This window comes from Narcine bancroftii, chromosome 10 (genome assembly GCF_036971445.1).
Source record: "Narcine bancroftii isolate sNarBan1 chromosome 10, sNarBan1.hap1, whole genome shotgun sequence".
Lineage (NCBI taxonomy): Eukaryota > Metazoa > Chordata > Chondrichthyes > Torpediniformes > Narcinidae > Narcine > Narcine bancroftii.
The window spans coordinates 106,144,160-106,206,160 of NC_091478.1; the positions used below are offsets into that span (position 1 = coordinate 106,144,160).

The 62,001-nt window shown below is 40.8% G+C and overlaps 1 protein-coding gene and 1 long non-coding RNA gene across 2 annotated transcripts; one reads left to right on the plus strand and one right to left on the minus strand.

The window, feature by feature from the left end:
• Nucleotides 1-5,113: 5,113 nt before the first annotated feature.
• Nucleotides 5,114-45,592, minus strand: LOC138745077 (cysteine-rich secretory protein LCCL domain-containing 2-like). The gene is made up of 15 exons (XM_069902162.1): nt 45,311-45,592; nt 44,607-44,892; nt 40,076-40,194; nt 38,361-38,493; nt 36,566-36,681; nt 35,485-35,585; nt 32,771-32,929; nt 24,261-24,321; nt 22,833-22,899; nt 22,362-22,495; nt 22,114-22,157; nt 21,940-22,012; nt 19,004-19,079; nt 8,276-8,409; nt 5,114-7,104 (listed from the first exon to the last, which is right to left on the minus strand). Exons 2-15 carry the CDS (start codon nt 44,829-44,831, stop codon nt 7,053-7,055), a joined length of 1,494 nt encoding a protein of 497 aa, XP_069758263.1. The 5' UTR covers nt 44,832-44,892; nt 45,311-45,592; the 3' UTR covers nt 5,114-7,052.
• Nucleotides 45,326-50,486, plus strand: LOC138745078 (uncharacterized). Its single transcript, XR_011345997.1, has 3 exons — nt 45,326-45,599; nt 46,744-48,278; nt 49,654-50,486. It is a non-coding gene; the product is annotated as an uncharacterized lncRNA (long non-coding RNA).
• Nucleotides 50,487-62,001: the final 11,515 nt, after the last annotated feature.

Here is a 62,001-nt window from a genome sequence, read left to right on the forward strand (position 1 = left end):
TTAAATCATTCCAGTGAAAAGGGTCACAAGGTAATGGGTGTCAGCAGCTGAGGTGACCAAGGAGCCAAGTCCAACATGAATCCAGTAAACAATTCGGAATATAAAATTACATAACACTGCCTTCTCAGTTTTTTGAAAAGATTATATTTATAATTCTGGTACATTGGAAATTTAAATTTGAAAGGTTTACTTCAAGGTTCAAATTTATTATCAAAGTAAATACATCACATCATATACAAGCCTCAGATTCTTTTGCCTGCATGGTGCCTGCCACATTGACCACCGCCAGTGGGCTGATATCGCCTCAAACCGTGCATCTTGGCGCCTCACAGTTTGGCGGGCAGCAACCTCCTTTGAAGAAGACCGCAGAGCCTACCTCACTGACAAAAGGCAAAGGAGGAAAAACCCAACACCCATCCCCAACCAACCAATTTTCCCCTGCAACCGCTGCAATCGTGTCTGCCTGTCCCACATCGGACTTGTCAGCCACAAACGAGTCTGCAGCTGACGTGGACTTTTTACCCCCTCCATAAATCTTCGTCCGCGAAGCCAAGCCAAAGAAGAAGAGTTTCTACTTATCAGTAATGTAAACTATGGTGCACTGTTGTGGTGGACCACCACAAACTGTACTCAAGAAAAAGATACACCCTGTACAAAAGAGAGAAATGTAAACAAACTGCAAAACATGAATATTCAGTAATAAATAACATGAAGAGAATCCTACAATGAGTCTCTGATCAAGTTTGTTGTGGAGGAGTCTGATGGTGGAGGGGGAGAGGCTGTTCCTGAATCCAGTGGGGCTGGTCTTGTGACATCAGCGAGGACAGAGCGTGTCCTGGGTTGTGTGAATCCTTGATGATTCCTGCTGCTCTCCGACAGCAGTAGATTTTCTCAATGGTGGGGAGAGTTTTGACTGTGATGTCCACTATATTTTGCAGGCCTTTCCACTCAAAAAGTATTGATGCCCCCACACCAAACCACTACACAGCTGTAGAAGTTTGCCAAGGTTTCCATTGTCATAATGAACCTCCACAAACTCTTGAGGAAGTGGAGGTGCTGATATGCTTTCTTCACGATAACATTAGTATGCTAGGTTCAGGAAAGATCCTCTGAGATGGTGACTCCCAGGAATTTAAATTTGCTCACTCTCTCCACTTCTAATCCCTCAATAATCACTGGGTTGCATACCCCTGGTTTTCCCTTCCTGATCTACAATCAGTTCCTTGGTTTGGGTGACATTGAGAGAGCAAGGTTGTTGTTAGTAAACCATTCAGCCAAGTTTTCAATCTCCCTCCTGACCCATCATCCCTTTTTATACAACCCACTACCAGAGTCAGGAAATTTGTAGATGGTGCTGTTGTTGTACCGAGCCACACGAGGACAGCAGGGGGCTAAAGGTATGAAACATTGATCACCCTCGACTTCCTATGCAAGCTGCATGACCTTCTGAGTTTCTCCAGCATCTTTGTGCATTACACTTGACCCCAACATCTGTCGACTTTCTTGCTTAACTTACTTCCAACAACAAGCTTGTGGCTTTGGTATGAAACACTCAAACATCAACTACTTAAAATATCAGGGGAGACTTAATTAAGGTGAACAAAATAATGAGGTACATAGATAGGTTTGACAGTAAGAAACCTTTCTCAGCAGAGAAGTCCAGAGTTAAAGGCATGGGATTGAGTATTTGTGTAGACAGGAAACCTTTTCACCTGGAAGATGGATGAAATCTGCAATGCCTTACAGAGAGATAGAGAGAGATGCCTTCATACTATTTATAGGAAGCATTAGAAACACCTAAAGTACCATGGCAGTAGAAGGCAACAGCAAGTGCAATTAATGAAGAATGCAATGGCTGGGACATGCAAAATGGACTAAATTCCATCCTAAAGATTGTGAATCAAATTGTAGCCTTTATAAAATGTTGAAGAAAATTCACTTACTGTAAAAATTCCATTGCCTTAGGTGTGGTATTTCTTTGAAAATGTATGGACCTGGGATTGAATTAAGCATATTCAGAGGTCAACAAAAAATAATCCAATTAAATTACATGGGGGATGCGTTACAGCAACTTCTCGAGACATGGACAAACTGACAAGGTAGTTTGGCAAGGAACAGCTAAAATTAGCCTGTCCCATAATAGAAGCAATGGCTGTTGGAGGCAAACTCAATGAGTTAAGATTGATCACTTAAACACTGATCATTTTTGATATTAATAAACATTGCAAACTCTCCCGGCAGAATTATCACAAGAATATAAACACAAAGTAATATTTAAATGCAATTAAGATTCTTTCAATTTTCTTTGAAAATTGATCCTATATATTTCCTGAGACTTTGTTAAATGCTTTTTGAAAATCCATGTAGACAACATGCACTCTGCTACCTTCATCAACCATCTTTGTCACCTTCTCAAAAAACTCAGTTCCATTGGTAAGACCTGACCTTCCCCTCACAAAGTCATGTTGACTGCCCTAATCTGACCAAGATTTCCCAAATTTGCATAAATCCTTATCCCTTAAGTATCCTTTCCAGTAGTTTCCCTACCACTGATTCCTTTTCTCTCGTCTTGAACAAAGGTACATTAGCCACTCTCTCATCCTCTGGGACCTCTCCGGCCACAGTGAGGATGCAAACATCTTATCAAGGCCACAGCAATCGATTCAATTGCATCTTTCAATAAATGTACATCTCATCAGGCCTGGGAATTTTATCTCTTCAATACTCCACAAATAACCCAATACCACCTCTTTCTTGATCTCAAAATGCCTTATTACATGAGGATTTTCTTTAATCCTACTTCCAATAGACATCTCATGGTGCTTTATGGCCTTATTTGATAATAGATTCATGGCCTCCTTCATCATTGAAAGGGCCTCTTACTTTGACATCCTTATCATTCATTCATGCCAGTCCTAGACTCTTAATCTGTTGGTCCTTAAACAACTCGTTGTGGGCTTGCCTGATCACTGCTGCTCTCAATGAATACATCCCATCTTCTGTCTAATCCTGCCATAATTTGCCCTTCCCCAATTTAGTATAAGCCCCCAATTTATCCTTGTCCTCAACTATCTTAAAAGTTAAGGAAGACATCACCATTCCCAAAATTCCTCCCCCCCCGCCCCCCACAACTTTGATCACTTGGCTGGTTCGTTTGCCAATACAAGGACTATTATGGTCCCCTTCCAAGTTAGGCTATCTACTTGTTGCTTCTAGAAACTCTGCCAGTTGCATTAACAAATTCTGCACCATCTAAGCTTCTTGCACTGAAGATGTCCCAGTCAATATCTAGGAAATTAAAATCTCCCACTGCAACAACCTTGTTGCCTTTACAACTTCCATAATTGATCTCCACCACCCCGTCGCTATTGCTAGGCCTCAACTGAGTAATGATACTTTTCTTATTTCTGACCTCTATCCACTCTGCCTCAGTAGTTGAGGCTACCTGCAGGTCTCTCTAAGTGCATCTGTTACAATCTCCCTGATAAGCAATGCAATGCCTCCACCTCTTTTACCTTTTTCTCCGTCCCATCAAAAGAAAAGGGAACATTAAGCTGCCAGTTTGCAACCCTCTTGCAGCCATGTCTCCATAACAGCCACATTATTGCACAGTAATTCCAAGAAACAATCCAGGCTCTATTTGCCTTACTCACAATACTCCTTGCATTAAAATAAATGGATTTCAACCTCCCAGTCTTGATTTGACCATTCACCAGTACCTTGTCTTTCCTTTCAGATTTGCTTGTCTGCCATCCACTTGCTAGTCTGCTTTTCCCACCTCTGCCACTCCCATTTATACTAATGAACCTCCTACCGAGGGATATTAATCTCCCTCTTGTACATGACCCACCTCGACTGGAAGAGAGCCCAACGATCCAAATATCTGTATCCCTTCCTTCTGCACCAGCTCCTTTGCTCTTCATTAAACTGCACCGTCTTCACATTCATTGCTTCACTAACATGTGGTATGGGTAATAATCTTTAGATTACAACCTTTTTAATTGACCACTAGTTCCCTGAACTCTTTTCCTTCTGAATGGTTTCATTATGGACCATAATCTCTGATTACCCTCCCTCCCCTCTCAGAACAGGTGAGAGCAATGAGACCATAATCTCTGATTACCCTCCCTCCCCTCTCAGAGCAGGTGAGAGCAATTCAGAAGCACTCCCTGCAGCAGGGAGGAAACACATTATCTAGGAGCCTTATTTGTAGACCATGGAGAAATAAAAGAGTATTTCTGTCTGACATAATCTCCTACAAGTAGTTGTGAAATAATAAAATTGACAGTAAATAGTTTACTGTGTGGAGCTGGTCATTACAATTAACCCCTTGAATCACATCACCATGTTCAAAAATGATGCAGTGCCAACAGTTACATAAAACAGCTCTGAATTTTGTGCTGGATCATACAAAGACAGTGCCTCAAAGGGAAGACTTTTTTTGTACTATTTCCTCAGTCATGGGAACTTGTACATTGACTACGTTTAGAAAAATCCTTCTGACTCATGATGGCTATTTCAGAATCCAACTGGCAGTCCCACAGGATATTTCTCTCAGTTTCTTTGCCTATTTTTGGTGTGTGTCTCAGAGATCAAGAATAAGGAGAGATTTGTTCTTGGTGAGAAATTTACAGCTCTGTCAGGTGCAAATGGACAAATAAACCAACAGAGAACTATGTTACTTGCAAATGCAATGGAAAGTTGTGCACAATATAGAAAAATTACAAAAGTAGTCTACATAAACAGAACTCCCTTTCAAACACTGCTTCAATTTTAAATTTAAATTTGGACGTACAGCACAGTTACAGGCCCTTCCAGCCCATGAGCCCAAGCAGCCCGATTACACCCAATTGACTTACACCTTGAACAGTGGGAGGAAATTGGAGCCTCCGGAGAAAACCCACACAGACACAGGGAGAACATACAAACTCCTTACAGACAGCACGGAATGCAAACCTGGGTCGTTGGCACTGCAACAGCTAACTGTGCCTCCCATTTTCATTGTTCAATCTTGGTTATTCTCTGACCACTTCACAGCCAGCTAAAATCCCTATGGAGTTCAATGTCGGTCGACCACAGATATTTATAAATGTGTAACTCTAAACCCGGGTACTCAGAGAAAAATAACACTTTATTGTGAAATAATGCACTCAGTTTTATAAGGTATTAAAAATAATTGGAGGCTTGTAATGTTTTGTACACATGAAAAACATAACATTATAATGCAGTAACAAATTCCGAGTGGTTGAGCAGTGATCCTCATTCCCGTCCCATAATGCAATAAATTACATTTAATTTTGTCAGAATTTGTACATGCAAGTATTCCTTCTGACAGTTTGCAGGTATCCAAAAAAGTGAAATAAAAAACTTTTTTTTACATTGAAGAGCTAAAGAAAATTTGCTAGACTACAGTGGTGAATCCAACACATTAATCCAGGGGTTCCCAAACTGTATAAGCATACCCACAGGGTCAATCAAGGAGAGAACACAGAGGAAAACTGAGGCTACTTTTAAAGCTTGATAGCTCTTATTTATTTTAGACTAAATAGTCATTGATAAAATGAGATATAGTACTGTAATGTCAGGTGATAAATGCAAAATGTTGGGGCACTTTTAAGTTTATTGAACATAATTTTTTAAAATATCATTTTGAGTTAAAAAATAAAACATGATAAAAGTACATGTAAAAAGCAGGTATGCAATAAAAATTTGGGAACCTCTGATCTGACTCATTATTTATTTAAATATTTCTTTTGTTTGTTTCTTCATTACCACCACACTTTATCCATTGATTTACTGTGCATTTAAGGACTCTCAAAACAGAGTTCTCTTTACTTCCCTTCAATGTCAGCCTTTAAAGCAATGACTGTACTAATGCACTTGAACTGTTAAGTTCACGAGGTCATCAATTGCTTATAATTCATGGAATGAAAACAGCAATGACAGGGTCATGTGGTCTCAGTATTGGAGCAATCTGACCCAATAAATAAGAAACTTCTGACCAGCTCTGAAGATAACTGGATGAAGAGGGAATTATGGCGGTGTTGCAAAAGGAATGATTTCACCAAGGTTTAGTTTATTTGTAGAACATAAGATGGATGAAAGTGACATGCAGAGCTGTGTGTGGTCCTCCATTAACTTGAGCTGGTATTTACATGAGTGGCACAGCCATAAGGACACTTAGGAACCTCCAGTCAATGAGGCACAAAGTGCATCTCATTCCTTGTCACTAGAACATACACATTCCTTCCTTTTGTCTCAAGCCATGCACCACACAGTCCTGTTGGGTGCAAGAATGAGCCTATGGACAACTGATGAAGAGACAGGGGAAGAGAAAATTATAGACAAGGAATCCTTTATAAACAAATTGAAGATATGAGTTTGCTTGCATTAGAATGGACAGATCCATGCAATGATAATCCATTTAGATAAAAGCAATTTCAGTTTTTCCAAGCCAAATCTTGCATTATTAACTTTTGAAGTTCCAAATAAAACTTCCAAGAACACAGGTGGTTTTTTTCCCCCTGTTGATCTACAATTGAACACAGCATTGCTATCATTTTTGTAGATTAGCCTGCATGTCCACCAAATTTATGAGATACACATCTGGCTCTGAAGGCATCATGAAACCCTAAAGGCCCTGCCTTTAACTGTTCTCCAGGATTTGTCTCCTCCAATGTGCACACATGCTGCAGTGATGCGGCAAATAAATGTAAAAGAGACATGCACCCATCATTCCAATAGATTGCACTGATGTAAAGATCAAACTAGGAGTAAATACTTAACTATATTAATAACGAGCAATATAACTTAGCAGCACCTGCTGTAAATAACTATATTTCTGCCTTTAAAACAAAATATTAAATTTATTATGTACAATGAGAGGAATGTTCAAACCAGAGTCCACTTTTGTTAAGCAGATGAGATGCAAGGTTTGTAGTCTGAGAATGATGTTTGATTCTTCCTGTAACAACTGTCAAGTGCACACAGTTTTCATGAACGTTTCTTACGCTGGTGCTTCTGGAACAGTTCAGTTGCAATTACTTTCTCATTCATGCCACAGCAAATATTCTAAAGGCTTTTCCATCAGGAGGATTTTTTATACTGGAAGAGAACAGATGCCATCGTCACATTAGAACCTGGAGAAATGCTTCTGAATATAACAGATTTGCTGCCTTGCATTTTCACAGGATAATTTGCAGTTCAAATGAAGATGCTTGGATTTTGCTTGGAATGAGAGTCTATCCAACACAGTTCTAGAAGTATTTTGGAGGTGTAGGATTCGTCAATTCAAGCAAAATTCAGAGCTAATGTTGGGTTTTGAAAATATGAACCCCTTTCAGATTTTCTACTGTCTATTTTGTAACAATGCACAAGTCAAACACTCAGAATTCAGTTTTTTTCCACCTTTGTTCAGTCCCTGCAAGCACCGTCTCATGCTATGTCCACATTTAATTTGAGGTGTATGGCATGTTTGCTTTCATTGGTCAGGGCATTGAGTAGAAGAGTTGGGAAATCATGTTGCAGCTAGATAAAACTTTGATTAGGCTGCATTTGGAATATTGTGTGCAATTCCAGTTGGCCCATTGCAGGAAAGATGGAAAATCTTTGGAAAGAGTACTAAAGAGATGAACAGATTGGCAGCACCATGCAAATAAGATTATGTTACACTTGGGAGGGTTCAATATTGGACACTCACAAGACCGTATGCCTAAATGTCAATGCTTCCCAATGAGCCTGGTAGAGGAAATGACATCATCTTGCATGTCCCTGATACAGAAAACACTTCCAGGTTGGAAGGCTGTCAGACACCAGGAAGTATCTTGTCAAATTTATCAATTGGTGCAAAGCAACCTAGAAATGCTTAATATTGTGTTTTACTAAAAAAAACTATAATGCTGTAAAAACATGTTGCATAATTGAATTCTGAGGAAACAGTTTTCACAAATCCAAATTTAAAGACACTCATCTTAAACCAAATGTTTATCAGACTTTTTAATTAGTATTACTAATAGAACAAGATGTTAATTAGTTTTTTTAATTTTTAATTAGTATAACTAATAGAAGAATACCAAATTAAGGGATTGTTCAGATCAACTTGTGCCTGAATTTTAAACTGAGGTTGCAATAATTTTATAAATTACAACTATCTATGATCCACCAGATCATAATTTTTTTTGTTTCTTTAACCTATGATTTCCCTTCACTTCAGCTTGTTCTCTCCACACAGCCACACGGCAGCATTTCACACGTCATCCACCTTCACGATGTTTACCTCTCTGACTGAATTCCATTTCTGGAGGTCCCTTTATATCGGTTCTTCTTCTCCACTGGCATCACATCCACAAGTCCTCCAATGTGGTTCTTAATGACACCAGCATGCACCGCTGTTCGACAGATACTGGATCTCTAGAATGTTAGCAGACAAATTAGTTGACCCCTTCAGCATTCCGTAGAGCTCAGCTCTTGCAAACGTTGGCAGATAAAAATGTCTCCTTTATATAGCCAAGATAAATTGAGCTTTTACAATATACTCTCGAGAAAAAAGTGTCACTTATATTATTTGCTTCCACATATCTGTCTCATTCTTCACGGAGTATGAAACTCTAAGAACAATGAAGTCGTTGAGCAGTGCAACATAAAAATAGGGCTTTTGAGCTATCTCATCCATGCCAACACAAGTCTTGTTTACCCACACAAGGCCCATAGCCCTCTATCCTGTTCTCGTACCTGTTCAAATGTCCTTTTAATGTCATAACTATACCCATCGCTGCATCTGGCAGTTCATTCGATATACCCACTACAATCTGTGTGGAAGGCTGACCCTCAGCTCCCTTTTAAATATGTTCCCCCTCACCTTAAAAAACAATACCCTCTATTTTAGACTCTCCTACCCTTGGAAGAAGACTGTGACCATTCACCCTGATTTTGTCGACCTCTACAAGCTCATCCCTCAGACCTGCAATTTTGATGTCGAGCGAGAGTGATTTTTATTCATTCCCATTTTTGTCAAATGGTCCCCTTTCACAAAAGATATCATTCTCCTTTTGAGCGTCTCACCTCAACCTAAGGCCTGGCAGAGCAGTTAGGTGGCATTAGGAACTGAAAGTAAAAGCACCATCTTTAAACAGATCAAGTTCAGTGAGGGGGTGTAAAAGTTCTTTTGCTGAAAGGATATTGCAGAGGTTCAGGTTGAAATTATGTCACTGAATTAAAGAGAGTATTATTTCCAGTGGATATTGTGGATCCTGTTGTGACAAACATAGATTAAATCAAATATAGAAGCAAGCGCGATAGACAAACATTGTGACTGCAGTAAAAACACAAACACTGGAGGAACTCAGCGAGTCAAACAGAGTCCCTTATACAGCAAAGATATGTAACATCGTTTCGGGCCAAAACATTGGTGATGTATCTTTATCTTTGCTGTACAAGATACTCTGTTTGACCTGCTGAGTTTCTCCAGCATTTGTGTTTTCACTTCAGTCGAATTTATCTGCATTTTCATAGATTGCTGTTAATGCACAAGCCTCCTCCCTGAAGTCAGTGCTACATTCTAGTTGACCAAAGGCACCATACAAATTCAAGTTGCCTCAGAGCTAACTAATGGATGAGAACTCAAAACATGCAGCTTCTCAGTTTACTCAAGCCTGCCAATACAATTAATTTGTTCAGGCTTTTCCCTTGTGTACATTCAAATCTTTTTTTATTTATTTTCTCTGCTACTACAGTCAGAGGCTGCCCAGAAATAATGAAAGCTGCTATTAATATGCACTCAAATCCATTTATATAATGCCAACCTTCTGACCAGAAACATATTTACAGTGAAATTTATGAGAAAGAGCTCTCGATACAGCCCACTTGTCACAAAAGACAGAAGGTAAAGTAAATAAGCTATCAAGTTTGGAAATTGGATTGTTTAATATTTAGTTTTCTCCAGAAACTGAAGCCAAACTTAATCCTGATCCCATAGGTTGGTACTTCCAATATACAGTAAGATGGGAATATAGACCTTTTTTAACCAAAACCTACAAAAAAAATGTATGCTCAATAAAATGCAAACCCAATTATTTATCCCACCAGTGAATGATAAAAGAATACTTCCATTCCATGGTAATTCACTAAATTCCCTCTCTCTAAGCCCACTTCTACCGTGTAACAGATCATAATTAGATTGTCGGAGATGAGAGAATTTCATTCGAATGAAATGTTACCTCACCAGAGTTTTATACCTCAATCACCTGCAGGTTCTCGCCTCATTATTCCTCACAGCCAGGGACAACTTAAGCAAAATATAATGGCCTTCAGAGATGCACAGATCTATTTTGATAAACCATTTCCATCAATTAGCGAGTTTTAAGGAATAAAGAATCCAATGACAACCTCACTGGTGACAGCAGGTCTACAAACAGAGAGAAACATTTGAGGAAGATTTTGAAGGAAGAATTAGCAGGGACAAAACAGGGGTAATTGAAGAGACTGTTTCTCTTCAATCCATAAGATATCGGAGCAGAAGTAGGCAATTCATCACATCAAATCTGCCGCGCAATTTAATCACAAGCAGGTCCATTTTCCCAGTCGGACCCTCTGCCCGGCCTTCTCCCCTATCTTTGATGCCCTGGCAAATCAAGAACCTATCAATCTCAGCATTAAATGGACCATATGTCCTGGCCTCCACAATTCCCTGTAGAAACAAATTCCACAGATTTACACGCCCTGGCTAAGGAAATTCTTCCATATCTCTGTTCCAAGTGGACACCCTTCAAACCTGAAGTTGTCCTAGGCTCTCCTTCCATGGGAAACAACCTTTCTCCATCCACTCTGTCCATCCAAAGACATGTTGGACAGAACTATGAATCGACGTGAGGAAATGAGAAAATATCACCTTAATTAGAGTAGCAAATTTAATGCCAGATGCTGTGCTGTAATTATCCACATGATGGGTGTGTTTTTTAAGTGCAAGATATGGCCATCCTATTGGATGACAATCACAGAATTTAGGAAATGAGAAGAACAAATGTTCAGGACAGCATGTAAGTAGAAGAACTTTGTTTGAGTTGTCCCTTAATTACAGTGAAAATTATGAAGCGAACAAGGAAAATATTAACATAGCAAGGGCTGGAGGCGTGGATCAGAAGTCCAGCAACCATTAGGATGAGATATGGGGCAAATTCTGGACCTGTCGAAGCCATTTTCATGATAGCCAGGATGTTGGATTTGAACTTGAGCTCAGGGTCAAACAGTGCATCATGGTTTGTACATTCGTGCAGTCAGTGACATTTGAAAAGCTAAACAGAAGCCAGTATGCATAAATTCTGATGAAAGCAGAAAGATTCTTACCAAGAACTATTATCTATCAACAACTTGATGTTCTGCAGGCAATCTAGTAGTCCCCAGCTAATCTTAGTTATGGAGACCTATCGTTACACTAAACAAATATATCAAGACAATGTTGTCAGAGGGCAACAGAGTCAGTTGGCCTTTTCACATTGCTGTGTAAAATGAGGAACCGGGCAATTTCCCCAGGCCACCCTCTCCCTGCGGTCTGAATCAGCAAATAGCCGAGCAGGGGAAGTGTCATGGCATCAACGCTTGCGGGCTGCATCTTCGTTTCGTCATTTCTGCATTTAACCGTCAACCTCAATTTGCCTTCAATGAATTCTGCTATTTGTTAATTGGTGTGCGTGTGTGTGTGTGTGTGTGTGTGTGTGTGTGTGTGTGTGTGTGTGTGTGTGTGTGTGTGTGTGTGTGTGTGTGTGTGTGTGTGTGTGTCCCCAAGTAGGGTCACTGCTCTCCCACGGTGTGTTAAGACCTAGTAAGGTAAAGAGCGATTTGATTTTATTAAGGAGCCAGAAATTTTTTGGGCACATCAGATGAAGACATAAATGTCTTCCAACAACATGTCTAAATTCAAGTATTCACGAGTCTAACTTGTCCCAGTGTCAATATAAAGTCAGACTTCCTGTTATCATTACCTCTTTGCAATTTAGAAACAGGAAGAATTTGTTTATTGTTTGGATCATAATTTAGCCAAGGGAACTTACTCTTGTGTTAGAAATGCACTTAAATGTGAACAATACAGAATACTTATGTTTCCTAATTGTTAAATAATAAAACAGCCATAATCTTTGATCAGGATTACGCAGGTCTGAATGTACTATGATTTAAAAAGGAACTGGTTGTTTCCTTAACAAATGTTATGACATTCCAGCTAGACATTATTAGCGTCTCATTGTTCTTTTTAGACCCTGGTGAAGAAGTTGTGCTCAACTGCTGGCAGTACTCCACCTGTCAGCCATGATTTACTGCCACTGCTACAGCAGAGTGCTCTGGAGATATGGAGGAATGCGTTTACTTTAATCATAGCCACACAGTGTCTCCATACATTAGCAGAATTTGGTTTGTAGAAGAGTCACCAAGATTTATCTTATCCAGGCACTTTCCCCGAGAGCTGCAATCATTGATCAAATGGAGTGAATGTAAACTCAGCCTCTTCTGCCCTGTTTCCTCAAAATTTTCATTGAATGGTACCAGTCCATAATCTGGAATTATTATCACCCTGAAATGTTACAGTAGGTATTTCTTTTGGCTATAGAATGCCAAAGGGAATGACCCACCAGCAAATATTTTTTACTTTCTTTTGTTTTTCAGATTTACTGGCAGAGTTTCACAATGTTAATATGCTCATTCTGTCAAAGGTAGTAATATTGCATGCAATTGCCAACAGGATACAATATCAGTTATTTTTGTGAGATGAATTTGCTGCCACAAGCAGCTAGGGAAGCCATGTCATATATTTAAGGCAGAAGTTGACAGGTATCTGAGTAGTCAGGTTATCAAGGGTTATGGGGAGAAGGAAGGGGTGTGGTCCTGAGTGGGAGAATCGATCAGCCCATGATGGAATGACAGAGAAGACTCGATGGGCTGAATAGCCTATTTCTGCTCCTATCTCTTATGGTCTTACGTCCTCCTCTTATAAAAAACAATGGGTTTGCAATTTGTACGATTGGTGCAGAATGTAGGCAAACATATCAGTAAGACAATCTGTGTTCATGCTTCTTAACTACCGGCATGTTGAATTGATTCACAATAATTAACAAACATTGGGACTGCTTCGCAAAAACTCCAGAAAGACAATAATCAAATATAAAATGCTTGTATCAGAGCACACTTTTTGATTTTGGGTATATTTATTTTTAAATCTATCAAGAGTGTGTGTGTGTGTGTGTGTGTGTGTGTGTGTGTGTGTGTGTGTGTGTGTGTGTGTGTGTGTGTGTGTGTGTGTGTGTGTGTGTATATATACGTGCGTGCATGCGTGTTTTATCTAGTTGTTTTGCCAGTTCGGCCCTTCTAGTCCATGCTGAGCACCTTCTCCCACCCAGCCCCATTGACCCACATCCTTACCTCTCTCATCCATATACCTATCCAACTTTTCCCTAAATATTAAAATCAAACCCACATCTACAACTTCGGCCAGAAGCTCATTCCACACTCCCACCACCCTCTAAGTGAAGAAATTCCCCCCTCATGTTTTCCCCAAACTTTTTCCCCTTCATTCTCAATCCATGTTCTCCTGTTTGAATCTCCTCCACTTTCAATGGAAAAAGCCTGTCCACATTGTTTCTTTCTGTCCTCCTCAATTTTAAAGACCTCTATCAAATTAACCCTCAACATTCTATGCTCCAGGGAATAAAGTCCCAGCCTGCTCAATATTTACTTGTAACTCAAACCCTGAAACCCAGGCAACATTCTTGTAAACCTATTTTTCACTCTCTCTAATCTGTTTATACCCTTCCTGTAATTCGGTGACCAAAACTGCACACAATATTCCAAATTTGAACTCACCAATGCCTTATACAACTTCAACATGACATCCCAACTCCTGTACCCATACCAAAAGCTTTCTTCACCACTTTATCTACATGTGACTCCACTTTCAGGGAATTATGTACCAGAATTCCTAAATCCCTTTGTTCTACTGCACTCCTCGATTATCGACTATTTAACGTGTCTGATCTTTGCTGATTAGTCGTACCAAAATGTAACCATAACCATATAACCGTTTACAGCATGGAAACAGGCCATGTCGGCCCTTACCTCACATTTTATCAATATTAAACTCCATCTGCCATCTTCCAGACCATTCTTCTCACTGCCCTTTATCCCACTGCTTTGATAATCTTCCTCACTGTCCACATTATCGCCCAACTTCATATCATCTGCATACAAACAACAATGGACCTAGTACCAAGGCACTTCACGAGTCACCGGCCTCAAATCTTGACAAACAATTTTCCACCACTACTCTCTGGCATCTCTGATCCAACCATTGTTGAATCCATTTCACTACTTCAACATTAATACCTAATCATTGGACCTTCCTAACTAACTTCTTATGCAGAATATTGTCAAAAGCCTTACTAAGGACCATGTAAACAATATCCATGGCCTTCCCCTCATCAACTTTCTTAGTAATCTCCTCTAAAAACTCTAAGATTCGTTAAACATGATCTACAAAGCACAAAACCAGTTGTATAAACCATCTATAAGAACACTCTACCACCGACGTCAAACTCACAGGTCTATAATTACAAGGTTTACTTTTGGAGCCTGTTTTAAACAGTTGAACAACATGAACTATCCTCCAATCCTCCACCACTTTCCCCATGGCCAGTGACATTTTAAATATTTCTGTCAGAGCCTCCACTTTTTGTACACTAACCTCCATCAGTGTCCTAGGGAATATCTTGTCAGGATCCAGAGATTTATCCACCTTGATTCTCTTTAAAATAGCCAGTGTTACCTCCTCATTAATCTATATATTAATCATGACCTCACTACGAGATTTTCTTACTTCACTCGACACAATATTCTTTTGCTTAGTAAATATTGAAGAAAAAAAATCATTAAAAATTTCCCCCATCTCTTCTGACTCCTCTGATCCTCAAGGGGCCCAATTTTATCCCTCACTACTCTTTTATTTTTAATATACCTATAGAAACCCTTTGGATTTATTTTTACCTTGCCTGCCAAAGCAGCCTCATATCTCCTTTTAACCTTTCTAATTTCTTTTTTCAGAAATTTTTTATACTCTTTACATTTCTTAAACACCTCATCTGTTCCCTGTGTCTATACCTGTGTGATAGTACAGACCTATCACTAATGTATATAGTTACAGTATCTAGAGTATGTAATGACTGTGCTTACAGCGATTGGCTGAGAGCTAAGCCATGCCTACTGTCTGGGCCTTAAAGGGTTGTGTCCCTAGCCAGGTCGGATCATTCCGGACTGGTCGGATCATTCCGGACTGGTCGGATCATTCCGGACTGGTCGGATCATTCCGGACTGGTCGGATCATTCCGGACTGGTCGGATCATTCCGGACTGGTCGGATCATTCCGGACTGGTCGGATCATTCCGGACTGGTCGGATCATTCCGGACTGGTCGGATCATTCCGGACTGGTCGGATCATTCCGGACTGGTCGGATCATTCCGGACTGGTCGGATCATTCCGGACTGGTCGGATCATTCCGGACTGGTCGGATCATTCCGGACTGGTCGGATCATTCCGGACTGGTCGGATCATTCCGGACTGGTCGGATCATTCCGGACTGGTCGGCCACCTGTGAAGAGCTCGTCTTTTGCTAATAAAAGCCTTGGTTTGGATCAACAAGTCTTTGGTTCTGTTGTCCACATTCCTCTTCCTCTGAACCAAATTCCCAAAATCCCTTGAAAACCAAGGCTACCTATATTTTCTAACCTTCTTTTAATTCTCACAGGGACAGACCGACCCTGTACCCTCAAAATTTCATATCCTCCATTTATCTGTTGCTTCCTTCCCTGAAAATAAATTATCTCAATTCACACCTTCTAAACCCTTTCACATCTCCTCGAAATTAGCCTAATTCCAAGAATTTCAACCTTAGGCCCAGCCCTACCTTTTCCATAATTAACCTAAAACTAACACTATTCTGATTACTTGACCCCAAGTTTTCCCAAACACAAACCTCTGTCACCTGACCCATCTTGTTTCCTAATAGATCAAATACTGCCCCCTCTCTATTCAGTTCTTCTATGTATTGATTTAGAAAACTTTTTCCTGAACACATTTGACAAATTCCAACCCATCCAGCATATATATATATATATTTATATACACACACACACACACACACACACACACACTATCTCTTTACAAATTTGCTCCTCTAATTCCCTCAGCCCATTAGGTGGTCTATAATATATAAACCATATAACAATTACAGTACAGAAACAGGCCATCATGGCCCCTCTAGTCCGTTCCAATTTAAGTGATCTCCTCTAGTCCTATTTGCCTGCTCCCTGCCCTTAAATCCTCCAACCCCCTCACATTCATGCATCTATCCAACTTTTTTTTAAAATGACAAAAATTGACCCTGCTGCAACCTCCTCTTCTGGAAGGTCATTCCACTCAGCCACCACTCTCTGAGTGAAGAAGCTCCCTCTCATGTTACTTCTAAACTTTTGCCCTCTAACCATTAACTCATGATCTCTCCTTCCAATCTCACCTACCCTCAAGGGGAAGAGCATATTCACATCTACTCTATCAATCCCCCTCATAATTTTAAATACTTCTATAAAATCCCCCACCCCCAAACTTCTGCGCTCCAATGAATAAAGAGCCAGTCGACTCAATCTTTCTCTGTATTCTAGATACTGCAATCCAGGGAACATTTTAGTAAATCTTCTCCGCTCCCTCTCTACCTCATTGATATCCTTCCTATAATTTAGGGACCAGAACTGCACACAGTATTCCAAATTTGGCTTCACCCATGCCTTGAATAGTCTCAACATCACTTCTTAACTCCTATATTCTATGCTTTGATTTATAAAGGCTAGTATGCCAAAAGCCTTCTATTTTCACACGAGATCCCACTTTCAAAGAATGATGAACCATCTCTCTGTTCATCGACATTCCTCAACGCCCTCCCCTTCACTCCATATGTCCTGTTTTGATTATTCTTCCCAAAATGAAGCACTCCACACTTATCGACATTAAACTCCAACTGCCACCTTTCAGCCCACACTAAGCAGTCCAAATCCTTCTGCAGTCCCCAAAAACCATATTTACTATCCACAACTCCCCCTATTTTTGTACCATCCGCATATTTACTAACCCAATTTACCACTCCATCATCCAAATCATTAATGTAAATGATGAACAACAAGGGACCCAACACTGATCCCTGAGGCACACCGCTCATCACCGGCCTCAATCCTGATAGACAGTTATCCATCATGACTCTCTGGCATCTACCCTCTAGCCACCATTGAACCTATATGACTATCTCAACATTAATACCTAGCACTTGAACCTTCCTTCCCAACATTCCATGTGGAACCTTATCATAGGCCTTACTGAAATCCATATAAACTACATCTACTGCTCTATCCTCATCAACCTTCCTAGTCACCTCCTCAAAAAAATTCAAGAAGATTTGTCAAACATGATCTACCTCACACAAACCTATGTCGGGTGTCCCTGATCAGTCCCTGCCTCTCTAGATACTTATACATATTATCTCTAAGAATACTCCCCATTAGTGTTTCATGCCTTTCCTATTCCTCACTTCAACCTAAATCACCTCACTGGATGACCCCTCCAAACTATCCTGCCATAGTACTGCTGTAATGTTTTCTCTAACAAGCAACGCGATTCCTCCACCTTTTAATCCCCTTTTCTATCATCCCTAAAACAACAGAATCCTGGAACATTTAGCTGCCAGCCATTCCCCTCCTGCAACCAAGTTTCACTGATGGCTACAATGTCATATTTCCATATGTCAATCCATGCTCCGAGGGTTACTGATAGATCTTGTAAGAAATTCAGAGGAACCATTTTTACTGAGGTTCTGACAGAATGTGGATCTTCCTATCTCAATGAGCAACATGAACGCCTGCATTTAGAAAGTGAGGTAGAGGAAAGTTCCTCCCACTGATAGAATGGTTGAGAACCAGACAAAGGAGGTTAAAGCAATTGGGGAAAGAACTAAAGGCATGCTATTCAAACCCTGAAATGTTAAGCAAAATATGCCATGGCAATTAGGAATTTTGGGATCTTTCCAGGGACATGTTATGTGATCTTGTATCCAGTTCATCCCAAATGTGCCAACGTGGTTTAACTGAGTCGAATCTTTGTTAAGACAGTACTTTGAGATAAAAGATTAATGACTGATGAAAATGCAAATATTTGTTCCAACAGTATAAAACAGATAACCACAAAGACATCTTGCTTTGTGTAGATATAAATACGATGAATCAAAGTCTGTCCATGAATGCAATTACAATTTGTTCTGAGTAATACTCCTTATTAAGAATGAATATGAGAGCTAGGGAAGAGAATGCAATTTAAATCTAATGCATTAACCAGATAATAACTATTTTCATCTGCTAGGATGAAGTTATCAATGAAAAACACATCTACATCTTAAGAGTTTTTTTTTCACTCTTAAGAAAGGTACTTACATCAAAGTAAAAACACAAGAATGGTGTAGAATAACAGAACACCATATCCTGGAATGAACCAGGACTGAAATAACAATTAGCTTTAAATACAAACACTAAACTGAGAAAGGCATTAATCTCCCAGGAGATATGAACTTTCTATAGTGGATCTAGTAACTTCAGCTTTTCGTGGTCTGGCTTTGAATGTTCTCCTTTTGACTATCCAGCAACCAGAAATGCGGTTTTGACATTAATACAAGGTTGGTGCGTAATGAAAAACAGAACATGCAGTAAAAGATTTTATGGAGAGGGTGAGATTTTCTTACCCCATGGGATATTACATTGGATTAGCATCAAAAATTGAGAAAGCAAACAGGGATCATCCATCAAATAAAGGAGGATGGTGTTGGATGTAACATCTAGTTTTCTTGTAACAGCAATATCGTATGAAAGGCTGCTTTTTCCAGTTACGCTGAGGCAGACATCTACATTCTCTCACAAGAGCTTACAGTGAACTTACATCAGAATAAATATGATTCCCAATGACACGTGCCCAGAAAGGAAACTCCTCCAAACACTTTGGTGGGCAGTTAATCCTACAAAATACAAAAAAAGGCTCTGAATAAAATAAATTATTTTAGAATACTATAGAACTTAATTATATTGATGATTTCAAGTTTGTGAATCTTCAAATTAAACACGTACATAACTTTGCATAAAGTTTTTACAAGCAATCAGCCAAAAAGCAGAAAAATGGTAATGCAATAAATAGCAGAAAATGACATGTGGCATCAAGGTTCTGGTGATGAACAGAGCAGGACAGGTACATAATCTTTTATCCCAAATTCTGATAACTGAATCCCGAACATTCTTTTTTATTGCATGTACAGTATATTTTTAGGTGTTTAGCTTAGTTTGAGCCAGTTTAAGTTTGAAGTTTTACTTTAAATACAGGGATTGTCCTCCGGCAGAATTTCAGCAATACCGCTGAAAGGATACTTGATATAGGGAGTGGCTCGGAGAAGAGAGCAGCAGAGCAACTGGGTGAGCGAGTAGAGAGGAGCAGCACAACTCGGGCGGGTGAGCGGGGAGAGAATGGCAGCGCGACTCGGGCAGGCGAGCGGGGAGAGAGAGGGAGGAGAGAACATGGCTCGGGCGGGCAGGCGAGCGGGGAGGAGCGGCAGTTCAGTTCTGGCGGGCAGGGAGAGAGTGGTCTATCTTTACCAACCCCACCCCCTCCCCCATCCAACACTGCCATGACCTGCCCACCCCTGCATTTACTTAAAAGTACCACTGTTTTAATATTATTCCATTATCCGAAAAATTCTGAAATCTGAAAAGTGTCTGGTCCCAAGGATTTCAGATAAAAGATTAAGCAACTGTATTAGAAATGAAGCTATAATTTATATCATGGTTTAGTTCCCTAAATGGAAGTTGATTGCATTGGCATGATCTAGGCAAGTTTCTCTCAGACGTTCACACCCAGAGCAAATGGCAAAAATGCAACCTCATTTTTACTTTATATTCCAAGGTGCTCAAAATTGGAAACACAAGGAGAAAACAAGCGCCTATCCTTTAAGAAAGAGATTGACAGGGATTATAGCAAAGAGAGGTTTTGAGAAATCTTTGTGAGAGAGAAAATTGAAGAAAAGGGAAACCCTGAGACTGTTGACCTCATTACCTCTCGTGGGACACATGGAAGGAGGTGCACACAAAATAAAATCAGAGGATTGCAATTTGGAGGGGGGATTAATTTTGCAGGAGAAGGCAGAAATATGTCCAAAACATGAACTTAAGAGGAGGGTGTTTGGAACAGCACCAATTATTGAAGAAAATAGTGCCTCCCAGCTGTGCCTTCAGGTTCCAGTCAGTAAAAGAGGTGAACAGCAAGAAGGGTACAAATGATCAAAGCATCAAAGGATTTTATCAAAGGGTGGGTTCAAGAGTGGACAGTGAAAATGTGCAGTGTTAATGATGGACTGGAAAAGAGATATGAAGCCTAATTCAAAATAAATAGAAGCATCTGATGTGGGACGAGTACAAAGGGGTGTTCTGATCTACAACTGGAGGAAGTTGAACCTTTTAAACAGTCAGAACAGCGAAATGCTAGAGGAACTCAGCTGGTCTTGCAATGTGCAATAGTTGCAGTGAGTCTGCCTGAGTTCCTCCAGCATTTCTGTGTTTCACCTCTTTAAAATATGCAGCTTTTCGGTGTTTCGATCAGAGCATCTGCAAGCTTTCACATTTCATTCTTTTAATGTGGCAGCCTGCTGTTAGAGAAGACACAGGAATGCGAGAAATGATGGAAACTGTTCTGCTGACTGCAACTAAACTAAATGAGAAAAGGCCAAGAATGGGTGCATGGAAGTTGAGAAAAGTGATGGAACCACAAGCCAGGTCTTTGCTGCAATGCACCCATTTGGTGTAAGGAGATTGAAGTGGAGCTGTGTAGCTGGAAGATGCAACAGGGGAAGCTATCACACTCAATGTTGTAAAGAAATACTACTAAGAGCAGCTAAATAATAACAGACAGAGATAGTTCTGGATAAAACATGAACAATAACCCAGTCATTCTCAACCTATTTCTCCCCCCTCACAGACCACTTTAAGTAATCCCTATGGCATTGGTGCTCTATGATTAGTAAAAGATTGCTTAAGGTGGTCTATGAGTGGGAAGGGAAGGTTGAAAATCACTGCTCTGGACCCAATTGTTACTGAAATAGTTTTCTTGAGAAAAATTGTCATTGGCCCATTGAAACGGTGCCCATAACGAGTCAATGAGGGACGATTAAAACAGTTTCCAAACTTTTTCTTTCCACCCACATGCCACCTTAAGCAAGCCCTTACTAATCACAGAGTGCCGATGGCCTAGGGAATACTTAAAGTGATATGTGAGTCGAAAGAAACCACTGATAATTGCCCATTCCAAGCAATGATCTTGGATATGATTAATAATGCACAGTTGATTATAATGAAGGAACATGAATCACCTGTCTGTGCATTGACCAGACTTGGCCGAGTTTTATTGTTTGAAAGTGAGGAGAATGTTTGTATTGGTTAGGAGGGAAGTGCACCAAGGTTTCCAAACTTCAGTATGATATCAATACAAAGTATTCCAAAACAAAACTAGGGAGTAGATAACACACAAATTCCAACTGTTCCTGAACTTCAGAACATCATTAACTATAAATGACTGAAACACCCTGAGATCAAGAATCCAAGTCTCACAATATTATGAGTGAATTGTCCCTGTTGAATTTTTTTTCTCTTCCTGAGGTCTGTTTACCAGGTTATGAAGTACAGTTACAGCAGGAGGGTTTAAAATGAAATCTTACTCTATGTCGAAAGCCATCTTTCAACAAAAGTTAATGTCTAATCCAGAATACAGTTCTTCTTTACCCACTAGGTTATGCTGAATTGCACAGGGATAATTTGCAGATATTCCAACTGTCTTACCTTGGACAATGTGTAGCTGGCTTTCTGTATGGACAGAGCTGAGCCACTGTAGTATAGCAGTCAACTGACTGGGCTAGTAAAACAAAATTATAAAATTACACTCAGTACACTCAAAATGCTCAAATTAAAAGAAAGAGGTTTCTGAAACAATAAAATTTGAAGAAATTTTCTTACTGGTCACTTCAGAAACAGTGAATCCATTGGCTTGCTTGAATTTACTGTAAGTATATAAACCTCAAGTTAAACTATTAGCTTATGAAGACACACATTTCTTCAATATCATTATTACATCTGTCAATCAATTAATCAAATATCGTGCAATGCTAGAACACCTACAAATTGTTATCCATTAAGATTTAGCTGCAGTCAAGTCAAAACGGGGAAAATGCATGCAACCCTATAAATGATTTAGATGCTCTCACCTTCGAGAATGAACATGATTCCTGAAAGACTTGACAAAAAATGGAATCTTTCCTTTCCGAGTGATGTCTACAAGCCCACCATCTTCATTCCTGATGATCCCCTGGTGCAAGGCTGCTCGACAAATACTGGATTGCTGAAAAGAAACATAATGCGTTGAGTCGACATCAACTGACACAGCCCAAAAGCTCCACGTTAAAGCAAACTTTGCCTGTGTGCTTGAAGTAAGATGACCATAAAGCAGAAGTCACAGCTTGCACAAGATATTCCAGAATAAACTCGATAAGAAACAACGTCCACTTTTCCTTCAAATACTATTGGGGAAGGTAGGTCATAGAAGATGCTGGTCGATGTTCTCTCAGCCCCACTCACAATCCCATACATCTTGATAAGGTCAGCAGTCACAGGCATGCAGGCAAACTCAAATTTATACTGGGAGGGAACGTTGAAAAGAACTGAGCCAAAGTCCTTACCATTTCATAATAGTGTGTTCCGATCACTTTAGCCTTTGAGGATTTGCAATTGGCTGGGCACTTATACCTAATCAACAGAAAGTACTTTTTAGTCCTTGCAAAACATGTGAAAAATCCTCAGTTCAAACTTTGAAGATATATTCAATCATTTAAAATGATAAAATTCATCTTTATAATAGATGCTCCGACTGCCTATTTAATCATGCGTGTGTTCTGGCTTCTCATACATAAATACTTCTCTGCAAATGGTATTAAAGTTGAAATAAGAAGTGAATGGCTTTGAATAAAATCATTGTGCCCTTAGAGATGGTGTAATGGTCAATTTCAGCATTGAGCATTTTCTCATATCCATTGTTAGAAAAACTTTAGTATTTCTGAAACAAATGTAAAAACTTAACTAACACCAAATTTATGGAATTTGTGCTACAAAGTATTAACATATTTGAAAGATTCAGATGTCATAAATAATGGATGCTCTATACCAGCCATTTGCAATGGGGGCCCTATGGCACCCCTGGGGGAGGGGACACAACATATTTAACTAAAAGCCTTGTCTTCTTTTTACCTCATGTAACATGAATATTGTTTACGCAGTCTGAAAGTACAGATGAAACGAAAACATGACTGCTTCTCAGGGAAGGGGGCCCATAAACTTTGAACAGATCCTGGGGGGGGTGGAACATAGCCAAAAAATGATTGAGAATGGATGCTCTACACTTTTCCAAGTTCTCTGTCCAGGTGCTTCTCTGGAATTTGGAGCTTCTATTGGCAAACCTAACTTTTACTCATGTAAATAAGGTGGCCAAGCTTTGCTGAACAGTTATGCCCCATGTGATCAATTATCATATATAATGTGGGGATTTTTAACGTCGTGACGACCACACCACTCTTAATTATACAATTTTATCTTGTATGATATGACTGATCACACACTGGCCAAACATCCAGTTTCTCCAGGAGAATTGCCAGTCAATGTTATATCTTGAAACAATAAAATTCTGTAAAAGTTGGATGGAAATCAAATCAAACACGGACTTCAAAAGTCAGATGCCTTTGCCAATAGTACAAACCAATAGTTTTAATCACCTAGCTGAACTAATTATTTTGTGCCTTGCTGATTATCTTCTTTCCAGGATTTTAGATCACTAAAGGACACTGCACACTCCATTTCTTCTATTTTACTCATGTTTTATGGGGAGACGGCAGGAGAATGGGTTTGAGAGGAATATTACATCAGCCATGATTTAAATCATGGAGCAGACTCAATGGGCAGAATGACCCAATTCTGCTCTAAATTGGGTTTCAACCAACTACTATGTGGAGGTACTGACATGCTAGTCTAGGACATTATTCAATTAGTCTTGTCAGTACGATATGAAGAAGCTCTGCTCATTCTGTAAACAACAGAGGTAGAGAAGGTAATAATACCTGTTGCAAGTTGTCCCTTTGCATTTATCTCTCATTTTAGTTTCACACTCGATGACTTGAGCTGAAAAGCAATCAAAATTTATATCATGATCTGAAAGCATGACAACTCAAATATAAAATTTTAAAAGAAATGGCAGACAGATAACCCTCAGGTTACTGTAGAAGATTCATAGTGACGTCAGATAATACACACAGCAATGGTGCAATTAACTACAGCAAGAATTGAAAATTCAATGCCCATGTACTGGGAAGCCGCCTGGAACAAGCAAAGAAATATTGTTTTATTTGAAGGAAAACATGATTTAATACAGGCACTTGAAAGTATGAATGGATGAACTGGGGCATTTGAAGTGAACTATTACCATAATTGCAAGGTCGAGATTAAGGGGATGTGGATACAAGAAATAGAGCTAGAGTGATAGAGTTCTACATCATGGGAACAGGCGCTTCAGCCCAACCTGTCCAATGGCTACCACGCTCGTCCCATTTCCCTGTGTTCAGCCCATATTCCTGTGTTCAGCCTATATCCATTTAAACCTTTCCAATCTATAAATTAAAACGACTGAACTGGAAAAGACTTAGGATAGAAAAGAGGCTTATTTTAAACTGTTATGTAACTGCAGAATTGACTACCTGTGATTGAAGTCAGGACCAGAAAAGACGATAGGGGGACAGAGCAAGCACCTTTGCTCCAAATTCCAACATCTGAAGTCTCTTGTGCCTAAAGGTTTTTTATTTCATTTTTGTAGTCTTTACTTTGTGCAACTAATTGAATGTTAGGGGAGCACGGTTAGTGTAGCAGTTAGTGAAACGCTATTACAGCGCCAGGGACCTGGTTTAAAATCACTGCTGTCCGTAAGGAGTTTGTACATTTCCCCCCCACCCACCCACCCCATGTGTCTGCATGGGTTTCCTCCAGGTCCTCCTGTTTCCTCCCACCCTCGAAGCATCAGTTAATCGTGATACTTGTGGGCAGCACAGGCTCGTGGGCCGAAAGGGCTTGTTATCATGATGTTATGTCTACATTAAATAATTAAATTAGAATGGACTTGTCAGCCACAATCGAGCCTGCAGCTGACGTGGACATTTACCCCCTCCATAAATCATCGTCCGCGAAGCCAAGCCAAAGAAATATGCACAACTGCACAGTAGTTTGTTTACATTCATTTCCTGTTTACAGTCCTTTTGATTGTTTACATGTTCACGCTGTGTACAGTTTATTTTTTACACTACGAGGAAAAGGGAACCTCTGGGTTGTAAGCGATGTCATGAATGTTCTCTGACAATAAATCTGAATCTGAATATGCGATCAATAGAAGTCACTCATTGATATTTTGATTTTCATGCAGCCACTTGTACCCTGCATACAATTTCACTCCAGTTTTTATATTTTTTGCCATATATTTTACAATTAAGACAAAAATACGCATATTCCCATGTTTTGTTTGTTAAATATAATATATTTAAATTGAATCACACTTTGAGAACATTTTTAACATGCTAGATTTGAACAATACCTTAAATAAAAGGAAAGTACACTAGGTTCCATCTCACACTGCCATACTTTGTTTAGTAGCTTTGCTCTGTTCTGCACTATGGATCAATCATATAATTTGACATTTTCCTTGGAGGTCCATTTGTAGTCTTCTATGCCTGAACAGTCAGCCGCAGGACTTGTAGACACACTGCGAGAACCTCAGCTACCGTGCTTTTATTCTTCACTTGCAGCCTGCACAACTCCCTCACTGCTCAAGAATGGCCAACGAAACCATGGGCCAACAGCAAGACTCCATCCACAAGGACTGTTCTGGCAGCAACCTACCTCCCACTGAAGTTCAATATGATAGGATATTGAAAATTGGAAGGATTTCTCACACAAACACCAGCCACAAACTTTAAATTCTATCCCAATAAAGGGCAAAAGCTCTTGGCAGACATGAATTATCCATGAGTGAATCACCCCAGCTGTAAGGACAGCCAATAGCAAACTATATTGCTGATATACAGTAGTAATTTTAAGAAAAGATGAATGATGAAGATGGAATAAGGCATGTCATTGTGCCAGTTCTGTGCCAATAGTTCATTAAATATGGGTAACCAAATAAGAAAGGAGACCCACTGTAGGAACATTTATAGACTCTGGAAGATAACAGCAAGAAAGAGCCAAGCGAAAATCCAAAGCCTCATGTTTGTAGATGTAAAAGTCCTTCTGGGACAGTGGAACCATCTGCCAGTGGCATATGTAAGATTGGTAAAGATGGAGGGGGAGAAGCAGGACCGTGACCCACACAAACCACCCCCCCCCCGCCCCTATAATCACATTAAATATAAACACGTTGCTGTATTGATGTTATTAATGACAAATGTATTTGTCTGCCAAAAGTTCAAGAAAGTCCTCTGCTCTGTGGTGTCTGACATAGAAGCTTAAGATGCACAACTACTCGGCCAGCATCTAGGGTGTGAGAGAAAGAGAGAGGCAGACAGACAGAGAGAAAAAGGGAGTAAGCAAGACAGAGACAGAGAAAGAGACACAAAGGGAAAGCAATTAAATATTTTAAAGGAGAACCACCTGACCGAGAGTCCAATGCTTCAACTAAGGGAATTGTAGGGAAGGACATTAAGGAGATGTGAATTCAAAACTGAAAATGAGGAACTTGGAGATTGGAGGCAGTGGTGACTGAAAAAAAGGGAATTTCACCATTATCAAAAGGAATAGAGTTGCTCAAAAGCATTTCTACACATTTAGAGGCCCAGTGGACATGGAGGCAATTGTGTAATTTCCAGTAACCAACTGAGAAAGCGCCTTAGACTTTCATCGGGCTTTATTCTATCACGAAGGGGGTAAAGATGGTGGGCAGTCGGAATTCATTGCAACTCTTTCACAGATGACAAATGCAATAAGTCAAAGTGACCTTAGCAATTCTTAACAAATTCAGCCAGCGTCAAAAATTAAACAAATACTATTATAAGAGAAAGGGGCTAAAATAATAGGTTATAAGATTTGTGCAGTTTTCAGAGAATTGTTTCTGAAAATAAGACTTTCTGAGACAGCATGCTTTTTACAATTGTTATTCTTCCAGCATTTTTATGGATGACTAAAGCAAGTTCCCCCTCATTTTCCAGTCTCCACTTGTTAACCGGTCCAGAGACCTGAGTTAATGGCAGGGTATTTTTTAACCCATTTATTTCAACCTTGTGTGTGTTTTTATATAAGGCAAACATTTTATTTTCCTCCTCCATATTTATATACTTCCGCTGACTTAATACGTCCTGCATTCTTGAGCCAGAAATGAGCCTGGACAACTGACCTAGCTGTTCTGATTGGGCAGAGGATGTAGCTAAGCAAGCCATTAATTAGAAATCAAGCCCTGTGGAAAGTTGTTTAAGTAAATCACTGAACATTGCAGTACAGCCTCTTCTGCTCAATTTCTAACTCAAATCAAGTAGAAGTCCTTGACACAAAATAAGGAGTTCTTGTGACATAATTAAAGTAAAAGGGTAATAGATAATGTAAAGTATATTAAGAATTAGCAACGGAAAAATTGTCTAAGAGACATTCTTTTCCTAATTCAACTTAGCATATTGCACCAACATTCTGGAAGATTTGGATTTGTCTCAACTTGCATTGAATTGGAGTGAAGAAGGACCCTGTTTCACTTTAAACGTGATGAAAATTCAAATTTGTTTTGTTCCTTCCAAATTGTGCTATGTGGTGATGGTAAAAGTGCAATTAGTCAACTGACTCGGTATTCTGTGTTTTACGGGTTCGTTGCTTCTAAGGCTGTTGTGTTGTTGCTTATAAGTGAACAATATTAGATAGTCAATGGATGCAGTCCCTTTAAAAAGTGTTTGAACCCTGGCCTATACATTTGTGTTTGTGACAGTGAGATTTGAGCCATTTTGTTTCAATTCAGTAATGACTGAATAACATCACCAGACCAAGGATGAAGATGCTTCATTAAAGCGAGCTCCAAAATTAAACTCCTAACTTTTTTATCGTATCAGCCCCACTTGAATATTCACCGAGCAACAACTTTTACTGAGATTTGATGCTGAGGAAAAGGACATTGTGCTGATTTAGGTGCTAGGTTTCAAGCTTAATTTACACATTTAACATGTGATGGAAGGAGATCAGGGAGAAAAATGTCAAATGACAGTGTAAAACATTCAAGAACTCTCCAGTAGAAGTGCGATAGTTATTGTTCTTTATTTCAAGTGATCATGAACTCTGGCAGAGGAACAGCAAGAATACTTCTTTTACACAAAGCCCTTGCTGGAATATATGTAGGTGTGTAAAGATCCACAGCGAGTATTGATTGGGCTTGTTGCCATTGAACTGACAACAAAAAAAGCCTCAAGATTATCTTTGCAGAGTGAACAGAACTATGGAAATGCAATAGGTCGGCTTTTCCCACTGAGGGTAGATGAGATACAAACCAGAGGGCATCGGTTAAAGGTGAAAGGGAAAAGGTTTATGGGGAACTAGTAGGAGTATGGAACGCGATGCCAGCTGAAGTGAATGCGGACTCAATTTTAGCATTGAAGTTGTGTGAAATGATTTTACCAATTGAGTGCAAGTAGTAAATGTACCAAATGGTGAAATGGGCTGCTTGGATTATGAATTAAACTCATTAACACCCCAAAGCAACAGATTTGTTAAATTTTCTTCACTTTTACTGTTGTAATTAAGCAAGGCAGCAAATTGACTCAAAAGCATAAGCAACATAATTACAGATCTGGAATGAGATGATTGCATTTGCATAGCAAGACTTGGGGTCATTGAGGAAAATATGGGACTGAGAATAGAAGAATTGTATGTGTATGGAAAAAAGATAGATGATGAGAATGAAGGTGATGCCACTTCAGGATAAAGGAGGCAACATGTGCCTGGAGGCAGAGGAGGTTGGGGAGGTCCTAAATAAATATTTTGCTTCAGGATTCACCAGAGGAAAGGACCTTGATCAGCGTTTGGTCGGAATAGAATAGGTTTGAGTGCTGGATGATGTTGAGATTAAGAAGGAGGAAGTGTTGGATCTTAAAGACATTAATAATGATAAATCTCTGGGGTTGGACACGATATATCCCAAGCTGCTGTGGGAAGTGAGAGAAGAGATAGCTGGGGCAGTAGCTATGATCTCCAAATCCTCTTTGGCCACAGGGGAGGTGTCAGAGGACTGGAGAATGGCAAATGTCGCTCCCTTGTTTAAAAAAGACTAATAAGGAGAATCCTGGGAATTATAGACCAGTGAGTCTTACGTCAGTGGCATGTAAACTATTGGAGAGAGTCTTAAGGATAGGATCTATGAGCATTTGGAGAAGTCCAGTCTACTCAAGGATAGTCAGCATGGCTTTGTGAAGGGAAGGTCGTGCCTCACAAGCCTAATTGAGTTTTTTGAGGAGGTAACAAAGGAAATTGATGAATGTCAGGTGGTAGATGGAGTCTATATGGACTTCAGTAAGACATTTGACAAGGTTACCATGAGAGACTTATTGAGAAAGTCATGAGGCTCTGGATCCATGGAATCTTGGCTGTGTGGATTAAAAATTGGCTTGCATGTAAAGAGCAGAGAGAAGTAGTAGATGAAAAGTATTCTGCCTGAAGATTAGTGACTAGTGAAGTTCCATAGGGATCTGTTCTGGGTCTTTGTGATATTTATAAATGACCTGGATGAAGGAGTGGAAGGATGGGCCAGTAAGTTTGCAGATGACATGAAGGTTGGAGTCAATGTGGATGGAGCTGAAGGTTGCCGTAATTTAAAAAAGGATATAGACAGGATGCAGAGTTGGGTGGAAAAGTGTCAGATGGATTTGAATCAGGGCAAGTGTGAGGTGATGCATTTTGGAAGGTCAAACCACAAGATAGAGTACAGGGTCAGACACTTAAAACTGCGGAGGAACAGCGGACCTTGCAGGCCAAATCCATACATCTCTCAAGGTTGCCACACAGGTTGATGGGATAGTTAAGAAAGCCTATGGGATGCTGAGCTTCATTAGATGGAGGATTGAGTTCAAGAGTCATGTTGCAACTCTACAAATCTCTGGTGAGACCACACTTAGAGTGTTGCAATTCAGTCTGGTCACTTCATTATAGGAAGCTATGGAGAGGGTGCAGAGGAGATTTACCAGGATGTTCCCTGGAATGGAAAATAAGTTTTTTGAGGCAAGCTTAGCAGAGCTGGGACTTTTCTCTTTGGAGCAAAGAAGGATGAGAGGAGACTTAATAGAGATCTACAAGATTCTGAGAAGCACAGATAAGGTGGCAGCCAGTGCTTTTGTCCCAGGGTGGGAATAGCGAACACCAGAGGACATGTACAAAGTGAAGGGAGGAAAGTTTTGTTGAGACACCAGGTGTATATTTTGTTATATATATGCAGAGAGTTGTGGGTGCCTGGAATGCCTTGCCAGACATGATGATGGTGGCTGGCACATTAGAGCATTTAAGAGACATGGATGAAAGAAAAAAATAGTGGGTTACAAGTTGGAAGGGTTTTGATATCTTTTTTTTTTGGTAGGAATATATAGGTCAGCACAACATTGAGAGCTGAAGTCCCTGTCCTGTGCTGCAATGTAATGTTCTATGAGGCAGTCATTTTAAATGAGAATATTTAACAGGAATTCAGAAAGGAAGGTGTTGATTCACTTCAGGAAAGGAGAGTTGAAGAATACTTAGAATCAGTGCATTTCAATTATTAACATTAACTTTTACTAATCATGAATAAACATATCAAAATAAAGCACAGGTTTTATGGAAGATTAATCCTAAATTAAATCTGAAATGATTTATATGGTGTAGATTTTATAACAATAATATCAGATCCAAGTTCAATAGAAAACCGTATTCTCGAGCAGTAGCTCGTTTTCAGAAAGCCTATATCCAGATAAGCATCGTCCTGGATTAATTCAGAGGGAGGTGGCTATCCCCTGCTGATTGAGATTGATAAACATAAATTCCTTCACCTCCAGTGTTCTGCATCAATACAGGAAGTGTGCAACAGCATTGATAAAAGGGTCAGAGATTCTGGAAAACTTTGAAAAGCAGGCAGTGACAATTGCCACTTTATGACTTCACGCTGGATGAAGTACTGTCAGCTCTGCCCCCCACCCCTTCCCCACAACAGCCCTTCTGAGCAGGTTCCATTACTGCACTTTCAGAGCAGGGCCAGGATGACAGAATGGTCAATATGACCCATTTTCTATTCGTGGAGATTTCCCAATGCGGGGTTGAATATTCATGCGTGCACAGTCAATCTGAGAGGTTTGCCTTAAGGCAGGGGCTAGATTGAGACAGAGAATGCTTTCCCAACTACTTAATCCAGCCTAGGGTGAAACAGATCTTTGTGGAAGCATTGATGAATGCTGGTATGGGGTGATTTGCAAATGGTTGGAAGGGGAGGGGGGAGGAATGTGTGGGGGTGGGGGTTGCCCAGGAGGGTGGTGGTGTACAAAGAGGAGTAGTATCTTTAGCTCAGAGTCAGGTCGATAGTATTTCCTCCTGGTGAGATGATCATCTTACCCAGCTCGGTTCTCCTGGATGGATTAGATCGGCAAACAGTGCAATGAAAATTTTGATTCAACCAAAATAGGCAGATTTCATGGAGAGGGAACTAACATAACCTTTCATAACTTTTTTTAAATCCTCCTCCCACAATAATCTCAGTTTCTTTTCCTAAGTGAAGTCTCTTATCCAGAGGCTTGTTCTGGTACATCTCTGCTAAACACATTCCAAGGCTTGGACATTATTCTTACAATCTGGTGTTCAGAATTGGACAACATTACCACTTGGGTCCGACTACTGATTTTGCATGACTTTCGTATTTGCCCAACATGAATGCTTCTGGATTTCAATCCTGTAAATGCCTTTTCACAGTTCTCAACATGAGTGCATGTTGCATCTGAGCACATGATTGGGCAGTATGCTTGGACAATGTAGCATAGAAACATTAGCTGGAATCTACTTCAATGAAGGTGAAAAACAAATGTTGAAGAGATGAGGAAAGTGGAGAAGAGCTGTCCCATGGGGATGGAGAATGAAACGATGGGTAAGAAAACAAACATTCACCAACAATGGGATGTCAAAACCTAGCTCCAGTCCAAGATAGATAATGTTGGTAAAAGCAACGATGGAGAAGAAACATTCCAAGGCATTAATGAATAATTACAACATTTCCATTTCTATCATAATTAAGTGGACTTTAGATGCAACATGATCTCAATCCCAGCAGATTGTACACACTTCCATGTACACGGTTACTACCTTCACTCAGAGCTCTGATAGGAATTCTTTTTGCAAGCAAATGGACCCATCTTACAAATGCTTTATTGTTAAACACTAACAGATTGCTAACTAGCCTGTTCTCATCTTAATTCACTTGTTCATTCCAATGGAGACCTAGCTTCACCTGTGCTCTCAAGGCAGTCATGAGCCACACAAGCTTGGTTTTACCTAATGGCACACAATGATTTCTGCCGCATTTAAGTAAACTATGCATGCAACTTAAATGCATCCTTACTCATGTATTCATCGCCGCTATATTCCTCCTTTGGCTGGGGTTGTGGTTTGGGTTTTGGTTGGAACTGTGATACAGTCCAAGGAATTAACATGTCTGTATTGATCTGAGGAGGCTCGACTTCATTTGTATGTTCATGCTGTGGTCTTCTCATTGTACTATCTGAAAGTAGATGGTGAAATATGGTCAGAAATAATTTTGCACAGAAAACTTATAATTAGGGTTGCAAATTTCACTTCTGGGACAATGATTCCAAGTCTTTTCTTTTCTTTTATATCAGTTTATATTCCCATGTAGTTTTCACCTCCATGGACTCAACAGGGCTATCTGGCCTGTGGTTACCCATACAGTGTCCATGTTGGCTGTACCCCTCACCTCAATAATGAAACCTCTTTGAATGACAACTCCGACCAATACCACTGCCATCATTTCTCACCCCTCCCCACATTGATGCTATCAAACTCCTAGTGAAATAAATTCAAACAATATCTGCTGCATCCATGTTTTGGACACCATCTGCACCACTGACAATATCTTGGTTTAAATAAATAACTTCAACCCCTCCCTCCACCCTTCCAACTCCTTAGACCCCACTTACACATGAGCAACACAATGTCTATAAACATGAACACAATGGAACCATTCAAGAACTTTCAAGGCAGAAATCCATCTACACTTGCAAGTGCCAAATGAACTTTACAGCCCATTGTTCATCCCTCTGCTGAGGTTCCTCTGAGGACCATGTCTGCAATCTTGGCCTGAGTCGCTCCAGGTAAATTAAATTGCACTGCATCCAAGCTCAATCCCAGCCACACTTAATGTCTGCACACCCACTCACTTCCCAAAGGGTTCTTTGTACAGCATTATCAAGCAAGAGACCCAGCTAATATTTTCCCCCTTTATAAAGCCATTTTAGTGGTCCAACAGATAAATTAGGGCAGGTCAGAAAAATCAGCAAATATTCAGATTGAGCTGGGGACCATTTTAGTCACTGTGGCCCCTATTGTCTGGTTTAAACCATTAAAGGTGTTCTTTTCAGTACTGATCTTGGGTTTGCTTCTGTCTGATTGTATTTTGATGACTGCTTAATTATCCTCAATGGAAAGAAATGTGTGTGATATTACTCAAAGTTCATTTAGTGTCAAATCAACAATTAACACTGTAACTGGCAGCTGAAAATGGTATGTTCTGTTTAGAAACAAGCAGCTATTCATTACAGAAGTGAATTTTGCTCGCCAAAGTCAACTGGATTAAAAACATTAAATTAATAGACTGAAAATTACATTAATTTAGACTGAGGAAAAGAGGTAAACATTAAAATCCTTTCCCAATAGCAAACAGAAAATATACTGGAAACCACGTGCCATTTTTTTTTCCTGAAACCCGTATTTATGTCTATGCTAAAGTAAATTTTAAACTCCTTCAGTAAATCATATATCATCCAGCAACTGGTAAAATGCTGTGCTGTGTCAATGCCATAAGAAGTGACCTGTAGAAAGACGCACACACTATTGAAACAGTGATTAGAATATCTAGAATTGCCAGTAAACAAATAATTACTTGTTAATGTTACTTTTTGTTTCTCCTTCATTCTGTTTGTACAAATATTGTTGAATGTGCCATTCGATGCAACCATGAAGATAGCATACCAGTGGCTACATTTTGTCAAGAGTTTCAGGAGCTTTGTTGTCTTGCAAATTTTTCCAGGGAGAGATCATTCTGACTAGTTGCATCAATGTCTACTATGGAAGCACCAATGTACAGGACACATCATGGGCATTAGTCTTCACTCCATTAAGGACATCTTTAAGAGACGGTGCCTCAAGACAGCAGCTTCTGTCATCAAGTACCATCACCACCTTTTCTCACTACTACCATCAGGAAGGGGGTGCAGGAGGCTGAAGACACACACTCAACATTACAAAAACAGCTTCTTCCCCTCTGCTATCAGAGGTCTGACCAAACAATGAGCCCTATGGACTTACAGAACAAGTTGTTTATTTGTTTATTTTATCTGCTTTTTACAGAACTAATTTTTTAGCCATTTTTCACCTTGTTCTGCACAATTCTACTGCCGCAAAACAACAAATTTCATAACATCTCTTCATGACAATAAAACTGATTTGGAATTCTGATTCAAAGATCTTCAGCTTCAAGTTTCTTATCTGGTTTATTTCAAATTGTTTCTGTCCGATACACTTTTTATAATTATTATTGTGTAGAATGTAATTACTCTGATGCCCTGCCATTGATGTGGCAGGGACATCTTTCACTTCTTCTGTAATTCTGATCAGTTTTAGGAAGCCAGTTGACTTTTCTTTATTCCAAAATTTAACATCATATTTTTATGTCCTCACTAAAGCTTCCCCTGAGTGCCAGTTTGTCTGTGTAGTCACTTTCTCCGTCTCCTATACTCCTACTTCTGTCACATCTTTCTGTGAGCTCTAACCTTTCCCCCTGGTCTTCTTACAGTTATTGTATCTCACTCCTTTTTTCCCCAAGCAGCTCCTTAGTCCAACACCTTATCCTTATTAGTTTCTGCAGCCACTGTGACGTCTCCACGTTAATTCAATAACCCTCCTTGTATCAGCGATCCAAAATATTAAGCAGACAGCACTCTTCAACATTCAAATAAAACCCCCCTATGTATTGTCAAGGATAGTCATGGATCATATTTGGAAGTTGGGTGGTTAATGTTTTTCAATATGTTTACATACCTTTGTAGCAGAGGTTGTTCTTGCAACCCCCACCATAGCTAGGTGGGCACTCTGAACATGGGCGGCCATGTTTGTATGGAGCTTCCCCAATCCAATTTCCCCTGGTGGATTAAAAAACAGCAGAGAATTTCAATGCCAATTCCATTCACATGAATGATGCTGTATGACTATATCTCTAAAGGAGAGAGCAAGGAATAATCTAAACCGAGGAAAAGGCTGTTCAACCCACAGTGTCTGTGTCAACCCGTAATGCCAAATTCAACTAGTCCCACCTGCATGCCCATCACCCCTATCCACCCATTCCGTGCACGTTTATGCATCTGTCTAAATGTCTCTTAGGTGCTACTCTCATCATTACTCTTGTAGCATGTACCAAGTGCCCTCTACTCTCTGTGCATAAAACTTCTCTCACCGATCTCCTTGAAGTTTTCTCCCTCTCACCTTAAAGCTGAGTCCTCTAGTTCTTGATATTTCATTTGCGGGTTAAAGATACTGACTAGCTATCCCTTCTATGCTTCTCCAAATCCTGACCGGTTTAAGTTGACAGTTGAGAAAAAAATTGAGAGAAGCATCTCAATAGTTATCCAAAATTCGGTTGACGAATATAACCAAATGAAAAATGTACCCATTTATCAAAAGGGGAGGAAAGAAAATGATACATAAATGCCAACCTATAGATAGTAACTTTATGCTTGCCCTGGTGACAACCCCTCATCATGGTCTGTAATAAGCAGATAAATAATTCTGAGTCATGTTAAAATTGGTAGCACCTGCGTTGTTCAGCTATAAACACAGTGAACTAAACAGATTTGTGAGAAATAATTGGAGCAGCACATCCAATCACTATTGGCACAGTTCCAAGATTATCGGAGTTTCACTGTACACGCATAAATTGGCAGCAGGATTTCAGTAATAGATTTATATGTTCACATCTATTGCTTTGACCAGGTGAATAAAGGATTAAAAACTCTGAACATTTCAATGACAAAGTTAATCACCTCAATAAAAAACTGCCGATTAGACCAAAGACAGAGCCGAAGACCTGCTCGCACAAAGGCAATAGTGAGAATTAACAACATACTTTGGTGAATAGTTGCACACTAAATAGACAGAATTCTCCCAGATTTCTCCCCACACGTTCATCCTTGCACAAACGTGGACAGCACAGCCCACTCTGTTCGTTGTTGCCCACACCAACTGCAAAAGAAAAATGAAAGACTTATCAGTGTTTAAATATGCCTTTCTCTCACAAATGGTTCCTGCTAGCCAGGTAAAAATTAACACAGGGAATTTAAGTTTTAATACTTCTCAATTGACTACGAGCTTTTCTCATTCAAGTCGATATTTTATGAATTGCGAACTAATAAATAACAAATAACCCCTACTTAGAGGAGAAAATGAGGGTGGGAGTCATTAGGAGGGTGAAGTTATTATACAAGCCTAAGAAAGGAAAAGTGCTGAATTACTCATATGAAAGCTTAGACAGTGACTGAATGGATCATGATTAAATTGACAAGTGTAACTATCTGCAGATGTTTGCAAATGTTTTGGATCAATGAAACATAACTGAAGGCATATGTTCCAGTGTTTGGTCATCAGTAAATCAAGGAAAGTGCATTGCGAATTCTGCCAAGGTGTGTGTATAGAAACACTTCAACAGTCTTCCTACATTTAGTTTCTAAATTAATCTGAAAACAAGTTTTCACCTCTCTCTGTGACCCCTGGATATCCAAGCTACATTTGTTTTCAGATTTAGTTCCAAGCTTCATTTGAAGTTTGTTGCAAGTTACTGCAATTTCTTTAACACAGTGATTGTTTCAGGTTTTATCTTACAATGGGTTATAGAGCGGCATGTTTGGCGTAGCGGTTAGCGCAAAGCCTTTACAGTGCCAGTGATCGGGAATGGGGTTCAAATCCCACGCAGTCTGTAAGGGGTTTGTGCGTTCTCCCCATGTCTGCGTGGGTTTTCCCTCAGGGGTTCCGGTTTGCACCCATCATTTGAAACGTACCAGGCATTGTAGATCATTTGGGTGTAACCATCCCGTATGTCTAAATTTTAATTTAATTTAAAATTTTAATTTAAAAAAATTTATTTAAATTTTATTGTGGCATTTAGAATACTTATCATATTCTACTTATATCTGGTTGTCAATTTAAAAGATTGACATTAAAATGACTGCCTGGAAAAAAAATATTGCTGGAAGACAGTCTGGAGAAAGCAATACGTGTACATATAAATCTCTTGGGCAAACCGTTGTTGCCAGATGGACTAAACTTTACATTCTCCTTCTAACAGCCTGTTGTCTTTGTAATCCATTTAATGCTGTGATTTCCAAGCTACCCTGTCATTTTCTTTACCCTGGCCATTTCAGATCGGAACCTGTTATTAAAAGTAGTTAACTATTATTGAACAATACATATTGAAGTACAAATATGTAACAGCACTTTTAAGCAGATCAAACATTATCATTAAGGTAAGAAAGGTTGGATACTTGCATAGAAATGCACATTAATAATGTTAATGCAACTCCCCAGGAACCTATAAAGTGCTTCACAATTCTTGGAGGAGGACACAAACTAACAAATCACAGATTTAGCCATATTCACCCAACTTCAACTCCCTTACACCACTTGATGAAACCAAATCTTGTTTTCTTTGTCAACATTTAGCTTAACTCTTTCAAACACAGTCCTTCTAGTCTCCTTCTGAAGATTGGTTCCATGTTTATCAGAGCTATTCTTCATCTCATAGATGTTATTTTGTAAGAGTGAAATAATGATATGTTGAGATCCATTAAAATTCACATCGATTTTGCTCCTCAGACAACTATTTGGCCAGAATGTAAAGCAATTGTTTTGTAGTGAAATCTACTTACTTGGGTATAATGGGTGCACATTGCACCAGAACATTTTTCAGGACACCAAGGATTGCACTCATGTGGATATGGGTAGGTGTAATCTTTGACTTCATCGTACCATGCCTGCACGTGTGAAGCTGGAGAACGATATCTGAAACCACAGAAAATGACTCTGTCATGGGCACCTGCTTATAAGTTGCATCATTGATGGTGCTGTAATTCAGAAAACGTGCCAGATAATTTTCTTTAATGGAAACATTGAGTAATTTGCAGGGAAAACATACCTGATCAATGAGAGATGAATTGGGAACTGTAAATTACAACTTAGTGTAGGTAAATGACAAGAATGAGAGGGAGTTGAGAGAGAATAACTAGCAACATTACAAAGAGGGCATGGGATTGATATTCCTTTGTTGGGAGCTAGTATGAATTCAATGGGCCAAATTGTCTCCTTGTAAGTAATTTTACGAAGAAAGAAACAGGTGACACTGTTCTTAACTAATGTATTTACAAAAGTAACATCTATTCTAAACATTGTTATAGGAATCTATTATACTGAGAACTGAGAAATGACAAAAGTCGTGGACAGAAACTCTGTCTTTGACAGTCCATGATATAAACTATAAATTCCAATACACAGGTTGCACTGGCAAAAAAGTTGCTGTAACTTTTGGGGAATCTCAATTTTAAGAAAAATACCTTTCCTTCAATGAGCTTTCAGTCAATAATGATAAATAAATCATTCAAATTTAAATTATTTCCCATTATATTGTGCAGTTATGTTATTATGTCATGTTTTCAATGAATTTTATTTAAAGTATGAACAAACATGTAAATACAAGGAGTCGTTTGGAAAATGAAAATCAAATTTCAAAAACCATTTTTCTTGATAAACACATTGGTGTTCAAGTCACATGTGAACAAATCTTTCCTGTTTAATCAGATTAACAGCAATTAGATATTGTAATGCATACATGATGCAGAGTGGAGCAGGTGGCAAACACAATGTGCCAAGGTTCTGGCAGAGTTGTACAAAGACGCTACAACTGCCCTCACTGTTGAAAATGCAAACTTACAAATTAACCTGCAGTTGTAAGAATCATATGGAAAGTTACCAAGAGTTTGGTTAGCAGCCTGGGCCCTGTTGTGGGAGCAGGAAGAATGTTAAAGACATTAGACTTTTAAAATAATTCAGGCCCGTCTCTGGGTAATATTTTTATCCATACTGATTGCCTGTAGAAATCAGCAAGGTTTTTTCTAATTTTTTTTTTTAATTGGCCTGGGTTTTATCTGGTTAATTACCTCTGTCAGGAAATCACTGCTTTAGACATTGGTGGGGGGGGGGGGGGGGTGGGGAGAGAGAGGAAGGGTTGAAGAGGGTGTGTATTCTCTTGAACGATATATTCCATTATTGTGGAACAGCTTTGGTGCCACATGTGGTCTTTTCTGCCCATCATTGCTTGAATGAAAATAATTTTCTTTGGAAGGGCAGGAATAGGCCTTATTGCCTGTGCCACCACCCAACATCATGTCCAATCCCTGTAAAACCTGGATACCTTTAGAAGAGGTTTAAAACAGTAACGAATTTTACACGGGTGTGACTTGAACTCCAATGTGTTCATTATACAAAAGTAGCTTTGTGGAATTTAATTTTCAAACTACTGCTTGTATTTACAAAAGGTCTGAACAAATAACCTCAAGAGTGAATGAGAAACATGCTGTGGTCATCTTACCTTCCCCAGTGCACTGCCAGGTTCTGACCTATTGACTTGATTAGATGAGAGGGGCCATGATCCCAAACACACTGTTGGGCCCAGCTTTCAGCAGACCGTTCCAATTCAGTATCCCACTCCTACCAAAAAACATATCAAGCATTAACTTACAAAATGATGGACTGTAAAGCATCCACCATTAAACCATAAATATTTCCACAGAGGTTGGGTGAGTCAAGTACACAAGTTTAGAGTGAAAGGTGAAATTTTAAATGGAACAATTTGGGGAACCTCTTCACACAGAGAGTATGGAATGAGCTGCCAGCTGAAGTGGTGAATGTAGGCTCGATTTTAATATTTAAGAAAAATTTGGATAGATACTTGGATGGGACTAGCATAACAGTTCTGCACAGACTAGATGGGCCAAAGGGCCTCTTTCTGTGCAGAAGTGTTTTATGGTTCCACAGATTACGTAGAAAAATGGCAAATGCTGAAATCTAAAATGAAAACAGAAAATGCAAGGAACAGTCATCAAGTTGAACAACATCTGCAGAAAATGTGTGTGTGGGAGAGAGAGAGAGAGAGAGAGAGAATATTTCAGGACGGAGATGCCTCCTGCTGCCTTTCCCAACTTTTAAGTTCAAGTTCATTATCATCTGATTGTGTAAGAACAACTGGAAGAAACAACATCTTTTAGCCCTCAATGCAAAAATATGCAAATATACATCCAGAAATAGCGCACAAAATGACAAGCAATACATAGGCAATACATTAATGCACACAAATAAATATTGTTAAATAAATAGTAGAGTATTTGAAGGTTTGTATAAGCAGTTCATCAATTCTCCAGCAGTCTCACGTCCTGTGTGAAGAAGCTGGTGGGTCTGTCTCTGATACTCCTGGATCTCTTTCCCAAGTTTAATTAAATTAATCAATTAACATTGATATTTCAATTTCCAATTTTAATTCCAATTTCAAATAAGCTCATCTGTTCTACGGATGAACAATCCTTTAACACCTCCATCCCCAGGCTGTTCTGAGAACCTTGGTCTTCTTTGAATAGATCAGTTCGCTGCCTGCAACGCACGTTTGACTAGTTAAACTCCCCCTACCCTCGCTGCAAATAGAAACATTCTTATTTTCTTGTTTTTGCAGTCCTCTTCCCAAAGACAAGGCTTGACCTGCTGAATATTTCCAACATTTACACTTTTAATTACAATTAAAACATCCTTTATAATTGCCCAATCATTGAATTTTTGGTGTTGAAATTCCCCTTTTTTCCATGCACTGCTTATTCATTTTAATACTGTGAATTATCGAAGAATTGCAATAGCTTTAGATGGGATTTATATCTCCATACCGGTCTGTCTGCATGTTCCCTACAACAGTTCTCTTTTAATCTTTCTTCGATCATACACATAATCTATAGTCCCTTTCACACTTGCATCCTAGGACAGGAATGGGGGTTTGGCATTTCACACTTGACCATTCTTAACTGGGACACTGAACCCTTTCACACTTGCAAGGAGCCATCCCCAGGATTAGGACTGTTCTACCTTCTACTGGTGATGTCATGACACATCAAGTGATGATAAACCTGCCCTAAATCGTGAATCCAAAATTAATCATACATAATTATAACATAATTAAGCTTTACGTACAGCACAGAATGAGCTCTTCAGCTCCTGTTGTTGTGCCATCCTATATTCACCTTTATAAGGGACCGTGGGAAAGTTCTAGCAATAAATAGCAAGAGTGGGCATTTTTTAGACAGTGTGGGGAAAGTTGGTAATGCTATCAAGTAAAATTTATAAATACCATGGGGAAAAAAACAATGGCAGACCTGCCCTCCCAGAATGCCATGTGGCCGAGAAAGGGCTGTATGACTGGCTACGTGCATGGAGCATTCACGAAAGGATTTCTCTGCTGCACGGCATTCTGGGAAGTCAGGTTGACCATTGCTTTTTCCCCCAAGAACTTTATAAATCATGCGCTATAGAGCTACCAACTTTCCCATGCTGTTTAAAAATATTTCCCACGGCAAAGTTTATACCTTCATTTTAATCCTTCACGTTCCTGCTCTCACACCAAAACTTGGGTCATTTCAATCCCACAATGCAATTCCCCATTTCACACTTGCCTGATTGCAACGCCGGCGTCTGCAGATGCCAGGGATTGTACTAGGAGTTGAGGCCATCAATCCCCGGCATGAGATGATATCATCTGATGCCAGCGTTGAGCTGATTTTGTTTTCACACTTGGCACTTAAAAGGCCAATTGACCATTAATTCCTGGGATTGCACTTGTGAAAGAGGCTTATCTTGTGATTATTTATAGACATTTTAATCAAGGATAAATGAAAGGGATTTACAATATTTATCATAACTATCTAGGTTTCATACTTAATAATTTTTACTTTAGAGACACAACACAGGAACAGCCCACGAGGCTGCACCAAATGCACCCATGTGATCGATCAACCAACCAATCCTGTATGTCTTTGGAACATAGAAGAAATCAAGACCACATCGATAAGGAGAGAATATCCCAACTCCTTACAGACAGTGCCAGATTCGAATCCAGATCGCTGGTGCTGTAATAGCCTTGCACTAACCACTACACTAACACTGTGCCATTCTTCATGGCTACTGACAAATAATGTCACTAATAATAGTTACCAAGTGTTCTGTTTCTCACTCCTGTCATTTATCTTATAACCCCAATTTTGTCGCATTACCAGTGACTACAAAAGGAAAATTCTCCCATCAAATAATAATAACACGCAAATATTGGAAAGGTGTGAACAAAACGATTCAATGGGAGACAAAAGTATCTTCATACTTTGCCATGTTTACCTTATCTGCTCAAATTCACTACTCAGCACAAAATAGCGTAAGAGATTAACCGAATGGGAGAGGCAGAGGTCACCCTGCCCCTCCTTAGAGCCTCACTAACAGCACTTTCTTTCTCAAAGTCATGAATATTTTTGACAGCAGGGAGGGGGAAGAGAAAGAGACAGAGAGAAAAAAGAAAGTGAGAGAAAAAAGAGAGGAAAAGAGAAAGAGAGAGTGAGAAAAAAAGAGGGGGGCACATGAAAGAGAGCACGAGACGTGGAATTGGACGGCAGAATCAGATTTAATTGCAAAGCCGTGTGAGTGGCCAAGTTCTCCTAATTGATTTGACTTTGCAAATCAGGTTCCGATACGAGTACACATGGGCCATGCCAGGAGCAAATGAAATGCCAAATTGGGGCAGTCCGGATGGTGATCCTGAGCTTTGCACAAAACACAAGAGCATCCAATTGTTGAAAGAGTCACTGTTTCTCAGTCCATAAATTCCACCTGATCTGCTGAGTTTTATTTCAGGTTTCCAGCGATTCCAGTACTTTTGGGTACAACAAGACCTACTTGCCCAAGTCTAATCTCTCATTCCATAAACACATAGAATCCAGCTCCCTGCAAGTGGCAGTCAAGTAGACAGGCTGATAAAGAAGGCACATTGATATGGGCATTGAGTAGACGAGTCAGGAAGTCACGTTACAGCTTTGTAAAACTTTGGCTAGCCACCTTCAGAGTATGTGTGTGGTTCTGTTCGATACATTACAGGGCTTGTGTGGAGACTTTGGATCTAATGGAGGGGCAGGAAAGAGGTTGGAAAAAAAACTTGGATTGTTTCTTCTGGAGCATTGAAGTTTGAGGGTTAACCTGATAGGCATAAAGAGGGTAGATAGTTGAGAGATTTGTTTTCATCCACTGGGTGGAAATGTCAATGACCAGGAGGCATGGCTTTAAAAGTGAGAAGGGGAAAGTTTAAAGGAAATGTGTGAAACACACTTTTTTTTAAAAAGGAGGACCATGTTATATCACTGGAATGTGCTGCCAGGTTGGTGGAGGAGGCAAAGGGGGTGGAAGGAGACCCATAGTGACTTTTAAGAGGCATTTAGACAGACACAAGGCATGCAGGGAATGGTTTGGCACAGGGGGATATGGATCATCTGCAGACTGATGGGATTTGGTGGTCAACCCATCATGGATCAAAGAGCCTGTTCCTGACCTGTACTGTTCTATGCTTTACATCCTTAACTAAAAATGAAAAGATATAACCTAAACCAATTAAAGGTAGATAAAGATTAGTTCATTGAATGGACTCCCTTTTATTTCTTTAGGGCAAATGTATTCTAGGCAGGACCTGTTTTTCTTCGAGCTTCCTCAGATGTCGGGGTGGCCAGTGGAGGGGTCCCCTCCCTTGGATGTCGGGGTGGCCAGTGGAGGGGACCTCTCCCTCGGATGTCGGGGTGGCCAGTGGAGGGGACCTCTCCCTCGGATGTCGGGGTGGCCAGTGGAGGGGACCTCTCCCTCGGATGTCGGGGTGGCCAGTGGAGGGGACCTCTCCCTCGGATGTCGGGGTGGCCAGTGGAGGGGACCTCTCCCTCGGATGTCGGGGTGGCCAGTGGAGGGGACCTCTCCCTCGGATGTCGGGGTGGCCAGTGGAGGGGACCTCTCCCTCGGATGTCGGGGTGGCCAGTGGAGGGGACCCCTCCTCAGATACTCACCATGTATTCCATGTTGGAGGAGGAGGGGTAGACCTGTCCTCGCAGGTGATTGTGAAGTTGGAGAATCTCATCTTTGTCGATCTGGGAGATGGCTCGCCTGCTCCTGGAATGGACACCTTGAAACCAACTCTCGAACTGTGTGGCGTTGCGCAGGACCCCGCAACTCGATTCCTGAGCCAGGCCAATTCCCAAGGCGACAAGGATCCAGGCGCAGAGACGACTCATGGCTGAGGAATGGTGTGACTTTCACCAGCTCACTGGAAAAAAAACCCCTTGCGGGAACAACCTGCAGCCGAGAGAACAAGTTGTCAGTGGTCGCACCTGTATCAGCTCCTCCAGAGGAGAAGGGTCAATGTCCGCTAGGGCAGGGCTGTTGGCCCTAACTCTAACCCGAACCCAACACGGACAGTTCAGGAGATCGCCCCAACTCCTTTTGGTGCCGAGGTTTTGCGCCTCTGGTCCCCACCCCGTCCCCTCCCAACCACAGACCCCGCAACATGGTAACATGCTCCCGGGAAACTGGCGGGACAGACTCGATGGGCTGAATGGTCTTGTTCGACGAGGGCGGCTGCAAATCAGCGGCGAGCGGCTCGGGATCTGCCCTCTGGCCCAATCTCCAACCCCCCCCACCCCCACCCCCACCCCCCCCCCACTGCTGGGGGCTCTGCCCGTTTCGAACGGCCCCAGGGCCCCCTTTCACTCACCGGGTACAAACCCCAAGGGGGCGAGGAGAGTTGCCACTGACTCGCTGGATCGGCCTCGGGGCAGGAGAAGCGGATTTGCTGGAACGCCGCGTCTGCAGCAGCCGGAGCTCGGGTGGACGGGGCTTGTCTGCGTCTCCGCACCAGTTCGGCAGCGGTATTTAAAAGGCTGTTCACATCCTGCCAAGTGATGTTGTTGGCGTCGGACCTGGAGGTGACGCCACCACGAGTTGGGTCTTTGGCCGCTGCGACCCGAGCGCAGAGCGGGATCCAAACAAGTCGTCTTTGAAAAGTGAGACGGGAGGTGCAGGGAATTCCCCCCCCCCCCACCTTCCTCACTCCCCCCCCACCTTCCTCGCTCCCCCCCACCTTCCTCACTCCCCCCCACCTTCCTCACTCCCCCCCCACCTTCCTCACTCCCCCCCACCTTCCTCACTCCCCCCCACCTTCCTCACTCCCCCCCACCTTCCTCACTCCCCCCCACCTTCCTCACTCCCCCCCCACCTTCCTCACACCCCCCCACCTTCCTCGCTCCCCCCCACCTTCCTCGCTCCCCCCCCACCTTCCTCGCTCCCCCCCACCTTCCTCGCTCCCCCCCCACCTTCCTCGCTCCCCCCCACCTTCCTCGCTCCCCCCCACCTTCCTCACTCCCCCCCACCTTCCTCACTCCCCCCCCACCTTCCTCACTCCCCCCCACCTTCCTCACTCCCCCCCCACCTTCCTCGCTCCCCCCCACCTTCCTCGCTCCCCCCCCACCTTCCTCACTCCCCCCCCACCTTCCTCACTCCCCCCCACCTTCCTCACTCCTCCCCCACCTTCCTCACTCCTCCCCCACCTTCCTCACTCCCCCCCACCTTCCTCACTCCTCCCCCACCTTCCTCACTCCTCCCCCACCTTCCTCACTCCTCCCCCACCTTCCTCACTCCTCCCCCACCTTCCTCACTCCTCCCCCAGGCCCCAACATTCACACGCCGCCCATCCAATGAAATGAGGCATTGATCTCAAGTTGCTGAGAGCGATCCCAGCTTGTCTGAAAACAATTCTGAAAACAGAATTGGCAATGATTTGAACGAAGGACCAAGCAGGGCAGACCCTTCGGCCCACAATGACTGTCCCGCCCATTATGCCCATTTCCACGAATTCTATCCGTCTGCACATGGTCCCAATCCCTCTATTCCCTGCTTTGGTGCTTCTAAAATATCCACTTCTTTGGATATTTCCCCACTCTTTCCGTGTGCTCATGGAGCGAGGGGCGGACACCCGGACAGGTGAAGGGATCTTCCGTTCAGGGTCGTTCTGATCCACACCAGCGGGTGGATTGAGATGGACTCGCTGGCATTTCACCGACTTCCTCGCCGCCGCCTCCCTCTTCTTGCTGGACTCGCCTTCCTCATTGGAACGGTTCTGATAGATGTGCCTTTCTCTGCCTCCCACAGACGCTGCAACTGGAGCGCTCCACTTGTCCGAACACATCTCACACCCTGAGTTAAAACACGCAGACACCCATTTGACAAAGTAAACACTCAAAGGTGGAGAAACTCAGCTGGACTGGCCGTGTCCTTCACACGGCAAAGGGAATGAAGCATAACAGGCTTTGTAAACTTAGGACGAGACGCGGGGAAGTTCTGCTGATCTGCCCCTGATCCTGTCCCTTCCCTGAACCTTAATCCTGTCTTCCCCAAACCCTAACCCTCCCCCGAACCCTGTCCCCGCCCCGAACCCGAACCCTGTCCCGGCCCACGGCCGTGTTGGAGTTTTGCCCCTCGCGGATTCTTCTTGTCCTACTGAGTATTTGTATTGATTTTCTACCCAAGTATCGGCTGTTGTGTTTGAGGGGTCCCAGAAAACATTGAACCCAAGATCCCCGCCTTGAAACAATGGGATCAACTTCACCAGAATGTATTATTCAACCTTCTAACAGCACATTGGCCACTGAATTCACTGCCTTAAATCCGAATGGCCCCTCCTGTCATCCTTTCCAGCTTCTTAACTAAGGTAAATGCAGAGACTTGAGTTACTTTTGTTATTCCCAAGCAGTGATAATAATACTTTTTAAAAACCCAGAATATTCTCGTATCTTTCTGGAATTGTCTGGATGGAGATGGTATTTGAACCCTCCTGGGTTGGGTTCATCTCCAGTCCACCTCCCTGCGACCTTCTCCGCCCCCTTCCTGCCCTCTAGCGGTAACATTCAAGTCCCGGCTTCAGTTTGAAATACTGTTGGTATCGCTTTGAGCTGGTCGAGAGAACTCCCGGCTTTTCTGATCGTTGACCACCAGTTAATTTATCGGAGCTTCGCGTCCACGCCTTGTGAGAAATGTGGCGGGGAGAAAGAATTAAATACTGTCATCATAAATAGAAAAAATGCTAAGCGACTCCTAAAGGAGAACAGGCTGGAAATACATCAAAGGTCAGCCAGCATCTGTGGGGAAAGGATCGGTATTGAGGGTCAATGTCCATTCAACAACTGTAGAAGTGTGTCAACTAGGAGACAAAGTCTGCAAGAGGGTGGTGAAGTTGGCCACGGTACTGTTGATGGGGACTGAAAGAGGGTCAATCAGTGTTGAATGACAGAAAACAAGTCCGATGGGTCCAAAGAGCAGCAAGTCTGAACAGAGGCGAGTTCACAGTGATCTATCCCTCCAGATCGAGGATGATGCCCTTCGTTCCATTGATCCACCAAGTGAAGACGCCTGTGCATGTATTTGTTTAACATAGACTTGATGTTGCCTCCAAGAACCACACGATATTTCACAAATGAACCAACTCGTTCCAATGGCATGAAAACCATTGGATGGATTTGTTGCAGCCTTCGTCCGCCTTCAAGGCTGTTGAGTTCAGAGTAACTTCATCTGCCTGTTCCACCATTGAGGTCTTAGATGGATGGTTCTTTGTCAGGGACAAAGACAGAGAAATTGTTTTACGTTCAAGGAATACAATCCAATGCCTGCCATCCCCTGATATAGTGCAGGTATGGCACTTTACCCAATTAACCTCGGCTTACAATAATGGTGATCTTGATGTGTACCACATTACTGCTCCCAACCCACTGTCAGTACACACCTAACCAATGATTCTCCAGCATTACCCACAGTTCACAACCTGGAGTGGAACTGCGGTTCATCCCAGGGGAAGAAGAGGCAGGTGATCCACACATAGTGTAAACAGCTGGAGGGTCCAGCCCAGGTGTGGGTTAGGTGATTGAAGGGGCCAATGGTCTGGTGTGTCTCATCTGTGGGCAGAGCTTGACGAAGATTGGCAGGTGAGGTAACATCCGACTAGTGCCCGTCAGAAGGATCAAGTGACACATGTAATAATCCATATTACAATATCAAAAGGAGAGGTTGAAAGAAATTGGGGAAGGGGGGGGGGAGGGAAATATAAATGTTAGAAATAGTAGATCAAACATATGAATCCGGAGCGGGAGGCCCTTGAGCCTGTTCTGTAAATCAGTAAAACTATGGCTGATCAATCTGTAACCTTAATCACACCAACCCCAACAACCATTCAACAACCCCAACTTGAACAACCCCAACAACAACCCAACAACCCCAACCCCAACAACCATCCACCAACTCCAACCCCAACAACCATCCACCAACTCCAACCCCAACAACCATCCACCAACTCCAACCCCAACAACTATCCACCAACTCCAACCTGAACAACCATCCACCAACCCCAACAACCATCCACCAATCCCAACCTAAACAACAATCCACTAACCCCAAAAACCATCCACCATCCCCAACAACCATCCAACAACCCCAACCCCAACAACCATCCAACAACCCCAACCCCAACAACCATCCAACAACTCCAACCCCATCCACCACCCAGCCCTGAGAATGCTGACTGTCTGAAAATGTTAAATTCAATAATAAATAAAATTTGATGGAAATATTCAGATCATGCAGCGCATTTGAAAGGGAAAGAGTTGGCATTTCATCGGGATTTGAAATGTTAGTTCAGTTTCTCTTTCCACAGATGCTGCCTGACCCACTGAGTGTTTCCACCACCTTGTTTAGGTTTCCACCATCTGCAGTTTTTAATTTTCTTTTAGCACTTACTTCAGTGTTAAGTTGAAATTAAGGTTTGATTCTGCCCGTTGTTGTGATGCAAATTTTATTTGCAATTATTCTATGGGGAAGAACAGGAGAGGAGGGATTATTTATTTAACTGTTTGCATGATCCTCTTGTGCCAAATTACCAGGCATATGATTTTTTAAAATATTATTATTTTATTTTAATAGTATTATTTTATTATGTTAATGGTATTTATCTACTACTTACTTAACAATGTATTTATTTTTGTTATATATATATATATCTATATATATATGAAGACTGCAGAGCCCACCTCACTGACAAAAGACAAAGGAGGAAAAACCCAACACCCAACCCCAACCCACCAATTTTCCCTTGCAACCGCTGCAACCGTGCCTGTTTGTCCCGCATCGGACTTGTCAGTTAGCAACGAGCCTGCAGCAGACATGGACATACCCCTCCATAAATCTTCGACCGCAAAGCCAAGCCAAAGATGTATACTGCATGTGTATCTTTTGTGCGCGTGTGATGTCTGTATGCATGTGGCATGTTTTTGCACCAAAGACTGGAGAACATTGTTTTGACAGGTTGTATCTGTACAGTCAGATGATAATAAACTTGAACTTGATTCGTTGAATCTCTAGTCCTACAGTTACTGCCTGACCGAAAGGGCTATCAAAGCAAAGATGCATCCATTGATACTTTCACGATGGGGCCAAGCAGACAAATCAATACTTTATTACCTAGATGGAGGGCTCAGGCCTGAAATGTTGGTTATTCTATACTTCCTGTAGCTGCTGTGTGACCTGCTGAATTTCTCCAGCACTTTTGTGAATTTCCACTACAATCCCAGTTTCTGAAAACTTTCCTGTTCAGTGCAATAATTTAGATTTACTCCGTCTACTGAAATTATCACTCGCAAAAATTACACCATTTCATAAAAGTCATGTTCTTCAGTTGTAGCTATTATTTTATCAGTTTTAATACCTTTTTTAATAAAGACTTCCAATTTGGTGAAATCTGTTGTTATTTTCTTGATTAAAGTGTACAAGATTAGGCTGTACCGTTAGCAATGTTGTTTCAGCTCCCAGCGATCCAAGTTCCAATCCAGAGGTGTCTGTCTCGGTTTTCTCCCATGCTTCAAACATATAGGGGTTGTGGGTTAATTGGGGTATTTGGGTGGCGTGGGCTTGTACGGTGGAAGGGCCTGTTATCGTGCTCACTATATGTCTAAATTTAAAATAAGACAAATTTTAAAATAGAGATCTGTCAGTGAGATATTTGAAAAGATTTGAAATCACAGAATTTATAGCTAGCAATATTTTTTTTATTTTTCACACTATGAACCATATACACACATTTCCCTCTTGAATATACATAGTGTCATTTTCTCCCCTTTTCCCCCCTCCCTTCCCTCCCTCCTTCCCACCCCCCTCACTACCCATTAAACGTTCAACATATACAATACAATAAACCCATTAAACAATTACATCACACAATGAAAATAAACAAGAAAATTGTGTCATCTACTGTTACACACTGGGTCAGTTCATTTCGTCTTCTTCTCATTCTATCATTTTAGGGGGTGGAGGTCTGCGGAAGGCCACTCTGTTATGTTCCATGTACGGTTCCCAAATTTGTTCAAATAATGTGACTTTAATTTTTAAATTATATGTTATTTTTTTCCAATGGAATACATTTAATCATTTCTATGTACCATTGCTGTACTCTCAGGCTATCTTCTGATTTCCAGGTTGACATTATACATTTTTTTGCTACAGCTAAGGGTATCATAATAAATCTTTTTTGCACTTCATCCAGTTTGAGGCCTAATTCTTTATTTCTTATATTACTTAGAAGAAAGATCTCTAGATTTTTTTGGTATGTTATTTTTTGTGATTTTATTTAATACCTGGTTTAGATCTTCCCAAAACTTTTCCACTTTCTCACATGCCCAAATTGCATGTACTGTTGTTCCCGTTTCCTTCTTACAGCAAAAACATCTGTCTGATACTGTTGGGTCCCATTTATTTAACTTTTGGGCCATGATATATAGCCTGTGTAATCAATTATGTTGTATCATGCGTAACCTCGTGTTTATTGTATTTATCATAGTTCTGGAGCATAGCTTTTCCCATATTTCATTTTTTATCTTTATGTTTAGATCTTGTTCCCACTTTTTTTTGGATTTATAGCTTATTTCATCATTTTCCTTCTCTTGCAGCTTGATGTACATGTTTGTTATAAATCTTTTAATTATCATTGTGTCTGTAATCACATATTCAAAGCTGCTTCCTTCTGGTAACCTCAGCCTGCTTCCCAATTTGTCCTTCAAGTTGTTTTTCAGTTGGTGGTATGCAAACATTGTACCGTGAGTTATACCATATTTGTACTTCATTTGTTCAAATAATAATACATTATTTCCCAAAAAACAATTTTCTATTCTTTTAATCCTTTTTCTCTCCCATTCTCTAAAGGAAAGTTATCTATTGTAAAAGGGATTAGTTGATTTTGCACCAATAATAATTTTGGTAGTTGGTAATTTGTTTTATTCCTTTCTACGTGAATCTTCTTCCAAATGTTGAGCAGATGGTGCAGTACTGGTGAACTTCTATATTGCACCAGTTTTTCATCCTACTTATAAAGTATATGTTCTGGTACCTTCTCCCCTATTTTATCTAGCTCTATCCTGGTCCAATCTGGTTTTATCCTTGTTTGATTAAAATCTGATAGATATCTTAATTGTGCTGCTCTATAATAATTTTTAAAGTTTGGTAGCTGTAAGCCCCCTTGTTTGTACCACTCTGTTAATTTACCTAGTGCTAACCTTGGTTTCCCCCCTTTCCATAAGAATTTCCTTATTATTTTCTTTAGTTCATTGAAGAATTTCTCTGTTAAGGGTATTGGTAATGGTTGAAATAGGTATTGAATCCTTGGGAAGATATTCATTTTAATGCAATTTACCCTTCCTATCAGTGTTAGTGGTAAATCTTTCCAATGTTCTAAGTCATCTTGTAATTTCTTCATTAATGTCTGATAATTTAATTTGTATAGATGGCCTAGATTATTTATCTAGTTGAATACCTAGGTATCAGATTGCTTGTGTTTGCCATTTAAATGGTGATTCTTTTTAAAATTCTGTATAATCCGCGTTACTCATTGGCATCGCTTCACTTTTATTTGCGTTAATTTCTTCATATTCCTTCAATTTCTTATGTAATTCTTTTATTGATAATTCTGGTTCTTTTAAGAATACTATGATGTCATCTACAAATAGACTGATTTTATATTCCTTCTCTTTTATTTTTATCCCTTTTATTTTATTTTCTGTTCTTATCAGTTCTGTCAATGGTTCTATTGCTAAAGCGAACAGTGAGGGAGATAGTGGACATCCCTGCCTAGTTGACCTGCTTAATTTAAATTGGTTTGATATATATCCATTTACTGTCACCTTCGCCAATGGTCCCCTATATAATGCTTTAATCCAATTAATATATTTCTCTGGTTGGTTGAACCTCTGAAAAACTTTGAATAAATAATTCCATTCTACTCTGTCAAAGGCTTTCTCTGGGTCTAAAACAACAGCCGCTGTTGGCATCTTATTTCCTTGTACTGCATGGATTAAGTTAATGAACTTACAGGCATTGTCCGTTGTTCGTCTTTTCTTAATAAATCCAGTTTGATATATTTTTACTATTTTTGGTATACAGTCGGCCAACCCATTTACTAATAGTTTTGCTATTATCTTATAATCTGAGTTAAGTAGAGATATTGGTCTATACAATGCTGATGTTAGTGGATCTTTCCCCGTCTTTGGTATTACTGTAATTATTGCTGTTTTACATGAATCTGACAAGTTTTGTGTTTCTTCTATCTGGTTCATTACTTCCAGAAGAGGAGGAATTAGTAACTCTTTAAATGTTTTCTAGAATTCTATTGGGAGTCTGTCCTCTCCAGGTGTTTTATTGTTCGGTACCTTTTTTAATATATCTTGTATTTCCTCTATTTCAAATGGTTTTATCAATTTGTTTTGCTCCTCTTCTTACAATTTCAGTAGATTCATATTTCATAATTTTATATATCAAAAAGTTGCATTTCCTGCATTGATTTAACCATAAATTTGGCTACTTTGTTCTTTCTGCTAGTCTTTTGTCCAATTTTATCCATCTTTGAATCCAAATTAAGGTTAAAGTCCCCTCCTATCAGTATATTCCCCTGCGTATCTACAATCTTCAAAAAAATATCCTGCATAAACTTTTGATCCTCTTCATTAGGTGCATATATATTGACCAAATTCCAGAGTTCTGAATATATCTGACACTTTATCATTACATATCTCCCTGCTGGATCTATTATTTCCTCCTCGATTTTGATTGGTACATTTTTATTGATTAATATGGCTACACCTCTGGCTTTTGAGTTATATGATGCTGCCGTTACGTGACCTCCCCAGTCTCTCCTTAATTTATTATGTTCCACTTCAGTTCATTGCATTTCCTGCTCGAATGCTTTTTTCAGTAAATTTAATAGCCGCTTCCTTTTGATTTGGTTATGTATTCCGTTAATATTTATAGTCGTATAGTTCAACATGGCCATCTCATACTCCGTTTACATCTAATTTCTGCTTCCTCACCACCACCTTTTGCCCTTTCCCCATTTTCATTTCTCAGTTTTCTTTTTTTGAACGCACTGTATGACAACACTTCTAAAACATAAAATACTTCAACCACTCGCACATCTAAAATTCCTTTAACCCCAAGCATCCCCCCCTTTCTGAATCACCCCTTGTCTCTTGCCGGGCAACCTCAACTCTCCTCTCCATTCAAACTGCAAACTCGTTCGCAAGTGTCAACTGATTTCGCAGTGACTGTTATTCTCTCCCACCCAACCCCCTCCAGAAAAGACTTTTATCTTCACATTACAACAAAGCTCCCCCTCTTCTTCTCTTTTTCTTTTTCTTTTTTTAACCCCTCCTCTTTTCCCCCCCTTCTCCCTTACTTCCCTTTTCTTCCCTCCTTTATTTCTTATTTATACATTATTTTTACTTCTGTTCTGTAGTTTGTCATCGTTCTTTATTCTTGTTACATCTTTTCATCTCTCCTTCTGTCCTCCAAGCATTCTGCAAATTCTCGTGTTTTCTCCAGATCCAAGAACAGTCTGTTTTGCTGCCCCAGGGTAACTATTTTAAGCACCGCTGGACATCTTAACATAAATTTATAGCCTTTTTTGCATTGGATCGATTTTGCTGTGTAAAACTCCTTCCTCTTCTTTAGGAGCTCAAAACTTATGTCTGGGAAGAAAGAAATTTTTTGACCTTTATATTCCAGTGGTTTCTTGTCTTCTCTAATTTTCTTCATTGCCTTTTCCAATATATTTTCTCTTCTCGTGTATCTCAGAAATTTTACTAAAACGGATCTTGGTTTTTGTTGTGGCTGTGGTTAAGGGGCTAATGTTCTGTGTGCCCTTTCTATTTCCATTCCTTCCTGCATTTCTGGAATTCCCAGGACTTTTGGGATCCATTCTTTTATAAATTCTTTCATATCTTTGCCTTCTTCATCTTCCTTAAGGCCCACTACCTTTATCTTGTTTCACCTACTATAGCTTTCATTTATATCCATCTTCTGCACTAACAACTCCTGTGTTTCTTTAACTTTTTTGTCACTTTCTTCCAATTTTCTTTTTAAGTCGTTCACTTCCATTTCTACCCCCATTACACATTCTCTAATTCTTTCCCTACATCTGTTATGACCAGCTCTATTCTATTCACTTTTTCTTTTGTACTTTTCATTTTTTCTTATCATTTCACTAAATTCTAGTGTCAACCATTCTTTTAATGCTTTCATTTGTTCTTGAAATTTTTTTTTTATCTATGTACTGTCCATTCATTTTACCTTCTATTCCTCTGTGCAGAGCTTGGTCTTCTTCTTCTGTGTCTGCTCTTGGGTTTGTGTCTTCCATTTCTCTTCCTTTTATCTGTGTCTCTTCTGACTTTCTTGTTGAGCTGCTTGTCTCAGTTTGTTGGATGTTTTTTTTTTCATGGTTTCTTGATGTTGGTCCTCTTCTTCTGGGCTGGTTATCTGTTGTGTCTCTTGCTTCCTTTTTTCCTTCTCACCCCTCCCTTTCCCATTGCTTTCTTTATCTTCCAGTAGGGAGCCCTGCTGTCGGGCAGCTCTCAGCTGTTCGTGCTGTGGAGTTTCACTCCAAAGCTGGTCCCCCCTCCCGTCGGTGTTCTCCTTGTCGTGCAGATTGCGCATGCGTGATTCCTCGCGCAGTTGCGCACCTCTACAGGCCTCAGTGAGCCATCTTTGCAGTCCCTCGGTCGGTGGGTCGCGACCCTGCAGGGTCTCCACTAACCTCGTGGAGCGGGCTCCTCTTTCCACGGTGGGTCCCTGCTTTTTCGTGCAGGTAAGGCCTTCACCTTTCTCTTCTGGTATCTTACCTTGTTTTTTCCCCCGCTGTTTTTGGTTTTTCTTTCTTAGGTGCCATTTTCTCCACACCTTTATCTTTTATTTGTTGTGTTTTGTGTATCTGGGGCTTTGGTTTTTCTTCCCTTTTTTACTTCTTTTCGAGAGAGGGCTGGTATTCTCCTACCAGCCACTACTCCATCACGTGACTCCTCCCCAATGTTGATACCATTGCAGAATAAATGAACAATTAGCCTTTGTGTGTAAATCTTTGAAAGTACACATTTTATAAACTTTTAAAAGGTCTAACACATCCAAAGAATAGCATTATTTTATAAATTGGTTATAAAAGTCCCAACCACAACTGCTCACATACATTTTGACCCTCTCTGCTATATAACAGAACCAGTCAGGGTACCATAAATCTGGCGCTGCCAGCTGCTCTTGGTTTTTGGAGCAGGAAGTGGAGGGTAGTTGCATATGAATTGTCTGCATCAAATCAATCTCAGTCCTGTAACAGTTATCAGATTTGCAGGGCAGAACTACTACTGGAACTTGGAACCTTACTAACATGACAGGAATCATTAAAAAAAGGTGATTTGACTTGACAATGTGGGATGAAGTTTCAATGTCCTTCAGTTGAAGGAAAGCAGCTGGACATAGTTGGCCCAAAATCATTATTATAAGGGTGATGAAAGCATGAATCAGGTTCAGTGGTAGAACTGAGCCATGTCATGTGATGGAATTGGAAGTAAACTGTTTGTGACAGCAGATACCTGACAAGGTGGCAGAATCTGGTTCAGCAAAGATGAGAGTTTTTACAAAGCAATAGAGATTTAGTTATCATATTTAATTGATGGAATTTTCTACTCACTCAATATTCCGTGGCACAGTCAATTTGAGAAGTTAGAAGCACTGAAGACATGGTGGTGAGATAGAACTTCCCCACATCAGCCCAAGGTTCCCATTCCCTGCAACAGCCCGAGATCCCCATTCCCCGACTTATGACCAATCCTTCCGTCCCCATTACAGTCGCAAGTCAGGGGCTACCTGTATATAGACATTCACATCAGACCCAGTTTGGACTTCGATACCAGTGGCCGCCTATACCCACTCGCACACTCTACAGACAGGGACTTTCACACACACTCACAGTTCCCTATAGTAATGAGGGCACAGCTCTCTGCAAGTATTGATCTATCACAGTACCACGGCTCAGTTCAAGTGTAGTACACATCTTACCTGCGACACTTCCACAGTAGTGACCTGACGTGGAGCAATGTCTGGGGCTTGGACATGAGGCAGAGAGAAAGAATGTGCTATGCATCAATGTTTTATACAGTTCTAATCTGGGCGTCCAGCCAATAATGAGATCCTAGGTCATTCAAATGAGCTAACGGCATGGTGTGCATTTATGGTGGCCGGAGTCCGACCTTGATTGGCAGGTGATGTGAATTCTGAATAAGTTTCAGATGGAGGACACATGACCACCCACAATTCACAATATTCCAGACAGGCAGGGAGGCCAAGTGTTTCTCCACAATCCACATATAACAGATATTCTAAGCCATAAACTTCCAACAGAGTGGGAATGAAAATCCTCCAGTTCCTGCATTGTTCTAGAGCAGCCATTCTCAACCATTTTTTGGCTAATGGCCCCTTAAGGACTCTGCTCAAATTTTATGAGCCCCTTTCCTTGAAAAGCAGTCAAGTTTAGTTGGTTTCTTCTGTACTTCTCTCCAACTGAAGACATTTAAAAAAATGAAATAATGTTGTGATATCAGTCCCTGGCCCTCCTTTAATGGGCTGTGGCCTGCAGGGGTAGGGGGAAGTATGGTCCCACTGAGAAAAGCTGTTCGAGAGAATGTTCCTGCTGTTGAGGAGAAATGTGTTCTCTTTTCTGTCGTTTCTTCTCTACTCAAAGCAAATTAATTTCTTCTGCAAGGTGTGGTATATAAAAGGATTTACATGTCTTAAACAAGAAGTTATTTGCTGAAGTTTATTATAAGCAACTGGTCTCTAAGTTCAAGCCTTTGGAAGTGGATAAATTTGTTACCCTCTTTCAGGAATTAGCTAATTGAGACGCTAGAGAATGAAGGAAGAATAACTAGAGACTCCAGCAGCAGAACACATTTAAACGTGCCCTCCATCTCTGCCTCAAAGGATGGTGATATATCAGTTCAGACATTGAGATGAAGTTCTACATATTAAGGTCAGTTGAAAATTGGGTGGATGAAATTCAAGATTACAACGTATTCATGAATTTAGAAAATGTGACAATTGAATTTTGATGTAGTTAAAACTCTCCAAAATATTAAATCACCATCGAAAGAAAAGAGAAAGGTCTAAATCAGTTTAGTTGCAAATACATGGTGATACAGGGAGAAGTTTAGGAGACAACCCTAGAGGACGACCATGGCAGCAGACCAGTGAGAGGCTCAGCGGCTGAAGGACCCACACAGGCTCGGGCTGTTGGTGTCTTGTGGTCACAGAACTCACACAGGCTGCCGCAGGCAACTCGTGGATTCACTGTCACGAAATTCGGTATTTTGCAGTTGCACTGTGATGTCATCATCTCCAAGGATCTGTCCTAGAGCCTCCACATTGATGCAATCACACAGAAGGATCACCAGCCGTTATACTTTGTGATGCGTCTGAGGAGATTCAGTATGTCACTGAAAACTCTTGAAAACTTCTACAGATGTACTGTGGAGAGCATTCTGGCTGGTTGCCTCACTGCCTGGAATGGAGGTGCCAACTCTCAGGACAAGAATAAACTCTAGAGTTGTTAACTCGGCCTGCGGCATCACAGGCACCAGACTTCACTCCATCGAGGACATCTACATGAGGTGGTGTCTTAAAAAAAGGAGCCTCTATCCTCAAAGACCCCCACCACCCAGGCCAGGCCCTCTTCACTCTGCTACCATTGGGAAAAAGGTACAGGAGCCTAAAGATAAGCACTCAGTGCCACAAGGACAGCTTCCTCCCCACTGCCATCAGATTCCTGAATAATCAATGAACCAAAGACCCTGCCTTAACTTTTATGCACTAGTATTTTTATTATTGTTGTAAGATGGTTATATGAATGTTTACACTGTGACGCTGCCACAAAACATCAAATTTCATGACTTGTTCATGACAATAAATTTCTGATTCTGCTGGGAAACAGATTTCACAAAATTTGGGAGAAATAGTCATAAATAATTCAATGCTTTGCTGTAGGGAATATCCAGTTGTGGGTCATTTTAAAGGAACACAATCCCCTCCCTGTTACATGGGTCAACTGTATATGCAAGTGCACAGTTGTCCCAAACACTGCTCCTGCAGGGGAGGAGACATCAGATGTCTATAAGAGACCCATTCACAGCATGAATTCTGTTCGCCAAATTCACACTCTTGCAGCCACCGCCCAACAATCCCGTGGGCTTTATGTTTTTTTTTAAATGTAAAATGCTAACATCAACAACACTGTTCCTTATACCTTTAGCAAATTAAAACCAAATGATACACAATGCAGGATTTATCTGTCCAAAAAACTGAGGTGGCTTATTAAGCATATTGGCTAAGGTTTCTTAGTAAGCAAACTATCCAACCGAGGGTAAACAGAACTTAATCCTTTTATTGAGAAGGTGGAAACCAGTGTACTATATTGTTCAAAATTGCAGTCAATCCAATGATCCAAAAAATCTGCAGATAGAGATTGGAGGCCTCCAATGTCATCCTGTTCACTTGTGTTCAGTGGGGAGAATGTACGGGCATGGAGGGCATTTTAGCAAGGGCATTTTGCAGCTATGTGTACTTTGGTTCAGCACTGGGCACATTTCTTGTCGCCTCACGACGAGGAAGTGGAGATTTGTGAAAGGGTACTGAAAAGATGCACAATATCAGGATGTTGCCTAGTTCAAAGGATACAAATTAATGGCCATTGAATGTCAAGAATATGTACATAGATTATAATATTTATCAGAGATAATCGCTGTCTGGAAATTATGACAGAGACATTACTCACCACAGTAGTATTTGCCCAAATTTTGCTGCATGCTCAAGACCTGTTTTTCATCCTAATGGATGGAATTGAAATTTGTAGTGTAGCCTTTTGGTGAAAAGATCATTTAATATGGTGAGTTAAGGATAATTGAAGAACATGCAAACCATTTCAGAGAGTAGCAAACAGCTGTATTACTGTGGAGAAAGGTACTAATTTATTAATAACTATATTTGTCAGAATTCCAATTTTATAAATCTAATTAACTGGGATTTCAATTTGATACTACATTCTTTTTGGTTACCATTCCAGTAAAATAATATTTAACCATTATTATGTTGATATAACAATAACTATATTGAACAAATGAAAGCAAGTAATAGACCCACACGCAGAAGACAAAAACATTATAAACATGCAGGACCAAAAAGATTTGAATATTCACAACTGCATTTTACAATCAGCTGAATGTGTGCTCAAGTCTGATGTGCATTATCCAGGAGAGTTGAAATAACTCTTCAGTCAGGAAAGCAAATAGTCAACATTGTTTCATAAAAAGACAATCATATTTGCTCAAATTCCTTAATGATTGATGAAAAGGAACCTGTAGTCGTAAACTTAATGCCAAAAAGGATTGAAAAGATGTCACGCAAGAGCCTGGCGCATACATTTTAAGAGCCCACAGTACTGGGATAGAATAAAAACTCATTGTCACATTAAAACAGAATTGAAATAAATGCATCTTTTCCAACCTGGAGGTCATAAGCTTGTAAAGTACCATAGGATTTGACTATTGCCCTTCAATTGTTTGCTATTTATATTAAAGACCTGGAAAAGGAAAGAATAGAAATTTCCAAAGTTGCCCAATGATACAAAAATTGGAGGAAGGGCACTTGGTTCTTAGAGTATTGTGATCCCAGCAAAGGATATCAAGAGATTTGAATGATCGGACAAATACCTGATGTTTGATGTGGAGAAGTGCAGTCAGGCTCTTCAGTAGAGGAATCAAAACACAGATTAGCTAAATGGAGACAGACAGCATGTGCATGAAGTTCAAGAGGATGTGCTAGCAAACAATCATGACGCAGGTTCTTACTTTAAGGATAATGAGCTGCGTCAACATCGTACAGGGATTTGGTGAAGCCATACTTGATATACTGTTATGATTCCATTATCTCAAACATAGTATTGGATGCAGTCGAAAGGAGGCTAACTCCTGGGATGCTATCAAGAGCTGAGGCAGTTTGGGCCAGCATTTCTCTGTTGAGAATGAGAGGCATGTTACGTCCGGTACCGCACGGATGGCAGTCTCTTCAATCTGAGGCGCCTGCAAGCTCACACCAAGACACAAGAGAAACTTGTCCGTGAACTACTCTTTGCAGATGATGCCGCTTTAGTTGCCCATTCAGAGCCAGCTCTTCAGCGCTTGACGTCCTGCTTTGCGGAAACTGCCAAAATGTTTGGCCTGGAAGTCAGCCTGAAGAAAACTGAGGTCCTCCATCAGCCAGCTCCCCACCATGACTACCAGCCCCCCCACATCTCCATCGGGCACACAAAACTCAAAACTGTCAACCAGTTTACCTATCTCGGCTGCACCATTTCATCAGATGCAAGGATCGACAATGAGATAGACAACAGACTCGCCAAGGCAAATAGCGCCTTTGGAAGACTACACAAAAGAGTCTGGAAAAACAACCAACTGAAAAACCTCACAAAGATAAGCGTATACAGAGCCGTTGTCATACCCACACTCCTGTTCGGCTCCGAATCATGGGTCCTCTACCGGCACCACCTACGGCTCCTAGAACGCTTCCACCAGCGTTGTCTCCGCTCCATCCTCAACATCCATTGGAGCGCTCACACCCCTAATGTCGAGGTACTCGAGATGGCAGAGGTCGACAGCATCGAGTCCACGCTGCTGAAGATCCAGCTGCGCTGGATGGGTCACGTCTCCAGAATGGAGGACCATCGCCTTCCCAAGATCGTATTATATGGCGAGCTCTCCACTGGCCACCGTGACAGAGGTGCACCAAAGAAAAGGTACAAGGACTGCCTAAAGAAATCTCTTGGTGCCTGCCACATTGACCACCGCCAGTGGGCTGATAACGCCTCAAACCGTGCATCTTGGCGCCTCACAGTTTGGCGGGCAGCAGCCTCCTTTGAAGAAGACCGCAGAGCCCACCTCACTGACAAAAGGCAAAGGAGGAAAAACCCAACACCCAACCCCAACCAACCAATTTTCCCTTGCAACCGCTGCA

Coding starts and splice junctions, on each gene's coding strand:
- LOC138745077 (XM_069902162.1), bottom strand. CDS start 44,831: ATGAGTCGTCTCTGCGCCTGGATCCTTGTCGCCTTGGGAATTGGCCTG. Junction 24,322..32,770: donor TAGCGGCGATGAATACATGA/GTAAGGATGCAT, acceptor ATTGCTTTTCAG/CTCAAGTCATCGAGTGTGAA. Junction 22,900..24,260: donor AAAGGGACAACTTGCAACAG/GTATTATTACCT, acceptor TCTGTTGATTAG/GTATAAGTGCCCAGCCAATT.